Raw genomic sequence first — 68,780 nt, 5'->3', positions numbered from 1 at the left:
AATGACTATTTATTCTCCACTTCAGCCACTTTGTCCAATACTGCTTAACCTGAAAACTACTTCTTTGGGTAAAGACATAGCTTTTCTCCTCATTAAACAGTCAGTGTTCACTCTGTGTATCTAAGAAAAGAGACATAGAAGATATAAATCAATCTTACTAAAAGAGAATTTCTGCATTACTAGCAAAAACATAGTAATCATCTTATATCAACTGATATTAATTTCATGAGTGCACTTCTAGGCAATGATGACTTCAAACACCAAGAATTATTTTGTCTATTGGAAGAGACATCATTAAAGACCTTCTCCAGCACTGTAGAAGAAACCTCATCAGGTGTCCCACCATGAATGGGCATCTGCCCTGTCTCTGACACCCGCTTCCACTTAGAGCAGTCCAGTGCTCTTCACTGCTGGGAAGTTGTGGACATTGGTGAGAGGTGGTTCTCTGAGGACACTGACAAGAACTCTGCAGCTACAAATGGATGTTGAACTCATCAGTTAGATTGTCTTTACATGTCTGCTAAAATTAGTCATGATAATAAGTATACCTATTCTTCTGGTTTTTGTCAAACCTTGTGAATATAGCTCCACTGTTTATTTTTTGTAAATGTGCATATAATAACTTTTTAACTGTCAAAATACTCTTCTTATGGTTTCCCTTTTTCAGGCAGGTTAATAAGTAGTTAGCAATATTCCTTGGCAAATGAAATGGGGAAATTGAGACAGATAGCTGAACTGGGTAAGCCATTTATAGCCAAATACAAAATCTCACCAGAGTGAAAAGCCTCAAGTGCTTAACAATGAACAAATATGTGCTGGACCTCCCATCAGGGTGGTCTTCCCTCATCTGGAAAGATTTTGGTCATGTAATTTCAAACTTTGATCCTGGAAGAAAAACCAATTAGTGGAGACCACAACCATGAAAGGGCACCCCTGAAAAAACTGATGAATATCTTACTGAGCTGTTCCTTGAGACCTCACCTAAAATCTTTACTTTTTCAAAGTAGATAGAACTACTTGACACAAAGAAACCAACATGTGTTCTTCTTGAGGAATATGTACTCAAGTCTACTTTTCAAATAAACTTTCTTTCTTCTAAAGTTTAATGGATTCCCAACAGACTTGCAACTGGGAGAGCAATGGGCAACAGCAGCTGGTCCTGGAGAAACCTCCTGAACTGGTCCCCAAGGCTCCTTTTCTGTGATTCTGCAATAAGCTGATTGCAGCCCCTACTAGCCTCACATCTTTCCCATAATGTTTGAGGAGAGCCCAAGTGACCCCATCTAGTCTCTCTTCTACTGGTTTTATTTTAGCCCCATCCTTGTTTCACTGTCCCCAGCTTAATCAACATACTCTCAAAATCATCTGGGCTTGTTCTGTGAAGTTCTTCTTGCACTAAACCAAGAACCCTCACCCTACCAGCTGGCTTCAGGCAATACTGCCCTGGGCCTGGGGCCCTTTCTGGTGACATTTTGAAATTGAGAAGAAATACTATTGTAAAAGAAAAAAAATGGATGTGTGTGTTCTTAAGAGAGTTTAAAAGTAAGTAGTTTCTCTTAATAAGTTGTTGTTTTTTTGTGTGTGAGTGAGTAAAAAGAGCCAAACTGAAAAGATCAAGGAAAGTTGTGGATGGTTACTGGTATAAAGATACTGAGAAAGAGATTTCAGGTATAAACACTGCAATTTAATTATGCAAATATCCTTACACCCTAACTCAACAGGGACTACTAACTATATTAAATTCAATGGAAGCTGAAGTGACTATAAACACAGCCTTCCATACCTGCTGCTGAAGTAGATGAAATGTACTTATGGAACTCTTACTGTCCTTCTCACCTGTGGAGCTTTCAGATGGTGATAGTAATTTATAGTATTGTGTTCCCACAGCCTGGTCGCCAAATTAACCTTAAGTTTACAGTGTCCAAATGCACACCTAGTAAAAATCAGATTAAGAATAATTATTTGCAGGTGGGCCACAGTAAATGAGATCCCATCTCATGGTCAGAATGTTTATACTGAAGAAGTGTGTAGTGTTTTCTCATAGTATAAGACAATGATATACAAGATGAATAGAGAGAAATGAGACAAACCACAAAACTTAGATCATGATAGCTTACAGGGCAGAAATGATCCAGAATGTTTGTCTTAATAAAGGCCTGTGAGACTGACTGCCTCCCATTTACCTCCTTTTCTCTTTTGAGAATATTCAGCTTTGACTTCTATCCAAGGTGCAGGTCTTGCTGCATCACCAATGGTTTATCATTCAGCAAGACAAATGCTGCCACTAAATCTTCCTAAAAATCCCACCTAGCACTCGAGACAAGGTTATTTGACCAATAGATCTGTCACCAATGCATTGTTTAGATTATTATATAAATGGAATGGGAAGGTGTGAACAAAAACATGGCCACACTCTAATCCTGACAAGCTCAGGGACGGCCTGTGTGGTGGGACTTTCAAACTCAGAGACCTGAGTGACCACAGAGAATGATCTGAAATTAAATCTTTTAACTCAAAGTGAGTCATGGTGGGCAGTCATGTCCTAGGCCAGCAGCTCTTTAGATAATGACCAATCTTTACTTTAACTGAGCCTATTTATTGTCTTTTTGCACCTACCATGACATAACTTTAAAATGCCATGACAATTTATGTTTTTGCAGACCCCTCAATTCAAACCAGACAACAGAACCTTTCATTGTTATTGTTATTGTGTTCATGATTAAGTGCTAACTGTAGTGAATCAACAATCCTAAAAAGGAAAAAAAGTTGTCTATTGCTTTTACTGTTTCCCAATTTCAGAGATTTCTGCACTTTGCTATCCTCTGCCTCTCTAATCTATTGCCAGTGATGTTGGGACCTGCTCTGCCTGGTATCAGAAGCTGTAACCCCTGCCAAGGCTAAGGCTGAGGGAATGACCTTGGACCTTAAGCCACCAAGGAGACAAAATCTTATCTCCCTGGCAGGAGCACCACTTCTGCTCCTTTTACTTCACCCTGCCTGGCCCCCAATGCTTGGTTGGTTAGCCAATGATGGGTAAGATTCCCCAAGGGGAGAATGACCTAAGACAGGCACAGTCATGTGGGAGGCCCCCAAGGAAGGACTTTGGGGGCTACAGCAAAAGGGATGATGGACCCTCGCCCCTTGGCTTTGACATAGGCTGCATCCTCATTGTCTGTGAGAAAATCTTCTAATTTCTTGGCTGCCTTACTTCCCTTGCTCCTCCTAAGCCTGAAACAATGACAGAGGGTGGTGCAGCCCTGTGCTGGAAAGGGTGGGTTCCCTGGGTGACCAGGTCTAAGAAAGAATATGTAAAATCCTGTGAAAACCTGCTTTGTTTAGAATGCTCTCATTTAACTGATAAGGGTCCAAGGAAGAAGTAAGTTTGTTCCTTAAAGTTTTTTACAGCTCTTTAGCTATCTGACCCTGACTCAACATAGGCCCTCAGAGTTCCTTGTTATTTGATCCTTTCTTCCTGGCAATGAATAATGAGCTTTACCTGAGTACCTGTGTAAACCAACCCAATAAAAGCCATTGAGAAAAAGGCTCTCCTATGAGACATCGGCCACCTTCCCTTCCCAAGCAGATCATGTCTGTTGGGAACCACCCTGACTGGTGTCAGAAGCTGAAACCCCCTGCCAAGGCTAAGGCTGAGGGAATGACCGTGGACCTTAAGCCACCAAGGAGACAAAATCTTATCTCCCTGGCAGGAGCACCACTTCTGCTCCTTTTACTTCACCTGCCCGTCCCCCAATGCTTGGTTGGTTAGCCAATGATGGGTAAGATTCCCCAAGGGGAGAATGACCTAAGACAGGCACAGTCATGTGGGAGGCCCCCAAGGAAGGACTTTGGGGGGCTACAGCAAAAGGGGATGATGGACCCTCGCCCCTTGGCTTTGACATAAGCCTGCAGTCCTCATTGTCTGTGAGAAAATCTTCTAATTTCTTGGCTGCCTTACTTCCCTTGCTCCTCCTAAGCCTGAAACAATGACAGAGGGTGGTGCAGCCCTGTGCTGGAAAGGGTGGGTTCCCTGGGTGACCAGGTCTAAGAAAGAATATGTAAAATCCTGTGAAAACTGCTTTGTTTAGAATGCTCTCATTTAACTGATAAGGGTCCAAGGAAGAAGTAAGTTTGTTCCTTAAAGTTTTTTACAGCTCTTTAGCTATCTGACCCTGACACAACATAGGCCCTCAGAGTTCCTTGTTATTTGACCCTTTCTTCCTGGCAATGAATAATTAGCTTTACCAGAGTTCCTGTGTAAAACAACCCAATAAAAGCCATTGAGGAAAAGGCTCTTGGTCCTTCTCCTGTGAGAGATTGGCCACCTTTCCTCCCCAACCAGATCATGTCTTGGTGGACTTCTTCTCATCCGTGGCAGACGGGAGGCTCTGTGGACAAAGCTCCTCACACAGTGGATTTCATGTAAGCCCTTGGGCTTCTGGCTTTGACTGTACTGTATAAAATAAGGTGCAACACTGGCATTATCTGAAAAATTTTCATCATTCATTGAGATTTTGCTTCCTGGTGATTGTCTTCAAGATTGCCTCAAAGAGACTCAGAAAAATTCTCTACAGGTTTAGATGTTTCTTACATTGACAGCTGAAAATTCAAGCTTCTGATCCAGAAGTGATCTTTCTGGTGACCTGCCTTAACTCTGCAACTATGCAGAAGCCTGTCAAGAATTGTCTCATCATGACAAAAGCACGCTCATCACCCTCATCACTTGCAACATTCCAAAAGTTTAGCCTCTCTTTTCTAAGACCCAGCAAAGAACACAAAACATCTTCTCTGATGTCAAGTGACATACCTGAGGTTTCTTGAGGTGGGATGACGTGACCAGAGTCACTAAGCCTGCATGTGAACTCAGATATGCCCCATGTGGTCTTTTGGCACTTAGCATGCATGCTTTCATTTTATTCTATATTTTCTTTTATATCATAGGGACTGAAAGTTGTAATGTTATTTTTCTCATAATTGTTGTGACTGAGATCCAAATGTGAGTCAAATTCAGCCTCCAAGATGCACTAGTGTTAGATTCAAAAGCTGGAAGATAGAATGACCATTATTTCCTTAAGGTGTTGACTGTTGGGTGAGCTGTGGCTGACACAGCTTTATGTGAAGAAGCAGGTGTTTCCTTACCTCTGGGTGGGGCTGTGGCCATGTCAACTCTAGACCAGATTTCCAGTGGTAGCTGCCTGACTTTTATTTCTCTAGCTATTCATGGTTTTACAAGCACTGAGTCTTTGTCTTGAAGATGTTTCTGCACATGTGGTCATGGAAGGTTTATGTTTCACAGCCCCATGTTGGAAACAACACAAGTGTTCATGAAGGGTGGATAGATAAACAAAATTAATGTACCCCTGAATGAGATATAACTAGAGAATAAAAAGAAAGAACTATGTCAAAATAGCCAAATATGGCCTCAAATTAAATAGTTTATAAAAAAAGTTTTTAAAAATTCCAGAAAGTGCCAATGAATTTATAATGAAAATAGAACTGAAGAGAATTCCCTTAACAATAAAAATGGAGGTGGAGAGGTGAAGAAAAAGGAGATTACAAGAGGGCATGAAAACACTTGAAGAGTAAGGAACATGGTCTTAATTTTTATTGTAATATTTCTCTGGTGCATGTATCTGAAAACACTTCATAAGTTGCATACTTTCAATATGTGAAGCTCATTATATTCACTATAATTGAATAAGTATATTAAAATTATATATACATCCATGAAATATTACCAAAAGTATAAGTTGAATGCAAAGTCCAAAATTAAAAAAAAAGATACCCAACTGTAACATGACATTTTCTTGCCCATGTTTCTACTTGTCCACAGGGGGCAGCAGAATTCCTCTGCAGATGGAGCCTTTCTGGGGCACCACTGACTCCACCTCAGCAGCATCCATAGTGCAGAAGAAGAGCAAACCCAACAGCATCTCTCATTATACAGTCTTTCTAACTCTTCAAGCTCCCGCAATGGACTCTGTCTACTCTTCCATCCAGCCAAGCATCACCCCTACAAAGGTCAGTCTTCTGAAGAAGATATCTTTTACCACCCTCTGTTCTTTATGGAGTAAATGTCCACTACCTGTCCAGGTTGCAGACATGTGGGTACTTTCTCAGAAGTGCTTTCCATGTTCCCCAGACCAGCTGAGACTCAATTACATACTCTGGGGGCATCAGAAGTTTTCTTTGGAAGCCCTTCACTGGATTATAATTAAGTTCCTAGAGCCATGATTTACCTGACAGCCTATCAGGTAAAGTCAATGAGCATAGGGCCAACACTTGTCTTATTCTGTTTGGAGTTTCCAGGGCCCAGCCAATATTCTGACACATGACAGATGCTCCATAAACACGTGTTAAATCAATGAGGGAAACTGCACAGTGGAAGCCTATCACTGTGGAACACTTGCAGTTAAATTATGTTCTTATAGACACAAAACACTGGTGTCAGCATGACAAGAGGATGGCGCCTGCTTGGGGATATTCCAGGATCAGACATTTATTTCTCATATCATCTAAAGGAAAGAAAGGAACTTCCTAACACTGAGGAGTTGGACTGCATTTATTCCTCCAAATTCACAGTCCTCCACAGTCCCACCTGGTGAGTTATGTCTCCTTGTCCCAGGCCTGTGTTTTCCCTGTTCTCACAGATACCTGACCTACACAAACACTGGATCCTCAACCCTTGGTAGAGTTACTGCCAGGGGAGGAAAGAGCACACCCTGATCTTATAGGAATCAGGGAAGACTTTTCATTCTCAAAATTCTCAGTCAGTGGGACACCTGCCTGTTGTCTCTAAGGATGTGTCTCCACTTCATGATGTCCTGGGGAACAAGGGAAACTTGCTTTGCTGAATGGTGCAGAGAACCCAGGAACTGTAGTTGCTTCCATCTCACAGGTGCTCAGGGTTCTAAAAAAAAACCTCTCTTCCCCTACTAAGAGAACACACAGGGACCCTAGTTGAGTATTCACCTGGAGATGCTTCTGCTCCTGCGCCCTGGGGGCTCACAGGGACACAGAAATGCCTTATATGCAACATGTCAATGTTGTAATGGTGGACACATAGGGTATATGTTGGATCGATCCTCCAGACCTATACCTTTTCCCAAAAGCCTCAGGAGAACCTTCACCAGGCCCTTCTTTTGGATACTTGAAAGCAGAGTACTCTGTATGGCTCAGCACATGCCCCTGGTGGGACAGTTATCCTGACACTGGACTCATAATATTTAGGACATGCCTGCCTTTTCACTAGGCTCACCCTACACTGCTCAGTGATGCTGTGCAGCACCTGACATTGGCTGCAGGTCTGCTTCTGTCCTCTAGGGGACAACATTGAGCCACAGGAAATAGACAAAGGAACCTGGCTTTGGCCAAGAACATGGAGAAGTGGCCTGATTTTCATCCCCTGCTTCAACATGTCTTTCTCATGTCCATCTTCATGACTGCTCTATGGAACCTGCTACTTCTAGAGACTGTTCACAGAAATGGTCTGTGCAGTAACCTTGGCAAGCTCAGGGGGCCACATGGCATGCCTGACAAGCCTCATAGTATATTCTAATGAGAAATTTCTAACTTGGCAGGTGATGGCAGGTTGTCACATCCCAGGCCTGTTTTTTTCCTTAAAGAAGGTCAGTCTTTAACTTAAGTGAGCCCTGATCCATTTTTGTGCATCTTGGAGAGCATAAGTTTGACCCATCAGAGTGATTTTCTTGACTGGACAATTGACATCACACGATCTGGGTCAAGTGTATGAGAACACAGCATACTTTATGCTGTCTGGTCACCTGTGCACCTTCTCTGTGTACTGTAAATGCTAATTATCTTCTACCCTCCAATGTAAAAAAATATGTGTGTATCTATTTTGCTTTTTAATTTTTTTCCAATTCTGGGGATTTCTCTGCTATGTTCCCTTTCACCTCCTTCTGAATTTTATCCAAATTGTATCATCTTCTACTTTGATGATAATGTAAAAATAAGCTGAAAAATGGCCTTTCTTCAAAGCATTTGAGTCCTCTCTCCAAGGTATATGAGGTCAGTTTGGCTCAGATAAACTCATTATATTGCTGTATAAGCTTGGACTTTTTTGACCTTGACAAAGCCTAGGAGTACCTCCTCTCTCAGGGGTTTCTGTGCTGCTCTGTTCTCCATGCCTGGCATCATCCATGGGCAACTGGGATGATGGCAAGGAATCTGTCCCAGGATAACTGAGAGGTTTTCCCAACAGCCAGCAGCACAAGGACAGGTCCTACAAACAGACTTGGAGAGGAATGGTCTACCTGAAACTGTTCCTTGAGAACCAGGCAGCCCACAGACATCCACCCTTTCACAATAGTCCCTTCTTCCTGGGACACAGAAGACATCTCCCACTCACACCAAAAACTGCATGTCCTACTGAGAATTCTCATTTTCAGTTTTTATCCCTGGAAGCAAAAGCGACTCTGCTGACAACCTGAGATAGAAGAAGGCTCCCCTCTGCAATTATCACTAGGTTTTACCACTTCTCATCCCCAGAGTTATTTGTGTTACCTTCATGTGGGAACATACAAAAAATGAGAGAGCTTTTGAGAACATGGGGAAGACCTGGTGCCCAGCTGGGTTTCTGTGTCACAAACAAATAGTCTCTTCTTTGATGATATCTGGGGCTCTCCATCTGGTGCTGACAGACCCAAACTAAAGACACAGCAGAGGCCATTCTGGCATTAGTATGACATCCTCTGAAGACACCTGTGTCCCTGTCAGCCCTGGGATTCCAAGTGAGCTCCACAGGCCATTCAGATCAACCTCCCCTCAGAGCTTGTCAGATACAGAGTCTCTGGCCCACTGCACCCAGTCAGAATCTGCAGTTTAACAGGATCTGGAGACTTCCCCATGTGCACAGGAGAGCAGGAGAGTTACTTCTACTTTTACATCAAGGGATCTCACTCTGAATGGGCACCCACATTAGCTGGACAGGTGCTTAAACTGCATTTTTGAGGTGTCACCTGGGCATTACAATGTGACAATGTTTCACAAGTGATCTAATGCACAGCAACAGTGACTTCCTTGTGACAGGTTTCTGTGACTTAGCTCAAGAACTACTTCTCTGAAGGGAAGAGTCAAAGGTGGGGGAGAGAGAGAGAGAGAGAGAGAGAGAGCAAGAGAGCACTGTGAGAAAGACTACTGGGCACCTGACAGGAAGCTGTGGAGAAACCCCTCTGGGGGTTAAACCTAGTAACCCCAGGCTCGGGCTTTTCCAAGTACAGCATGAGCATGGGTGTTTGTGTGTGTGTGTTTATGCATGTGTGGATGTGTTTGCATGTGTGTTTGTGTGGTATTGAGAGGCCTCAGGGAAACAAATTATAAGAGGGCAGTACTGGTTAGAAGAGCCAAGGATGGCAAAATTTAGAGCAGGGAGTGGGATGGGCATATGCATACTCCCTGCCCCCAGCTCACATGACAAGAATTGTAATCTTGCCAACAGAATAAATGTCAGCCCACAGGTAGGACACACAGCAGACTGCACCATTCTGGACAGAGGTTCCTGTGAGCCTTACAGAACATCAAGATTCTGTCAAAGAGGCTGCCACACAGCAGACAACATACACCATGGGGTTCCTTTCAGTCTCTACCCACAGAGGACTTGTCCACTGGCAAGGGCTCCTACTGGTTGGTAAGTAGGAGACAATTCCTTGGCATAGACTAAGGATGTGACACAGAGACTGGGCTTGGGTCTGCTGAAGAGGCTAGTGTTCTGAGAAAAGAGGGAAGGCTTCTGTCTGCACCTGAGTGTAAAGGACAAAAGCAAAGAGTAGGATCGGGAAGGGTGCTCAGCAAGAAGAAAATCTCATAATCTGGAAGTGGTGGGAGGCAGGAAAACCTGGATTGCTGTTCATTTGCTGTTATTCATCGCTGAGTATTGAATTATGAAAACTGGTAATAATAATAATGATTTATTATTGACATACTTACTGGTGTCAGGAAACATCAGAAAAAAATTGAACTAGGGGTACTAGACGTTGTCTTTACTGCAAATCCCAGAAATGGGCAAATAAACCCCAGAAGGTACAGGACTCATTAATTCATCAGTATGAATTTTCAAGCAGTTGTAGTCACTGGGGGTACTAGATCAGGCAAGCCCTGCTCTCAGAAAGCCCATGTTGTATGGAGGAGAGAGGGACAAGGAAAGGTGTAGATGTGAGGTCAGGAAATCTACAACAGCCATGAAAAAAACAGAGCAGGGCAGGTCAGAAAGTAAACACAGGGAATCCTTAGAGAATTCAGGTGATCGGCAAATGTATCTTTCAAAACGGCGCCTGAGTGTCAGCATTGGTTTAAGCACAGTGAGGAGGTTACCAAGACAAACACCTAGGGGAGAGTATTTGAAACAGAAAAAATAACAGCTTCAGAGGTGCTGAAATAATGGAGGCCATGCTGTTGACCTTGACCATGGAAGACACACACTCACCTACAGACCAAGGCTGAGAGATAAAGAGACTCACTCAGAATTCAGGGCCTCATTTTTCTGTCCCAATACATAGATGCAAATATTGATGCATTTTTCTTTTATTTCCTAGTGTCACTCTTAACCTTCTGGAGCCCACCTACCACAGCCACAATCGAAGTTTTGTCAACCTTTGCTACCGAAGGGGAGGATGTGGTTCTGCGTATCCGCAATAAGCCTCCTGGGGTTGTAGGAATTGTGTGGTACAATGGGAAAGGCGTGGACCATAATAATACAATTGCTTTTTGTGTTATGACACCACGTTTCCATTTATGTGGTCCTGAATCCAATGGAGAACAGATGATAACCGATGATGGATCCTTGCTATTGAAAAATGTCACCAAGAAGGACGAAGGAATGTACACAGTAGTGGCTCACTTTCCAGATTCAAAATTTGAAACAGCATCGGGGAAACTTGATGTATATGGTGAGTGGTTGCTCTCTAATGACTGGGGGTTGGGAGGGGTGACTCCTACTTCACACACAGGACTGATAGCCCTGGACACTACCTCCATTCCACTCTGCATTTTGTTTCAGGTTCGGTTTTTACATATAATGCAGGATACACAGAGTGTAGACAAATTGTGACAATCTCAGTATGATTTTCTGGCACATCTGGTTGTTTACTGATTTTAGATTGGTTGTTATCCTTTTTTTGGTTGTGTGAGGAAGTAAAGGGTTTCTACTTATGCCTCCATTTTGGCGAGATCATTGCCTTGTTCTTTTAAAGACTCAGGTTGCCTTAGAGCTGAGACATGTCAACTCTGATTGCAGAAACCTTTGGAGCAATCGAATGTACCATCCAGGGCAATGTTCTCTCTGTTACCTGCACAGCAGAGTTACTCACACTCAGCAACGCAAGCAACAACTGCAAGTCCAAGAGTTTTGGTCTGCATTTTCCTAATGATATTGACCATGTTTTCATTTTTGTTGTTTTAGAGGGAGAAAAATGGAGAGAGCTAAGAGAACTTTTTAAAAAAATAAGGAGATGTAAAGAAGGAGGGCCGGATGATTGCCCTCCATAAGTGCCCTGAATGGAGACTGAGCCTGCAACCTAGGTATGTGCTGTGACCAAAGATTGAGCTGCACGGTTTGGGTGCACAAAGCAATCCTCTAAACAACTTAGCCACCAACTGCGTCGTTCATTTCACTTAGCATAATGCTCTCCAGATCCACCCATAGTGTCATGAAGGGTAGGAGCTCCTTCTTTCGTCTTCATAGTATTCCATTGTGTAAATGTGCCAATGTTTTCTGATTCACTCATTTATGGAGGGGCACTTTGATTGCTTTCAACGCTTGGCTATTGTCAATTGTGCTGCTTGGGGTACATAGGTCCTCTTGAATTGGTGTTTCAGGATTCTTAGGGTATAATCCAAGAAGTGGAGACATTCTCAAAGAAGGACATACATAGGGCCCACAGACATGGCAAAGGATGCTCAGTGTCACTAGCCATCAGAGAGATGCAAATTAAAACTACAATAAGATATCATTTCTTGATGCTCAGAATGGCCATCAAAACCAAATGGAAAAACAAGTGCTGGCAAAGGTTGTGGAGAAACGGAACACCTAGTACATTCTTGGTGGGAATACAGACTGGTTCAGTCACTGGAAAACACTATGGAATTTTCTCCAAACACTACAAATGGAACTGCCTTACCTATTTATTTTTAAACATTTTATTTATTTATTTTTAATGAACTACAGAAATGATCCCTGAAAGTACAGTCTTTATTTATTTTTAGAGAGAGGAGAAGGGAGGCAGAAAGACTACACTGCTTCCTTTGGGATCTCAGCCTCTCTCAGTCCACACTGAGCTCTGTGACGTTCACTAGAGGATGGTCCTGTTCTTTCTCCCAAGAAAGAACAATGTGTGGTTGTCTCTCACAGGCCCTGCCACTGGGGACCTTGCCTATAAGCCAGGCACGTGCCCTAGCTGGGAGTGGAACAAGTGACCCTTTGAATTGCAGGTCTGCATTCCATCCCCTGACCCACAGCAGTCAGGGCTTTCATGTGGAATTTTGTATGATGTGTGAGATTTGATGTTTTTTGAAGGCAAAGAAAGTTTTTGGAAATGATCAATAAAACCTCATGAGAGCAAATAATCTTCCCTGATGATATGGTTGTAGGACACATAGGCTGGAAAGGGTTTCCTGTGCTGCCTCTGTGGGAACAGGTCAGGGCACACACTGAGATGACCAGTGCTTACCAAGAGCACACAGTTCTTTTTACAGGTTGTCATCTGAAGAAAGATAATGGTCCTTCTGCAGAGGCAGGACTATCCTCTAGTGAACTTCACTGAGCTCAGTGTGGACTGAGAGAGGCTGAGATCTCAAAGGAAGAAGTGTGGTCCCAGGTCTCAAGCCCATTCACAATCAGTCACGTTTTTTGTTTCTCCACAGAGCCCCTGAGAGTGCCTACCCTTTTAGCCCTCAGCACCACAGTCACAGAGCACAAAATTGCTGTGGCCTTGACCTCTACACAAATGTGGTTCTAACCTGTGTTTGTTCCATTGCAGGAATCTGAAGCTCAGGAGAAAAATGAAGTTGTTGCAGAACCACAGAAACCTCACCATAGACCCCATCAGGAAAGAGGATGCTGGGGATGACCAGTGTGAAGCCTCTGACCCATCAGTTCTGTTGAAAGTGTTCCCCCTTGAGATGGATGTGAAATATGAGTGAGCCTGATCTCCTCTTCTATGTTATTAAACTCTGAACAATTTCGCACCTTGTTAATAGATTTAGTGTCAAGGTAGATTGTCCTTAGATGTCTTGCATTGAGTAAATAAATACAAAAAAAAATGTGTGCTGACATTGTCCTTACTGTTGACTGAAGGTCACATTCCACACCAGATCCACCTCTGCTTTGTCCCAGTTGCACCTTCTTCATGGTGGAGGTGATGCTGAGTTCCTCAAAAGATAAGAAGTGGTTGTTTGATGGCAGGTGGAAGTACATGAGGAGTTCACATAAAACTGAGTTTAGTGCCTTCACCAGGGAAATGTGTGGAGGGTGTGTGGACACTGTTGTGGGGAATGGGAATGGACAAGGGAACACAGATGTGGCTAGCACACTGTTAAATGTAAGGCATTTTTCAGACTGAGTTCTGTAACCCAGAAAGGTATCTTTACCAGATGACCTAAGTTGTGACCCAGGATTTTATCCTCAACCAGAAAGTGCAATGATTCAAACAAACATGATAAACGACAAGTGCCAGGAGTGATGGAGAGAATCCCCAAGTGAAATCACTGGGCACCTGCTTGGGATTCTCTGAATGCAAACCACCCGGGGCCTTTCAGCCCAGGCAGCCAATGGGGCTCCTCACCAAATACCCAGACTACCTGGAGAGTCCTAAAGTCTGTCCCAGCAGAGTTGCCAAAAGATGAAACTACAAAAGACACCGGCATTTGGGCTTCCTGTCACTACCAAAGCCAATAAGCAATGACAGCAATTGAATCTTTATGGGCTTTTAATTCCCATGGCCATCTGAGAAGATGGTGAGTTCATACCCTAACAGACCATCTTACTAGGGTTATAACTTTTTACCTTAAACTAAAATTTTCCAACTCTTGAGCCCTCTATCATTTTGACAACTAATTAGATTTTTTCATGCACAATCAGAAAGAAGACAGCTCTAAAATTTAACTGAATAAATGGGAAGCATATTTGTACTGGAAATTAAAATCTTCTAGGAAGAATATAGATAAACTCTTATAAAAAGTTAATAAAATTTTTCAGAACTGTCTCTGAACTAAAAAAGGCTTCTGAAGCTAGCAAATGCCAGCACCTCATTCTTCCTCCTTCTGATAGGGGACTCAAGAGTTGGAAATTTTTAGTTGAAGATAAAAAGTTATAGTACTACTAAGTAATGTATATATTAAAGCTTTTGTTTCAGAAACTACAGATAGATAAGGCCCATCATGACTCCTAAGAAAACAGCCTACCTCCTGGGGCACTTCTAAAGATTATTGCCTGGGGACAAGTGGAGGCATCTGGGCATTTGTGTTCCAGGGACAGACAGATGACCACCCACCCCCAGGAACAGCTAACTACCCAGGACAGGAATGTTCCAGCTTCTTTCACCTGATCCTCCCTGAATTTTAAAACTCCTCACCACACCTTGTTTATTTCCTGATATAAAAACATTTGCCTGGAAAGAAAAGACAAGATGGTCTGCTAGGTTATGAACCCATGATCTCAGATTGCTGGCCATCTGAATATAGCACCCATAAAGATTTAATTGCTGTCATTGCTCATTGGGTTTGGTAGTGACAGGCAGTCTTTTCCAGTTTCACTTCTACAGTCTCTACACTATATCCTCTGTTTTCTGAGGTTTCTCAGTATACACTTGCCCTATTTTTGTATTTATTGTTTTACTCTTTCCTGCTTTATTTCATTTATAGCCCCTAACCTCCCACTCCTTAATAGACTTTGAGAACATGAGAATTTTGATAAGAATTATCCAGGAATTCTGGCAGTTCTGTTCAGGAAATAGCTGGTCTCAGGCAGAGGTGAACCATGTTAGGTATTTAGGAATACCTGTATTCCTAGATAATTATGAATATCTATATTCCTAAAACTACAATAAAATTTTAAAATCTACTTGAAGGTTTCATTGATTTTCTCTAGGACCTTGAGGTGTTCACCAAAAAAGTAATAATTTCAATGTTGGAATATGTGATTTTGGCTATTCTGACCCACCTTAATTAATATATTAAGTGGTTCCTGAAAGTAAAGCAACAGAATTAACAAATAGGGTTCATTGGGAAACTTTATAATGAAGTCTGCTCACCTTAAAAATGGTTGTAGGAAACTAAATAAGATTTAGAAAGAGGAAAAAACAAACAAGCAAGTATATGTTTGCTATGAAAATGATCAGGGTATTTCATTTTCTGCTTACCAATATTTTAAAACAAAGTAAAATTGCTGTCTTGGGGGAAATTTCAAAGGCCCTTGCAGGTACTGAGGCTACATTATCTGTTCTTCATCACATCCAGCTGAGTTGCCTTCTTCCTGGGAATAAAGCTTCAGTGCAAATAGTAGGGATGTCTAATCAACTAGTGACAGTTTTTAAATCACAACCTGCCCCCTTACAACTGTAAAAGGTGAGGAGGCAGCATATTTTTTATTGGTCAAATCAGCCCAATTCACCTGATAAGGGTGAGGCTTTTTTATATAACCATGGTGCCCACATATTTTTTTTTCTGGAAGCATGAAAGGTATTTGGAGCTAAATGCTTTGGATACTGAATTAATTGGGGAAATTATATTTATAAAGCAACTCTCTCAAGAAAAGAGAGAATATTCTGTGTCTCTCAAGAAAAGAGAGAATACTAAAATGCCTTGAGATAATATTTGTTGCAAAATGTTCCAGTGCAACTTGGGCCCTTTCCAGTACAGACAATAAGAACATGAAGTCAGTCACTTCTTTTAACATAACGGTTGATAATACATTGCCTCAACATGATTTTTCTCATTATTTTTTTAAGACCTGATACACTAGCTGGAATTAAGACCACTATACAAAACTATTTTAAAAGAGGACTTAAAATTTCATAGAAAAGTTTCTCTAATTCTTGAGCCTGGCAGCTCACAGAAGACCTGGGCTGGAGGCTGGGCAACTCTGAATATTGCAGCCCAGACCTTGTCCCTATTCTCTAAAAATCATAGAGAGGGAGGAAAATGAAACCCAGTCTGTCTCTTCCTTGGGCATCCAGGAGGAACAGCAGAACTTGCTCAATGGTGTTAAAGTGAGCAGGAGGCTTATTCCTTTTTTTTTCCTCTGTGTTTTTTTCCCTTTTTTTATTCCCCCAAAATAAGACAATAAGATGTGGAGTTATGAAAGGTCCAAAGACAGATCCAAAGGGGGAGGCCAACAACAACAACCCCCAAATTGAGAAACTGAGACAAATGTCACTTTGTTATCCCTTAGAACTGGCATTTTATTTTTATATGTATTATTATTTTTCCACTATTTTACTACTTTTATTTAATTAGTATTTTTAAAATTTATCTTCCATATATTTAGTTTTCTTCATTTTCTTTCTCTCTTTCATTGCATTGTTTGACTGGTTTTCCTTATTCTCTCCTTATTTCACTTTAATTTTCCTTCTTTCACTTCACTTGAGTTCCAATAACAGACTTCTTTTGATCATCTACTTTCCATTCTGCTTATCCAAATCACATATTTCTTGTCATATTATTGTTGTTCCAGTACTATTGTAAATATTTGTTGTTCCATACAATTGTACAGACTGCACAGCAAACCTCCCTCATCTTAGCCCACTTTGCTTTATTCCTAAGCATTATTATTGTTGTGGTTAACTCTATTTTCTCTCACTTTATGCCTGCTTTCTATCCTTTACTCCCACTATTTCTCATAACCTAACCTTGTGCAAACACCCTGTTTTCTAGATTCAGCTCACAATCATCCTCCCCTCTAACAAAAGTCTTATCTCCCTTTCACCTGTAATAAAAAGTGGCTAGTTGGGTGAAATATCACAGTTAACACTATACATATCCAAAGAATCTCCTATTTTTTACTCCACTTGCTGGTACTTAAATCCCATTACATACTCTCCCTCTGTCTTAATCCATTTTGCCTATCCCCCTGCCACTGATCACATACAAGAATAGGTGGGTGCTGTCAACATCAGTATACCCACTGGAGGAGAGAAATCACCAAGAAAGGAACCACCAAAAGGTAAAAACCAAAGTACAGCAAGAAAACCCACACAAACAAAAGAAGGGGAAACCTAGGGCATCCAGACAAGGAGATCAAAGAGACTACACCACTGAACCCCACAGAATTCCTACCATAGAAGTTCACCCTACAAGGACAGCTAGTAACATGAAATATCAGGAAGTGCAGAATCAAACAAAGAGTCACCTAAAATGGGGAGACAAAAAAAAATAACATGAAATCAAAAGGAATGGAAGACTGCCCACTAAAAGAGCTAAGTGAAATGGAAGCAAGCAAAGTACCAGATATAGAATTCAAAATAATGGTTATAAAGATGCTCAAGAAATTCACAGAAAACTACAAGGAACTGAGTGAGAACTATAATAATATGAAAAAGGAAATAGAAACTATGAACATAAACGAGGAATATATGAAGGACAAAGTCCCAGAAATAAAAAAAACACACTAGAAGGAATTCCAAGCAGGCTGGATGAAGCAAAGGATCGAATCACTGAGCTGGAGGACATGGTAGGAAAAAAAAACATCCAGAAAGAGCAAGAAAATGAAAAAAAGGTTCATAAAGAATGAAGGGGGTTTAAGTGAAATGCAGGACAACCTGAAACATAATCATATCCATATAATAGGAATACAAGAAGGAGGAGAAGATCAAGGGATAGAAAACCTGTTTAAAAAGTAATGTGGAAAACTTTCCTAATTTGATGAGAGAAAAAGTGACACAAATCCAGGAAACACAGAGTCCCAATCAAGAGGCACCCAAAGAAGCCCACTTCAAGACACATCATAATTAAAATGGCAAGATTCCAAGACAAAGAGAGAATCTTAAAGGCAGCAAAGGAGAAACAGGAAATACATACAAGGGAGCCTGGATAAGACTAGCAGCTGACTTCTCAATGGAAATGCTCCAAGCCAGAAGGAAATGACAGGACATATTCCCAGCAATGAAAACCCAGGCTGGCAACTGAGACTCCACTACCCAGCAAGGCTCTCACTTAAAATGAAAGGCCAGATAAGTGTTTCCTGGACAAAAGAATCCTCCAAGAATATACCTCAAATCAGCACTGCAAGGCATGCTAAAGGGTGTGCTTTAAGAATAGGGGGAAAAAAAACAGTGAGAGAGAGAGAAAGGAACACACGTAAAAAAATGGAAATGAATAAACACCTAACAATAATAACCTTAAATGTAAATGGATTAAATGCTCCAATCAAAAGATAGAGAATAGCTAAATGGATAAGAATACATAACTTACACATATGCATACAAGAGACCCACTTCAGAACAAAAGACCTACACAGACTGAAAGTGAAGGGCTGGAAACAGATTTTCCAAGCAAATGGACAGAAGAAAAAAGAAGCCAGGTTGCAATACTCATATCAGACAAAATAGACTTCATAAAAAGGGCCATAAAAAAAGACCCAAGGTCACTTCATAATATTCAAGGGCAGAATCCATGAAGAAGACATAAATATTGTAAATATATATGCCCCCGACATAGTAGCACCCAAATACATAAAAAAAATCTTGGAGGACTTCAAGAAAGACATTGACTGCAACACCATGATAGTAGGGGATTTCAACATGCTTTGTCAAAAATGGATAGACCTTCACAACAAAATATCAACAAAGATACAAAGATATTGTTGCAATGGACAATGTTCTAGATCAAATGAACTTAAATATATATAAATAAAACCTTTCATGACAAAGAAGCAAAAAACACATTCTTTTCAAATGCACATGGAATATTTTCAAAGATAGACCACATAACAGGACACAAAACAAACCTCAACAAATACAAGAATATTGAAATCATATCAAACATTTTCTCTGATCACAAGGGACTGAAACTAGAAACCAACCACAAGGAAAAAAACTCAAACACTCAAACTCATGGAGATTGAATAGTATGCTATTAAACAATGAATGGGTCAACAATGAGATCAAGGAAGAAATAAAAAAGTTTCTGAAAACAAATAAAAATGAACTCACAACAATCCAAAATGTATGGGACACAGTGATGGCAGTCCTGAGAGGGAAGTTCATAGCAATATAGACCTACCTAAAGAAGATAGAAACATTTCCAATGAACAACCTAACCCCATGCCTATAAGACCTCAAGGAACAACAACAAAGACAACTCAGAGTAAACAAAATGAAGAAAATAACCAAGATCAGAGCAGAATTAAATGACATAGAGACCAAAAGCACAATTCTAAGGATCAATGAATCCAAGAGCTTGTTCTTTGAAAAGATAAACAAAATTGACAAGCGTTTAAGCAAACTCATTAAGAAAAAAAGAAAGAAGACACAAATAAACACAATCAGAAATGAAAGAGGAGAGATGACAACTGATACCACAGAAATACAAAAGACTGCAAAAAATTACTCTGAAGAACTGTATGCCAGGAAATCTGAAAATCTAGGTGAAATGGACACATTTGTAGAAAAATATAATCTTCCAAAATTCAATGAAGAAGAAGCAGAAAGCCTGAATAGGCCAATAACAGCAGATGAAATTGAAGCAGTAATCAAAAAAATCCCCACACGCAAAAGCCCTGCACCAGGTGGTTTCACAGGAGAATTCTACAAAGCATTTAAGGAAGAGCTAACCCCTATCCCTCACAGATTATTCCAGAAAATCCAAGAACATGGAAGACTCCCAAACTGTTTTTATGAAGCCAGCATCATCCTAATCCCAAAACCTGATAAAGACATAACAAAATAAGAAAACATCAGGCCAATATTGCTGATGAACATAGATGCTAAACTCCTCCACAAAATATTGGCAAACTGCTTCCAGGAATATGCTAAAAAGATGTTACACCATGATCAAGTGGGATTCATTTTAGGGATGCAAGGATGGTACAATATTCACACATCAATAAAGGTAATATATCACGTGAACAAAATGAAAGACAAAAACCATATAATCATATCCACAGATGAGGAAAAAGCATTTGATAAGGTACAGCACTCATTTATGATAAAAACACTTAGCAAAGTGGGAATAAAGGGGGCATTCCTCAACATAATAAAAGCCATTTATGAGCAACCTAGAGCCAACACCATACTCAATGGGAAAAAATTAGAGCTTTCCCATTAAGATCAGGAACAAGACAAGGGTGCCTGCTTTCACCACTCCTATTCAACATAGTATTGGACATCCCAGCCACAGCAATCAGACAAGAAAAAGAAATAAAAGGCTTCCAAATTAGAAAGGAGGAAGCTAAACTGTCATTGTTTGCAGATGACATGATAGTGTACATAGAAAATCCTATAGACCCCACCCCCCAAAAAAAAACACAAAAAATCCTACTCAACCTAATAAATGAATTTGGCAAAACAGTGGGGCACAAAGTCAATATTCAGAAATCAAAAGCATTTTTGTACACCAACAATGAAATACCAGAAGGAGAAATCAGGAAAAATATCCCACTTGATATAGCAACAAGAAAAATAAAGTACCTATTATTCAACCTAACCAAGGAGGTAAAAGATCTGTACTCAGAAAACTATAAGATACTGAAGAAAAAAATTAAGGAAAACACAAACAAATGAACCGTGTAACATGTTCACATGCTATTGGCATGGATTAAAAGAATTAACACCATCAAAATGTCCATACTATCCAAAGCAATGTATAGAATCAATGCAATCCCTAATAAACTACTAATGGCATATTTCACAGGTGTAGAAAAAAAGATTTCAAAAATTTATATGGAATCATAAATGACGCAAAAGAGCTGGAGAAATTTTGAGAAAGAAGAACAAAGCAGGAGGGGTCAGAGTATCTGACATCAAACTTTATTATAAGGCCACTGTAATCAAAACAGCCTGGTACTTGCATAGGAACACACACATAGAAAGGAGGGGGGAGGGAATTTCAGGGGAAGGGGGAAGTGTTTGAAGGAACTAGTATAGAGGATATATGAACAATAACAAGGAGGGGTGGAGATGGGAGGGAATTAGGAAGGGCTGCAGGGGTAAGCTAGGATGGGGGTAAAGGGAAGAAAACTGTACTAAACAACAATAAAAAAAAAGAACAGACACATAGACCAATGGAACAGAACAGAGAGCTCAGAAAGAAACCCAAGTCTCTACAGTCAATTAATATTAGACAAAGGGGAAAATGCATAAAATGGAGTAAAAACAGCCCCTTCAACAAATGGTGTTGGGAGACCTGGAGAGCTACATGCAAAAAAAAAAAATGAAACTCAACTGCCAACTTACACCATACACAAAAATAATTTCAAGGTAGATAAAAGATTTAGATGTAAGTCTTGACACCATGGAAATCCTTCAGGAGAACATCAGCAGGAAAATCTCAGACATTCCATGCAGCAAAATCTTCACTGATATGTCCTTTAAAGCAAGGATCATAAAGGAAAGAATAAACAAATGGGATCTCATCAAATTAAAAACTTCTGCATGGCTAAAGAAAACAGCATTAACATAAAGAGAACAAACTATATGGGAAAACATATTTGTTAATGATAACTTGGACAAGGGTTTGAGCTCCAAATATATAAAGAACTAGCACAACTCTACTCTAGGAAGACAAAAAAAAACCCCCAAAAAACCATTTACAAGATGGCAAAGGTCTTCAACAGACACTTCTCCAAGGAGGACATACGACGCTCTCCACAGGCATATGAAAAGATGCTCAGTATCACTAGTCATCAGAGAGATGCAAATCAAAACCACACTGAGGTACCACTTCATACCTAGGAGAATGGCCATCATAACCAAATCAACAAACAAGTGTTGGACAGGATGTGGAGAAAAGGGAACCCTAGTGCACTGTTGGTGGGAATGCAGACTGGTGCAGCCACTGTGGAAAACAGTATAGAATTTCCTGAAAAACTCAAAATGGAACTGCCTGTTGACCCAGCAATTCCACTGTTGGGATTATTTCCTAAGAACCCTTAAACACCAATTCAAAAGAACCTATATACCCCAATGTTCATAGCAGCACAATTTACAATAGCCAAATACTAGAAGAACCCTAAGTGCCCATCAGTAAAGAGTGGATCAAAAAGCATGATGCATTTACAGGATGAATTTCGTACATAACAGAGAGTAAGAAGGAACTCCTGCCCTTGTGACAGCATGGATGGAACTGGAGAGCATTGTGCTAAGTGAAATAAGGGAGGTGGTGAGGGACAAATATCATATGATCTCATCTTTAACATGAACCTAATTCACAAAAGAAAAGACAAGAGAAATATTCCCAGAGACATTGAAATTAAGAACAATATGACAGTAATCATAGGGGAGGTGGGAGGGGATAATGGGGGGAGAGGTTTTCAGGAACAACTATAAAGGACACATGCACAAAACCAAGAAGGGTTGTAGAAACAAGGGAGGGAGGTGTGTTTGGCTGGGGTGGGTTGCAAGGTGGAGGAGGTAAATGCAGAAAACTGTAATTGAACAATAATAAAATAATTTTAAAAGGTATTGTTTTTACGGTTTCTCTTTTAAAGGCAGGTTAATAAAAAGTTAGCAATATTCCTTGGCAAATGAAATAGGGAAATTGAGACAGATATCTGAACTGGGTTAACAATTTATAGCCAAATACAAAATCTCACAAGAGTGAAAAGCCTCAAGTGCTTAACAATGAACAATTATGTGCTGGACCTCCCATCAGGGTGGTCTTCCCTCATGTGGAAAATTGCTGGTCATGTAATTTCAAACTTCGGTCCTAGAAGCAACCAATTAGTGGAGACCACAACCATGAAAGGCCACCCCTGAAAAAACTCATGAATATCTTACTGAGCTGTCCCTTGAGCCCTCACCTAAAATCTTTACTTTTTCAAAGTAGATAGAATTCCTTGAGGCATAGAAACCAGTGTGTGTTCTTCTTCATCTTCATTTTTATCAGAACATTTTTAATTTTCGAAAGGTTTTAACAACAACCACCCCCCATAATTCCACCAATTTACAATGACTTGGTAACATGCAAACACTTCAGACAGAAGAAACATGGTTGTTCTTGATGAATTTACTTATAATAAATTCTCATCATATTTGATCTTAAAATATATGAACTGGCTAGACATTATTAGTAATCTAAAGTAAAATGGTAACATAAGGACGATTTTAACACTGGCATGAATTTGTAAGTCAATTTAAGGACAATGACTGTAGAGATTTATTTTAAAAATCTGGGGTCAAAAAATTTTTAGGAAGCAACCATGTACCTTTGTACACACGAAGATCAACAGCTAAAAACCTACTATCTATGAATACCATTAAATAATGATGTACAATATCCATCACACATCAGTTTCAAGAACAGCATGTGTTCAAAATTGTACATTTCTTTATAAATAAACATCACAATATTACTAACTATAGAAAAACCACTGGAATGAGTTCCAAAACATGTTAACTCTCATAAGGCATTCCTGAGCCCTATTTTAAGGCATCCATTTTTGTCTTGCGGCTTTAAGAATATCTTCTTTGCTTTAATTGGTTTTATATCTCCATTTTCAACTTCTTCATAATTGGTACAGTCTCTTTTTGTGACAAATTTTTTTCCAATTGTCCCCACCAAAGTCCCATATCTTCTAGCCATTTCTTCATCTGACACATCAAACTTCACTGTTTCATCTTTAACTTCTCCTGTTTGTTCTTAGAATTCATCTGAATCATTAATTTCTCAACTTCAGGATTAAAGTCTCTGAATGACATTGTTCCATAGAGAAGATCTTCACATAACAAGAAATTCTGCTCTTCTATTATAAAACTGTCTTTCTCCTTCAGCTCTCGCAAATCCAACTACCAATGCTCTTCGCTAATAGTTTTCTTCTCTTACTCTTATAGTTGTTTCTTGGTTTCTGAGTACAATCTTCTTTGCATGAACTTCATGCACAGCAAATTCTTGGACAACTTAGTCTTGCACTCTGTCACCATGCTAGTTTCCACTGGGTCCCACTCTCTGCCACAGCATGAGTTCTTCTTGAGTCACATCTACTCAAATATCCTTTGCAAGTAAATTTTCTTTCTTCTAAACTTTAATGGATCTTTAAGAAACTTGCAACCAGGGGAGCAATGGGCAACAGCAACTCATCAGGGGGAACCTCCTGAACTTGTTCCCAAGACCCCTTTTCTGTGATTCTGCAATAAGCAGAGAGCAGCCCCATCCTATCCTCAAATCTTTCTCACAGTGTCTGAAGAGAGCCACAGCAGACCCACCCAGTCTCTCTTCTGTTTTCATTCTAGTCTCATCCATATTTCCTGTCCCTAGTTTAATAAACATACTCTCAAAATTACCTGGAATTGCGTTGTGGAATTCTTCCTGCACTAACCCAAGAACCCACACCCTAACAGTCGGCTTTAGGCCATCGTGCCCTGGGCCTGACCTCCTTTCTGGTGATTTTTTTTTGAAGTTCAGAAGAAATGCTATTGAAAAAGGAAAAAAATGGATGTGTGTGTTCTCAAGAGAGGTTAAAAGTAAGTAGCTTCTCTTAACAAGTAGTTTATTTGCAAGTGAGTAAAAAGAGACAAACTAAGAAAATCAAGGAAAGTTGTGGAAGGTTAGTGGAACAAGGATATTGAGGAAGGGATTAAATGTATAAACACTACACTTTAATTATGTGAATGTCCTTACACCCAAACTGAACAAGGATACTAACTATATTAGTTAAATGGAAGCTGAAGTAGGTATGAAAACACAGCCCTCCAGGCCTGCTGCTGAAGCAGAGGAAATGTACTAGTGAAACTCTTATTGTCTTCCTCACCTGTGAAACTTTTAGATGGTAATTGTAATTTACAGCATTGTGTTCTTACAGCCTGGTCCCCAAATTAACGTTAAGTTTACAGCTCCTAAGTGTAGAGCTAATGAAAATCAGATTATTAATACATAGTTAATTGCAGGTGTCCCATAGTAAATGCAATCCCATCTCATGGTGAGAATGTTTATACTGAATAAGTGTGTAGTGTTTCCTCAAACTACAAGTAAATGGTATACAAGATGAATACAGAGAAATGAGACATATAACAAAACTTAGATCATTACAGCTTGCAGGGTAGAAATTATCCAGAATGTTTGTCTTAACAAAGTCCTGTGAAACTGTTTCCCATTTACCTCCTTTTCTCTTTTGAGTATATTCGTCTTTGACTTCTATGCACTGTTGAGGTCTTGCTACATCACCAACAGTTTTATCTTTGAACAAGACAAACATTGCCACTAAGTCTTCCTAAGAATCCCACCTCGCACTTTAGACAATGTTATCTCACCAAAAACAGGTCACCAATGCATTGTTTAGAAATGGGAATGTGTGAACAAAATAGTGGCCACATACTAATCCTGACAAGCTCAGGGAAGGCCTGTGTGGTGAGACTTACAAAGTCAGAGACCTGAGGTGACCACAGAGGATGGTGTGAATGATGGGCAGTCATGTCCTAGGCCAACAGCTCTTTAGATAACAACAAATCTTTACCTTAACTAAGTCTATTTATTGTCTTTTTGCATCTACCATGACATAACTTTAGAATGTCATGACAATTTATGGTTTTGTAGACCTCTCACTTCAAAACAGACAACAAAAACTTTCATTGTTATTGTTATTGTGTTTATTATTTAGTGCTAACTGTCCCGAACTAACAATCTTAAAAAACAGAAAAGGTGTCTATAGTTTTTAATTTTTCTCAATCTCAGGGATTTCTGCATTTTGCTATCCTCTGCCCCCCTACTCTAATATCAGTGAATTTCATGTAAGCCCTTGGACTTCTGGCTTGCTTTGAGTGTACTATATAAAATAAGGTGCAACACTGCCATTATCTGAAAAATTTTCTCCATTCATTGAGATTTTGCTTCCTGGTGATTGTCTTCAAGATTGTCTCAAAGAAACTCAGAAAAATTCTCTACAGGTTAGATGTTTCTTACATTGACAGTTGAAAATTCCAAGCTTCTGATCCAGAAGTGGTCTTTCTGGTGACCCGCCCTAACTCTGCCACTATGCAGAAGCCTGCCAAGGGTTGCCTCATCATGACAAAAGCACTTTTATCACCCTCATCACTTACAACATTCCAAAAGTTTAGTCACTCTTTTCTAAGACCCAGCAAAGATGACCAAACGTCTTTTTCTGATGTCACATGACATATCTGAGGCTTCTTGAGGTGGGGTGACATGCCCAAAGTCACACAGCCTGCAGGTGGACTCAGACCTGTCATGTATGGTCTATTGGGACTTGGTATGCATGCTCATTTTCTTCTATTTTTTTCTTTTATATCATAGAAGCTGAAAGTTTCAATCCTATTTTCCCCATAATTGTTGTAATTGAGAGTCCAAATGTGAGTCAAATTCAGCCTCCAATGTGCACTTGTGTTTAATTCAAACACTGGAAGGGAGAAGGGTCATTATTTCCTTAAATGTGTTGACTGATGGGTGGACTGTGGCAGAAGAAGTAGGTGTTTCCTTACCTATGCTTGGGACTGTGGTCATGCAACCTTGTGACCAGACTTCCAGTGGCAACTTTCTCACTTCCATTCTTCTAGGTATTCATGGTTTTATAAAGGCTGAGTCTTTTTCTTGAAGATGTTTCTGCACATGTAGTCATGGAAGGTTTACTGGTAACTGCCCCAAATTGGAAATAACAGAAGTGTCCATAAAGGGTGTACAGATAAATAAAATTAATGTATTCTTTGAATGAGATATAACTGGAGAATAAAACTAAAGAACTATGTCAAAAGAGCTAAATTTGGCCTCAAATTAAATACTTTATGATACAAAATTGAAAATTCCAGAAAGTGCTGGTGAATTTATACTGAAGAGAACTGAAGAGAGTTTCCTTAACACTAAAAATGGGAGGGTGGGGGAGGTGAAGAAAAATGAGATTACAAGAGGGCATGAGAAGACTTTAATAGTAAGGGACATGGTCTTTATTTTCATTGTACAACTTCTCTGGTGCATGCATCTGAAAACACTTCATAAATTGCATACTTTCAATATGTTAAGGTCATTATATTCAACTATAATTCAATAAGTATATTAAAGTTATATATACTTCTGTGAAATATTGCCTAAAGTATAAGTTGAATACAAAGTACAAAAGTACAAAAAATATATACAGAGTAAAACAGGAACCAATCTTATCAATAGGGACTCAATTATTGATACTTTAACATGTACAAGAGCTAACACATTGGGTTTTTAAAATATGATTCCATGAAGTACACAATATTACTGGAAACCTTACTGTAGCTCATAAAGTCTATAGCAGAAGTCCTGTCTGTCCAAATATGACAACTACTTCCAAATACATTTCCCACTTTCCCCAGACCCACTTGAAATATGGCAATTGAATTCTATTTAAATGCCACCCTCTCAAGAATACAAATATGTCTTAGTTATAAATTGTGTCTTTTCTAGCTGGGTTGAGACCTTTTCTTGCATTAGAGCAACAGCCTTAATTAACAAAGGTAAAATATTATTGTGAGGAATTAACACCAACTACGGAATACTCCCCGACTTACTGAGACTGAAGGACTCATTTCACTGGGAAAATAATATAATATGTTTCTAATATTTGGGCTATTTTACAGATTCTCATTGTGCCCATCACTATAATTTTCTGGATTGGTGAAACATACACAATTTGCAATTAAAACTTAACTAAGTAAATTTTCAGAGACTTTTAATCCCCACTAGCCAAAAAAGCCTTTCAACCTAAAATTTACTCCTCTTGGTAAACACATAGCTTTTCTCCTCATTAAATAGTCACTGGTCACTCCATGCATCTAAACAAAGGGAGATATAGATCAACCTTAATAAATGGAGACATTCTGCATTATTATCCAAAACTTATTCATCAACTTGTAAGAACTGATAAATTAGTGATATCCATTTCACAGGTGCACTGCAAGGCAATGATGATGACCTTAAAGACAATGACACATGCTGTCTAATGGAAGAGAAATCAATTAAAGACACTCACCACCATTGTTGGAAAAAACCTTATGGGGGCCCAACAGCCAAGGTACACCTGCCCCTGTCTCTGATGCTTGCCTCCACTCATCACAATCAAACATATTTCAGAGATGAAAAGTTGTCGGTGTCAGAGACAGACAGCTATCCCAAGACATCAACAAAACCTTTATATCTACAAATTGATGTTGAACAGTATAAGTTTGATTGTCTTTACCTGCCTGCTAATATTAGTCATAATAATTGTAGTTGTTCTTTGGACTTTTCTCAGTGTGTATATAGTAGAACTGTTAAAAATTTCTAAAGGTGTATATGATAACTTTTATTTTACCTAAAATGCTATTTTATATTAAATACTTTTGAATTTTATTGTTTTTTGAGTAGAGTTTTCTGCCTTCCCCCCATCCCTCCTTACCAAACCAGCAATCCCCACCTCCCTCCCCTATTTTCATCCCCCCTTGTTGTTGTCCATGTGTTCTTTATAATTGTTCCTGCATACCCTTCACCCTTTTCCCCCATTATCCTATCCCCTCTCCCCTCTGGTTACTGTCAGTTTGTTCTTAATTTCAATGTCTTTGGTTAAATTTTGCTTGCTTGTTGGTTCATTTTTCTTTTGAGGCAGGTTAGTAAGAAGCTAGAAATACTCCTTTGTAAGTGAAATGGGGAAATTGAGAAAGGTGGCTGAACAAACTGGTCCAGTAATTTACATCTGGATACAAAAGTTTACCCAGGTGAAAAGACCCAGGTTCATAGCAATAAATTGAAGTGTGCTGGACCTTGCTTTCAGGGTGGCCTTTCCTCTTCTGGCACATAGCTGCTTAAGTAATTTAGAACTCCTGTCCTGGTACTGACCAATTAATGGAGACCACAACCCTGAAAGGGCACACCTGAAAAAGCTGATGAATTTTATCTTGAGATCTTCCCTGAGACCTAGCGTAAAATGTTTACCTTTTGAAAGCAATATACTCAACACAAATTATACTGTGTGCACTCTTGTTTTTATTTTTAAAAGGTTTTATTTATTCATTTTTTTAGAAAGTGGATGGAGATACTGTGAGAGAGAGAGAAAGAAACACCAATGTGTGAGAGAAACATTTTCAATTTGACCCTTGCACATCCCCAACAGGGGACCTGGCCCACAACCCAGGCATCGTGCCCTCACTGGGAACTGAACCATGGACTTTTCAGTTCATAGGCCGATGCTCAGTCCACTGAGCTGACCATCCAGGGCCACATGCAAACTTCTTTAGGCACATCTACTGGATTGTTTTTCTTTCTCTAGGGGAGGGTAAATTTCCTTTCTTGTCATCTCTGAGAGGTTCCCAGGAGACTTGCAATAAGGGAGCATGGCAGCAGCAGCTTGTTCCAAGCAACCCCACCCAAACCTTTCCACAAGGCCTCTTTTCTGTGACTCTTCAATAAGCTGAGAGCAGCCTTTCCTAGTCTCACATGTTTCCCATAATGTTTTAAGAGAATCAAAGCAGCCCCACACAGTCTCTTTTCTGATTCTCTCTTTATTCTAGGCCCATCCTTGTGTGACTCTCCCCTGCTTAAATAAATATAGCCTCAAAATTACCTGGGCTTATTTTGTGAAATCCTTCTGGTAAAAAGTCAAGAATCCATGCACCACTGGCTAACTTTCGGCAAACCTCACCTGGGCCAGGTCCCCTTTCTGGAAACATTTTGAAATTTAGAAGAGATGCAATTGCAAAGTGAGGAAAAGTGATGTGTGTCTGTGTTTGAAGAGAGTTTAAAAGTAAGTAGTTTGTTCTATTGAGTTGGTTATTTCTGAGTGAAAAGAAACAAACTAAGATCAAGTAAAACTGTAGAAGATTACTGTAATAAAATATAAAGAAAGAAATTTTATCAATAAAATTGTGACTGAAGACAAGAATAAATGCACAGGCTACAGCAAACCTGTGGAGAGAAGGGGACAGCAAGGCTATTCATTCAAGAGGAGAGCGTGCCAACCCTTGCCTAGACAGGCTTTTATTGTTTTTCTTGGGTCTTACATCAAAGAAGAATTTATTATCTATTACATAGAATATTATTGTCTACATGTAAGGTACAATCAAGGAAATGAAAATAACATGCAGAAGGGAAGGGTGGCAAGCTGATTAGCTCTGTCCTTGGGAAAATTCACACAGGCTTTGGAAATTACCTTGAAGATAGACAATACATGTCTACTATTTTAGACCAGGTTGACAGAGTTTTAGCAAGAGCAAGCCATAACAGTCTGTATGCATTTTCTAGGCCTGATTCCCATGGGAAAACTTGGTTTGAAGGTCTGGCTCCTGCCCACCACCTCACTTCTGTAGGTTTTCCATACAGAGTTGAGTCACATTTGCCAGACCAAAACAAACCGGTCCCCTATAATTCCCCCCTGTTTTTTTTTCTTTTTGTTAAGGCTGTTGTGGTGATGCATCCCACAAGACTTGCTACTTGCTGGTCTCTTTTGTGACCCTGGGAAAATAATTTGTAAATGCATCAGAATATACAAAGCATTACTAAAATTGGTAAACCACCGGTGGCTCCAGTGACCCACAATCTCAGGTTGAGTCCATCAAACCAGTGTTTTGGGTTTAGCGAGCCAAGATTATCATTAAGTGTTTGAAGAATCTTCTGCATAGTTAAGCGTTGAATGTCCTGCAAATGTTGGTGTAACCCCAGTTGCAATTTATTAATTTGTCCCTTTAAATTAGTAGAAAAGGCTCCTCTTAGGTGATGTTGAATATCACTCCAGGAGTATTGGCTGGAGTTCCACTGAAGTGGGGTGACACACAGTTTGAAGAAACTGGGATCACAGGTCAGCTGCTGACGGGTCACTATCATGTCCTGGTGTTCACCAATCCAGTTGAGGGCTGATTCGACTGCAGAAAGCCGAGTCAGGATTTCTTGATCAATCTGGGCCTGTTGAAGTATTTCTAAAGTAGCATTGGTTAAGAGAACATCAACAGTATGAGCAGTTTGAACTGATTCAATGAGGGCAGTGGTTGCCATGGCAGCAGGAGCTGGGACAACTATAGCAGAGACAATAAATGCAATTAAAGTGCCAACAAACTGTCAGACTCATAAGGAGGCCAGAGCATTGTTAAGAGCTATTATGCCATTGAGATCTTCCCATTCTCTGGTTACACTAACTGACACCCACACTTGAGTTTGTCTTCTAACTATATAAACCACAATGAGGCCTAACTGAGTAATATTGAGATGAGTAAGACAGCTGGCATATATGGAGCCTGCAGGGACAGGCAGAGAATGAACTTTTGCTGATTCATTATAAAAGACTTGAGCTGTCCCTGGAGTTGCCAAAAAAAAGTAGGGGTGAGAGGTACAAACTGAGACACAATTCTGTTTTGGAGGGCCATCCTGGTAGAGACATTTAAAAAAATTATACAGGTGTTTTCTAGCAATAAAAGGCAAGCCCATTTTCCAAGAATTGTAATGCCAAGGGCTAGTGTGGTTGGGAGAAACAATTCTGATAATAGGTGCCCTGGTACTGTGCCCCTCCCACCATATATTAGTATATGGGAATTGAGGCAGAGCTGAAACTATTGTTGTGCCAAGCATAGCCAGTACCTTCCAATTAGCTCCCCAGTTCTCCACTACAAAAGGAGTTTTGGGGAGAAAAGCAATGGTGACATTTGGTCCTCTACACAAAGACCAAGAGATTGACTCTTTTCTTAATTTTTATTTTAATTGTTGTTCATGTACAGTTTTCTGTCTTTTACTCCCATTCCCAGCCTATTCCCCCAGCCCTCCCCATCTCTCTCCCATTTCCACCCTCTCCCTCTAGTTTTTTGTCCATGTGTCCTTTATACTTGTTCCTGTAAACCCTTCCCCATTTCCCCTGAAATTCCCTCCTGTCTCCCCTCTGGTCACTGTCAGGCTGTTCTCTATTTCAGTGTCTTTGGTTATATTTTGCTTGTTTGTTTGTTTTGTTGTTTAGATTCCTGTTAAAGGTGAGATCATATGGTATTTGTCTTTCACTGCCTGGCTTATTTTGCTTAGCATAATGCTTTCCAGTTCCATCCATGCTGTCACAAAGAGTAGGAGCTCCTTCTTTCTTTCAACCAAGAGACTGAGTCTTTACGGCTACTGTCTAAAGTACAAGGAGGAACCAGAGGGGTATTCGAAGTATGGTAAACTCCCCTTTGGGTACACAGACCAAGTGTGGTTACCATAGAGAGCTGATAGTAATCACTGTACTGCTCCTTGCTTGCAGCATAGAGTTTTTCTCTTATAGGTAAGCACAAAGTCTCAGTAAGAACAGAAAAACAAACTGGTAAGTATTCAGCAACATAAATGGTATTTTTTGGCACCAACATCCAGTGCTTGTTTTCTTGTAATGCACCATCAGGGGGCATCCATACTCCTCCAGTCCACTGAGTGTCGTTAGTGGAAAAGGGAGGTTCAACATTCCACCAGGTATGCAACTTAAATACCAGTGGGTCAATAAAGTGAGCCCAATGAATATGAGAGGGATTATTTTCAGTAGTTAGGCTCTGCCACCCTAGGCAGAATATAATGACAATGAAAAGGAAAGCTTTATCCAAATTGACTGACAACACTGCTAAGTAAGCAATAAACCTGTTTTCTGGGGTGTCCTCCACCTTAGTTTCAGTAAGAATTTTCTCAGCTTGAGTATTAAGAGTCTTAATGTCCTCCCATGTAGTGGGGACATGTCTGAAGGGAACATTATGAGGCACTGAGAAATTATTACTCTCTATTGGAGGCATCTGAGCCTCTGTCGCCATTATTGGGGTGGTCCACATCCCCCTTTCTTGGCAAATCCAAACCTGTGTGCCACACCCTGGGTGTCTGTGTTTCTTCTGGTTGTTCAGTGTCAGCTGGGCCATCTGGTCTGTCAGCTGATCAGCTTTTGTCTCCAGGTAGTGGAGCTTGACGTCTCTATTGTTCATGAGAACGCTTCACCCTTTAGCTGAAAGCGAGACAGGACCCAAAGGAATGGAAACACAGGCATAATCTCTTTCCCATGTGCAGAGGTCTACAGGGCCCTGGCAAGTGCCATCTCCCAGCAGATCTCTGTATAAAACCTGCAGATAAGATGACTTTGGCTCTTTCTTCTGAAAATGTTTCTCAATTGGAGTACAGAGTGATTAATCACAATCTGGAAAATTATAGGTAAACCTAGCTAACATAATCAAATTTTGGTGGGTAGACACTTGACTCCCCCTTTTTTGTTTTTTAAAGATTTTTAAAGGTATGCTGTGCCCATTCAACAATTGCCTGACCAGTTGAATTGTAAGATATTCCTGTTCTATGTTGGATATCCCAATGATGAAGGAAGGCTTGAGTAGAATAGGCAAGATATCCTGGGCCATTATCAGTTTTAATTTGCTGAGTCCATCCTAAATGACTAAGGGCCTCAAGCCAATGGGCTTGTATACTATTAACAGATTCTCCTGTTAAAGCAGCTGCATGTAGGGCACCAGAGGAAGTATCAATAGAAATATGAATGCATTTGAATTTTCCAAAGGGAGAGTAAAGAGTGACATCTGTTTGCCAAATCATTTGAGAACTTAGTCCTCGAGGGTTAACTCCCATGGATGGAGGTGCCTTAGTAAGGGCTTGACAGTCAGGGCATTCCTTAATAATTTGCTTAGCTTGAGAACAGGGAATATTAAATTGTCTTTGAAGTGCCTGGCTGTTCTGATGAAAAAAAACTGGTGAGAAGCTGCTGCTTGCTGGAAAGCATCGAGGATGCTAACTAAGGCATCTGCCTTACTGTTACCATCCACCAAGGGTCCAGGCAGGTCTGAGTGGGATCGAATATTGTTGCACGTGGGTCACCGGCCAGCAGTGACCACGGAACGCTGTGGATGGCTCGACGATAAACACGCGAGAAAAAACAACACATGCACAGAGACAAACTAGTTTCTGTGGGGAAGTAGGGACGGAATGGCCACCCCCCCTAGTGGGGAGCGCGCTGATTCACCGTCCATACCTGCTTTTATTAGGCTCATTTTGCATAATAATTCAGGTAAAGCACAGTACTCATTAGGGGAAGTAAGGAACTATAGAAAACAAAGAACTCTGCCGGTCTATTGAGTTGGGGGTCAAAGAGCTGTAAGACTGAGGAACAAACTAACTTCCTCCTAAGACCCTTCTCCTTCAACTGAGAGCATTCTAAACAAAGGAGGTTTCACAGTAATTTACATGTTCTTTCTTAGGCCTGATCACCCTGGGAAATCCGCACTTCTCAGCACCGAGTTGCACCACCCTGTCATTGTTTCAGGCTTAGGTGGAGCAAGGGAACTAAGGCAACCAAGAGATAAGGAGATTTTCTCCCAGACGCTGAGAACTCAGGCTATGTCAAAGCCGAGGAGCGAGGGTCCATCACCCCCTTTTGCTGCAGCCCCCCCAAGTCCTTCTTTTGGGGGGCCTCCCAAAGTGATCGTGCCTGGCTTAGGTCGTTCCCTCCCGTGGGGAATCTTACCCGTCTTTGGCTAACCGACCAAGCTTTTGGGGGGTTCAGTCATGAATAAAGCAGCAGAAGCAGCATTCCTGCCAGGGAGATAAGCTTTTGTCTCCTTGCTGGCTTACAGTTCCAAGGGCGTTCCCTTAGCCTTAGCTAGGTGGGGGTTTCAGCCTCTGATACCAGTCAGGGCGGTTCCCAACAGAATATGAGTAATGAAGAGGGGGTGTTCTCGCTTGTCAGGGAGAGACTATAAAGTCAGAAATAAGTTAAGCAGATTTGAGTCAACTGAAGTCTTAATTAATGCCTGATGTAAAAGTTGAATAGTATAGACAGTATATCCAGAGTCACGTACTATATTTAAAGCTTTTTGGACCATTGCTGCAGGCGCATAATGAATGTTTTGTAGCAAAACATTCAGCCATCTGAGCAGAGGAATGTCCTGAGGACACAAAGCCTTTCCAGCTATTGCCTTCTTTCCAGGCAACAGCACGCCGTCCGGTTTTTCCCGACACATCAAGAAATATAGATTTTGCTCCTGTTATCAGTATTGGGCTCAATTTTTCTGCTAGTCTTATCTGAAGGAATGGAATGTTTTGAAGCAGTCTGTCTGAGGACAGATTAACCTCCAGTCCTCCCACAAAGTCAGCTATGGCACACTGAAATTCTAAAGACTGAGTTGATAATTACTCTAAATAAATCTGTGTTAAGGGAATGTCAGTCAAGTCAGGATCATATCCAAATAACTACTGTGTTTGCTCATGCCCTTTTATTATGAGATGGCACAATGCAGTTATATAGGTGGTAATGGTGTGTCATGGCTGATGAGACAGAAAAAGCCACTCTATCATAGTTAAATGAGGTGACAGTTGTCCTATAAGGCACATTTGAGTGCCTAAGATTGGAAAGCAGAAAAGCCAGACAGGGAGCTGCAGATTAACTCTGGTTAATTGTCACTGTTGAATATACTGATTTACTACATTTAACTCTTGAAAGGCCTCAGAGGACAATTCCCTAGGGGAATTGAGATCTGGGTCTCCTTTAAGGGTATTAAATAAATACATGAATTGCTGAGTGAGTATTCCAAGGCTGGGTCACACCCAATTAATTGCTCCTAAAAGTTGTGGGAGGTGATTAAAAGTTAAATCCTTGGGTGGACCAATTTGAAGGACTTGAGGCTGAATTGTTCTATTATAAAGGACATTACCTAAATATTTGCAAGGCTCTGAATGCTGGATTTTCTCTGGAGCAATTATTAGTCCAGCAGAGGCTACAGAGTTCTTAAGAAACAAAGTAGTTTTTGCTAGCATATCTTGTGAGGGAGCTGCATTAAAATGTCACCCATATAATACATAATTGAATCAAGGAATTGATCCCTTATGGGCTGAATTGCTGTATGAACAAAATGCTGACAAATAGTTGGACTCTTAAGCATGCCCTGAAGTAAAACTTCCCATTGAAATCGCTGTAAAGGCTGAGAATTATTAATGCCTGGGGGAGAAAATGCAAACTGCTCTTGATCCTTTTCTGCTAAAGCAATTGTGGAAAAAAAAACAACAACATTCTTTTAAATCAATAATTTTATTTATTTTTTTAAATTTTATTTTAATCATTGTTCAAGTACAGTTTTCTCCCTTTTACTCCCATTCCAGCCCATCCACCCAACCCTCCCCACTTCCCTCCCATTACCACCCTCCCCCTAGTTTTTGTCCATGTGTCCTTTAAATTTGTTCCCGTAAACCCTTCCCATTGTCCCCTGAAATTCCCTCCTCTCTCCTGTGGTCACTGACAGCCTGTCCTCTATTTCAGTGTCTTTGGTTATATTTTGCTTGTTTCTTTGTTTTGTTGTTTAGGTTCCTGTTAAAGGTGAGATCATATCGTATTTGTCTTTCACTGCCTGGTTTGTTTCATTTAGCATAATGCTTTCCAGCTCCATCCAAGCTGTTGCAAAGGGTAGGAGCTCCTTCTTTCTTTCTGCTGCATAGAATTCCATTGTGTAAATGTACCATAGTTTTTTGATCCATTCATTTACTGATGGGCATCTAGGTTGCTTCCAGCATCTAGCTATTGTAAATTGTGCTGCTATGAACATTGAGATGCATAGGTTCTTTTGGATTGGTGTTTTAGTATTCTTACGATAAAGTCCCAGCAGTGGAATTGCTGAGTAAATCAATTATTAAAAGCAGCCAATCTTTAGGAATACAAGGTGGATTAGGGGCCCCTGGCTGCAGGGGACCCATAGGTCGGAGGGACTCATTGATTTTCCTTAGATCATGAATAAGCCTCCATTTGCCAGATTTCTTTGGTATAATAAAAATAGGTGTGTTCCATGGGGTTGTTAAAGGGTTAAATATGACCTGCTTCTAGTTGTAGCATGACTAAAAAATGGGTCTATTTAGGTTGTTCTCTTTTAAGTGGCCACTGATCAACCCATATTAATGTGTTAGAGAGCCAAGTAAGCAGTAGGGGAGTTATAAGAGCAGTGGCCACCAGGGAAAATGCAGCAGAGAGATTTGCTTCCCCCACTGAATGAGGAGATCATGTCCCCAGATATTAAGGGGCATAGGCAAAACATATGGTTAAATTCTCCCTACCTGTCCCTCAGGCCCATAACATCTAAGAGACCATACACTGAGTTGAGGTTGAGAAATTCCTCCAACACCTGTAACAGCTGTTCCACTGTCTATTAGAGGCCATTCAGGAGGCCAAAACTGACTTGAGATAACAGAGATATTGGCTCTCGTATTTATGACACCATAAAAAGTTTTATTCTTTATTTTCACTTATAAAAATGACTCATTGAGCTTAATGAATTCTGTCCCAAAAACTGACTGATTATCTGTACTGCTGAAGCCTCCCTCTCCCCTCACTGTATTCTGAGCTTTGAGATTACATAGTGGAGGAGAAGCAGCTGGGCAATGCATGTTTTATCAGGAATAATATGATAGCTGGACACATTAAGCATGATGTTAATTTCTACTTTGTAATCTGAGTTAATGACTCCTGGCTGAACAAACATGCCTTTGGTAGTATTGCTGGATCTCCCTAAAATTAGACCTACTGTTCCCAGGGGTAGAGGTCCCCAAACAGCAGTTGGAGATACAATTATTTGATCCTGTTCCTTTAAGATGAGCTCCTCTGTAGTGACAATGTCTAGTTCTGCACTTCCAATGGTGGATGAACAAAGGTTGGAAACTGCATTTCCTTGAATTCCCTGACATTGGTTGTTGTTCTAAAAGCTCCAATTGGGTTTGGGGGCACTGGAGCAGTAGCCCCCTTGGAAATTTCCCTGAATCGGTTGGTTATTTTTGTTAACCTTGGAGTGACATTCCCTTGCCCAATGCTTGCCTTTTCCACACCATGGGAAATCCCTGGGGGGAAGGTTGTAATTACCTTTTTCCCTTCTTGCTGTGTTAAATACAGTCCTTGCACAGGTTATCCAGCTTTCCAAAATTATAACATTTGAGATCTCCCATAATTGCAGCAGCTAAGAAAGAGGCCTTATGCTGCAGTATGCCAACATCTTGGCAAGCCTTGATAAACTCACTGATGTCTTTGGTGGAAGCTCGCAGGGATCAGATAATGGCCCTGCAGTCCTTGTTAGCATTTTCATATGCTAGCTGCCACAAAAGAGCTTTAGCTGCTCTGTCGTTATCTATTTGCCTGTCAATAGCTTCTTGGAGGTGATCAATAAAATCAATATATGCCTCTGTTGCCTGCCAAGGGCATTGTCTCAAAGCTCTGACAGGGTATCTGTCAGAATTTTTTGGCTTTCTTGGTGGTGACTGATCCTGTGGGGAGCAATGCTCCCGGAATTGAGATAAGGAACGGTGGCTATGAGCCAGGTTCTCTGCTGGAGCTGTAGACAGAACTCTTGTGGCCTGTTCTTCTTCCGCATCATATATAACTTCCTCCTCTGAACTAAACTCTGTGTCCTCCTCTGTAACTAGTTCCTTTTCTTAGTCCATATAGGCATGAGAGCAGTCCTGACTAGTCCCCAAGTTAATAAGTTCTGAACTCCGACAGGAAATCTACTATCTACAAAGCTTTTAATTTGTTACCTGCTTTTTCCCAAACCTTAATATCTAAGGTTCCCTTATCAGGAAAAACAAGCTGAATGAGATGCTGTTCATTTACCTCAAATCCCATTCCCTAGAGGAGCTGCTGTAACACACACAGGTAGACTTCCTGCTATTTAGACAAATTAGAGCCCATTCTTGTTGTTAAAAGGTTCCTTTATTATTTTTGATTTCTGCCCTTTCAGACTCCACAGGCCATACTAAACCCTAGCTAATTAGCTATTGGGGAGTATAGTGTGGTGGGTCAAAAAATGTACTGTTGGTGGGAGACAGTGGAGGAGGGATGCCTGTCATGCAGGGTACCCTAACCCTGGTTATGGGTTTCAGGTTTTTCCCCACGCATTTAAAACTGCCAGGGGTCTCGAAGTGCCATGTGACCAACCTTTATATTGTTCTCCCTGACCAAGTCAAGAGTTAAATTGCTGTTGGGAACTGCCCTGACTGGTATCAGAGGCTGAAACCCCCGCCAAGCTAAGGCTAAGGGAACGCCCTTGGAACTGTAAGCCAGCAAGGAGACAAAAGCTTATCTCCCTGGCAGGAATGCTGCTTCTGCTGCTTTATTGATAACTGAACCCCAAAAAGCTTGGTCGGTTAGCCAAAGACGGGTAAGATTCCCCACGGGGGGAACGACCTAAGCCAGGCACGATCACTTTGGGAGGCCCCCCAAAAGAAGGACTTGGGGGGGCTGCAGCAAAAGGGGGTGATGGACCCTCGCTCCTTGGCTTTGACATAGCCTGAGTTCTCAGCATCTGGGAGAAAATCTCCTTATCTCTTGGTTACCTAGTTCCCTTGCTCCACCTAAGCCTGAAACAATGACAGGGTGGTGCAACTCGGTACTGAGAAGTGCGGATTCCCCAGGGTGATCAGGCCTAAGAAAGAACATGTAAATTACTGTGAAACCTCCTTTGTTTAGAATGCTCTCAGTTGAATGAGAAGGGTCTTAGGAGGAAGTTAGTTTGTTCCTCAATCTTACAGCTCTTTGACCCCAACTCAATAGACCGGCAGAGTTCTTTGTTTTCTATAGTTCCTTACTTCCCCTAATGAGTACTGTACTTTACCTGAATTATTATGCAAAATGAGCCCAATAAAAGCAGGTATGGACGGTGAATCAGCGCGCTCCCCACTAGGGGGGGTGGCCATTCTGTCCCTACTTCCCCACAGAAACTAGTCTGTCTCTGTGCATGTGTGTTTTTTCTCGAGTATTGTCGAGCCATCCACAGCGTTCCGTGGTCACTGCTGGCCGGTGACCCACGCGCAACAAATTGCTGTGATGGGAATTTTGTATGAGGCCCTTGCACATCTTAGGGATTGACCCCAGACACCTCTGCAAGGCCCCTACACACATGGCAATGCCTGAGATCTCAAGCTGTAGGGAGGAACACCTCTTTATCTTCAGTGCTTCAGCAAGAAGCTGAGACACTCATAAATAACCCTGTACCTGACACTGAGTTCTAAAAGCAACCTTCAGAGTCCAGTTTGAAACCCAAACACTCCTTTACTATCTGCTTCTCTGTTTACAGGTGGGCGGAGGGAAAAGGCAGAATGAAAAGGGCTGCAAAAAGCAGCTTTTAAAGAAAGAGTGTGCAGAGGTGCTTGTAAGAAAAGAAGTTAATTGAAGGAAAGAGTCATTGCTCTCTCTCTCAAGCCTAAAACCTGACTGGGGGTTTTGCCACAGGGATGGGCTTGTGAATGTTTATTACAGTGTGCCTCTCATTGTGTTGGCTTTTGCTTGCAGTGTCAGGAAACCTAGTGTTCTGTCCTGGCCCATGTCTAACATATCCTGTCATGGGTGACTTTCAGCAGCAGGTGCCCTTGTGGCTCTTAACTACCTAATGTGTGCCATCGAAGTGTGGCAATTACCAGAGAGAGAGAGAGATCAAGGCTTCTGCTTACTAAAGAGAGTGTGGTGGCAAGAGAGAGTGACTTTGGAAAAATGCCCTTTTCTCTGAAATACAAGGCACCCTATGACCTTACCAAAAAGCACTCAGTGTCGTTGGCCCTAACCTGGGCTGATTAACGCGTTCCAACCAAGTGGGTGTGTTGGCCACAACTGCATCTCATAGCCTCCTGTCCCTGTTCCCGGGCCCCAGATGTGGCGTACTCCAGACAGCTGAGTCTGCCTGTTGTGACTAAAGATGAGAAGAAATGCACAGGCTACAGCAATCCTGTGGAGAAAAAGAGGACAGCAAGGCTACTATCTCAAGAGGAGAGAACACCAACTTTTGCCTAGACAGGCTTTTATTGTTTTTCTTCATTCTTACATCAAAGAAGAATTTAGTATCTATTACATAGAATATTATTGTCTACATGTTAGGTACAATCAAGGGAATGAAAATTGCATGCAGAAGGGAAAGGCGGTGAGTTGATTAGCTCTGTCCTTGGGAAAGTTCACACAAGCTTTGGAAATTACCTTCAACATAGACAATATAAGTCCACTGTTTCAGACCAGGGTGATCAAGTTTTAGTAAGAACAAGCCATAACAGTCTGTAGCATTTTCTAGGCCTGAGTCTCAGGGGAAAATTCGGTTTGAAGGTCTGGCTCCTGCCCACCACCTCGCTTCTGTAGGTTTTCCATACAGAGCTGAGTCACACTTACCAGAACGAAACAATCTTGTCCCCTACACTTAAGGTTACAACTTCCAAGTGAACAGCTAGCAGAAATCAAGGTAATAGTGAATAATTAAGAACAGGTGGACCCTAGTAAATAAGACTCCATATAACGGTGAGATGGTTAAAAAATGGATCAGTGCATAGTCTGCCCTCCAACTATTAACTAAATGTTATCAAAATGTAAAACACAGAAATATGAGAAAGCACAATGTATTTCAAGCTTTCATATAAGAAAGCTTATATGTTAGCAATGACCCTGACTGTTTTTCTAATAAAGGCATGTGGAAGTGACTGCCTCCCATTTACCTGGTTTTCTCTTTTGAGAACACTCAGCTTTGACTTCCAGCCAAGGTTGAAGTCATGCTGCATCACCAATGGTTTATCACTCAACAAGACAAATGCTGCCACTAAGACTTCCTAAGATTCCCTTCCTAGCACTTGAGACAGTCTTATCTAACTGAAAGATTGGTCACCAATGCATTCTTTAGGTTGATTTATGAGTAAAATGGGGAAGTGTGAACAAAAAAGGGGCCACATACTAAACCTGAAAAGGTCAGGGGAGACCTGAATGGTGGGACTTACAAACACAAACAGCTTAAGTAACCACATAGGATGGTCTGAAATTAAAATTTTAACCAAAATGAGTCATGGTGGGTAGTCATGCCCTAGGCCAAGATCTTTCCTGACTGAAGTCAATCTTTACCTTAACTTAGGGTGTTTATTGTTTAGTTTTGTTTTGATGTTTTTTGCTTCTACCATAACATACCTTTGAAATATTGGGATAATTTTTTTACAACATTCAGTGTATGATAGCAAAGAACACATACCTTCTCATTACTATACTTACTGTGTTTATTGTTAACTACTATCATTCCTATAGGAACCAACATAACAATTGTGTCTGTTTTACTTTTTTACCCAGTCTCAGAGATTTCTGTACTTTGCATCCTCCAGCTCCTTAATATGTGGCCCATGGATTTCATGTAACCCCTCGGGCCCCCATTTTTCACTGTACTGTATAAAATAAGGGGCTACACTGTCATGTTTCAGAACATTCTCAGTGTATGTGGATTTGCTTCCCACAATTATTTTCATGTTTGCCCTAAGAAGACTCATAAAAATTCCTTTCAGGTTGAAACATTTCTTATGTTCACAGCTGAAAATTCCAAGTTTCTGATCAGAACTTGGTCTTTCTGGTGACCTGCCCTCACTCTACAACTATCCAGAGGCAGGCCAGGAGTTGCGTCATCACAACAAAAGACACTCATCACTCACATCACTTACAAAAATCCAAAAGTTAGCTGCTTTTTCTAAAATCCAAGCAAAAAGACCAAACGTATTTCTATGATATCATATGAGGGAACTGATGCTTACTGAGGTGGGGTCACTCACCCAGAGTCACACAGCCTGCAGGTGGACTGGTAGTTGTCATGTATTGTCTGTGGGTACTTGGCATATGTCCTTCATTTTTCTTAGCTTTCCTCTTATATCAGAGGGATTGAAAAGTTAAACACTACCTTTCCCCTAGTCCTACTGACTGAGAATCCAGATGTGAATTAAAGGCAGCTTCTGAGGTGCACTGGTTCCTAATTTAGAGCTGGAAGGGAGATGGGGTCATTATTTCTGCTGCTGTGGTGACTGATGGGTGGGCTGTGGAAGACACAGCTTTATGTGGAGAAGCAGATGTTTCTTTACCTGTGGGTGCAGCTGTGGCAGTGTGACTTTGAGATCAGGGTAAACTCTCTTCCTTCAATTTCTCTAGCTATTCAGTGGTTTTACAAGCACTGATTCTTGGTGTTAAAGACTTTTCTGCACAAATTCTCATGGCGGGTTTGTTTGTAATAGCTCCAAGTTGGAAACAACACAAATGTCCATGAAGGGGTGAATCAATACACAAAACTAATGAATTGCAGAAATGAGATAGAACTAGGGAATAAAAAGAAAGAACTATGTCAAAATAATCGTGTTGAGTTAAGAAATCAACCTCAGCCCTACAATTACATACATTATGATAAAAATTTTTCAAAATTCCAGAGAATGCAAATGAATTTAAAATGAAAAAGCAAATAAGAGTTTACATACAACTAAAAAAGGAGGTGGACAAGGGTGGGGAGTGGGGATGGCTGGTGTGGGAGGGGAGTGGTGAGGGGAAAATGGAGACAACTGTACTTGAACAACAATAAAAAATGTGGGAAGAAAAGGAGATTACAAGATTATAAGAGGACATGAGAAGACTCTAATTGTAAGGGACATGGTCTTTATCCTCATTGTGATAGCTTCTCTGCTGCATGCATCTGGAAAAACTCCATACATTGTATACTTTCTATATGTTAAGCTTATTATATTCAACTGTAATTCAATAAATATATTAAAATTATATATATATTAAATATTTCCTAAAGTATAAATAGAAAATAATGTACAAAACTAAAATAAAAACAAAACCTTTCCTTAATGTGACATTTTCTTGCCCATTTTTCTACTTGTCCACTAGTGGGGGCAGCAGAAATACTCTGTGGGCTGGAGTGTTTCTGGGGAATAATGTCCCCACCTCAACAGCACTTACAGCCCAGCAGGGTCCAGCCTAATCAATATCAATCATTACACAGTCTTTCTCCCTATCCAAGCTCCCCACAGTGGACTCAATCTGTTCCTCCATCCAGCCGAGCATCAGCCCACCAAAGGTCAGTCCTCTACAGGCAGGTTTTTATATTTAACACCTTCAGTTCTTCAGAAGTAAAAGGGCCACTAACTCTTCAGGTGTCAGCCAAGAGGTCACTTTGTCACAAGTGTTCTCTGTGATCCCCAGACCAGCTGAGACTCAAGTACATGCTGTGTATGCACCAGAAGTATTCTTTCATGGCCCTTCATTGAATTATAATTCATTCCATAAAACCTTGATTTATCTGAGAGCCTGTCTCTCTTACAAGGTAAATTCAATGAGCACAGGGCTCACACATGTCTTGTTCTCTTTGGACTTTCTGGGGCCCAGCCAGAAGCCAGACTCATGACAGATGCTCAGTAAACACTAGAGGTAGCATTTCATTCCCATTCCCAGAGTTCCTGGTCTGTGGGACACCTGTCTGTTGTTTTTGAAGACATCAGTGTAGTTCATGATGTCCTGGGGCACAAGGGAAACTTCCTGTGTTTGATGGGTCAGGAAAACCCAGAATCTGTGGTTGATTCCATCTCAGAGGGGCTGAGGACTCTGTGAGAAACTCTCTTTTGCTAACAGAAGTACTCTCAGGGCCCTGGTTAAGCATTCATGTGGAGCTGTTCTGGCCACTGGACCCTATGGGAATACAGAGACACAAAAATGACTTATATGCAACATCCCAAAGTAGTGACAAAGGACACACAGGGCATTTTGGGGACTGACCCTCCTGCAGACCAGCACCCTCCTGCAAAAGCTCAGGAGAAACTTCCTAAGGCCCTTCCTTTGAACACTTGAAAACAAAGAGCTCTGTATAAAACAGCACATCCCCCTGGTGGGACAGTTCTGCTGACACTGGACTTATAATACTCTAGACAATGCACATTTTCACTGGGCTCACCCTACACTGGTCAGTATCCCTCTGCAGCACCTGACAGTGGCTGCAAGTCTACATCTTTCTCGTAGGAGGCGACATTGAGACACACAAGAAATAGACACATGAACCTGGCTTTGGCTAAGAAAATGCAGAAAGAGCCTGATTTTCATCCCCTGCTTCATCAGGCATTTCTTGGGCCCTCCCTCATGACTGCTCTGTCAAACTTGCTTCTTCCACAGACTGTCAAGAGCCACAGCTTGGCAGAAATAGAGTTTGGTCTCTCACCTGAGTCTGTGTGAAGAGCAGGATTAGACAATGTCCATGGATATTAGCCGACTGTCTGGGGGAACTTTGAAAAGTTAAGGAAAAATGGTCAGCATCCCCCGAAAGAAACTAAGGATTTTAAAAGATGTTCCTGGAAGCTCCTCATTTACCAGGGATCAGACCAGGGGATCCTCTCTTGGAGTCTATCAGTCAGAGGTGCCTCTTATTTGAGTAGCTCTTGTCTCCCAAGACTTAGGTCACATACTGTATATATTTTACAGTTGCCACACTGACAAGCTGGCAGCCAAATATGGCAGCCACTGAGAATAAACTGAGACACAGGGAGATATGGTCACTAAAGGAGTCATACAGAATATGAGCAGCTGATGAGTCACTCAAGGTCCATCTGTAGCCATAGACATAATTTCTGTACGTTAGGGGCCATGGAGGGGGTCTTTGGATTCCTAAAAAAAAAATGAATTGGTTCAGATCCTTTTTTAAGGTGTCCTCACCTCATAGGAATACATTTTGATCTGCAGAGTAAAAAATATGGAGAAATAATCTATTTTTACTCTAGAAACAAACTACCTGCAATGACAATGAGAGTCACTGCACAGAACACTCAGGCTTCTCCCTCAGGTAGCCTATGCACAGCTTGCTGCACTGCACTTGAAATCAGTCACTTAATTGTTTTCTAATGTGTTGCCGTCACTCGTACCAGATATAAACGACAAGAGTTGACCTTCTGACTCCTCACTCTACCCCTGAAACCAGCTCAGGGACCAATATGTAACCAACTGTGAGTTGCTTTTAATGAATTAGGAAGAAATAAATGATGATTTAGTGAATGAATGAATGAATGAGTGAATGAATGAATGAATGAATGATCCAAACTCTCTTTAGAGCCTGCAATCTGAATGTACAGTGTTTGGAATCCTCAACAGAGGGGACAGGCTTTCTGTGCCTCCAGGAACTAAGACCCACATCTCATCCTTTTCTTTTTTTTCTAATAAAATAGTCCTTCTTGCTATTGTTCTTAGGCCCTGGGTTGTTAATAATTTTCCCATACAGAAGAATTTTATGTATTTTCCAATTCTTATCTCAGAGCCACCTAACACAAATTGCCCACAAGTGCCAGTATGTCAGTAAGTCCATGTTCCCCACTTGTTATGAGCCACTTGTTTTGCATTTGCACAAGTCCTCACCTGCCCTTCAGGGAGAGAGAATGACTTTAATGGACAAGGGCAGAACACTTGATTCTGTGATGCGTGGGTCCCCGGCCAGCAGTGACCACGGAACGCTGCGGATGGCTCGACGATAAACACGCGAGAAAAAACGACCTGCACAGAGACAGACCAGTTTCTGTGGGGAAGTAGGGATGAAATGGCCACCCCCCCTAGTGGGGAGCGCGCTGATTCACCGTCCATACCTGCTTTTATTAGGCTCATTCTGCATAATAATTCAGGTAAAGTACAGTACTCATTAGGGGGAAGTAAGGAACCATAAAAAACAAAGAACTCTGCCGGTCTATTGAGTTGGGGGTCAAAGAGCTGTAAGACTGAGGAACAAAATAACTTCCTCCTAAGACCCTTCTCATTCAACTGAGAGCATTCTAAACAAAGAAGGTTTCACAGTAATTTACATGTTCTTTCTTAGGCCTGATCACCCCGGGGAATCCGCACTTCTCAGTACAGAGCTGCACCACCCTGTCATTGTTTCAGGCTTAGGTGGAGCAAGGGAACTAAGGCAACTGGGAGACAAGGAGGTTTTTTTTCCCAGATGCTGAGAACTCAGGCTATGTCAAAGCCGAGGAGCGAGGGTCCATCACCCCCTTTTGCTGCAGCCCCCCAAGTCCTTCTTTTGGGGGGCCTCCCAAAGTGATCGTGCCTGTCTTAGGTCATTCCCCCGTGGGGAATCTTACCCGTCTTTGGCTAACCGACCAAGCTTTTTGGGGTTCAGTTATCAATAAAGCAGCAGAAGCAGCATACCTGCCAGGGAGATAAGCTTTTGTCTCCTTGCTGGCTTACAGTTCCAAGGGCGCTCCCTTAGCCTTAGCCTAGGCGGGGGTTTCAGCTTCTGATACCAGTCAGGGCGGTTCCCAACAATTCTGTTGCCATTATCAGTTCCCCTTTTTCCTCTTTGCTAAGTCATTTCTTGGACTCTGCTCTATCATTTACTGGCTACCTGGCTTATTTCAGTAACTGTCATTGGAAAGACCTGATGTACCTCTTGGGCCAGAGGCCTAAGTAGTCAAGTTACCTCTGACTTGCTTCTTGTCTTCATGTGTTATTTCTGCTCAAATCCCACCCAGCCTCTAGGATGTCCTGGGAAATAGTGCCTCATAGAAACACACCTCAGCTAGGCAATAGATGTCTGCACTGCTAGAAGGAAAGGCTTCTGGTCAACCAGGCTGTCAAGTGATCAGTGAAGAACCAGAAGTTCAGGGGTGTCTGATTCCCATGCTTATGTCTTTTCATAACCAAACACTGATACTTAACTGATAGCTGAGAGAATCTGTACTCTCCCCCAGACACATAGTTGGAGGCCATACATTCTCTGAGCACCCAGATTCCCATGGATTGGTCATGAGATACACAGACCAGTCATGTTATTTCAAAGACTCAAGTTCATGAAGAAGTGACAGGTGCCAACTTTTGATGACAAAGCTTTTAGAGAAATCAAAGGTATGACACAGGGCAATGATTTTCCTCTTGGAGAGCAAGGTTAACCATGCCCAACATCACAAGCGACAAATTCAAATCTGAGAGTTTTCATTTTCATTTTTTATAGTAGTGGTGTTGTTACAGGGTGCAGCCAAGAGGGGGGACCCCAAATGGACATTTGAAATGAGGTCCAGAACTTAAGGTGTCCAGGAGATTTTAACATGTCTCCATCCCCCCACCCAGGGTGTGGGCTGGGGGAAGGGACAAATGGAGCAAGGCCATTGAGAGATGTTTTGCATGGCAACAGCCTTGCAGCTACCCTCTGGCATGGTCATTTAACATACCTATAGCCTTTGGCTGGTCGCGTAGATATGTTAAATAGCTGTGATCATCTCTGAGCCAGGGGAATGGAAGTAACTTCCCCACCAAGACGTGACTGGGGCAGATCCCCCCAAGCTACGGCGCCTGCGTGGGAGCTCGGAGAAGATTGGCTCCAGGACATGGGGCCACACCTGCCCAGACTCATGATGGCAGCCCAGTAAAGCTGGAAGGATATGAATTCTGGCAAGTGAAGCCAAGTGTGAGAGGAGTCGGAAATGAGGCTGCAGAGGAAGATTGGCCGTGGGAATTTAAAACCCAGACTTGGTAGCCATTGGAGAGAGAGAACCGTGGTGCTTTAGGGAGGAGAACCATGCTGCCTTGAGAAGGAGATCCATGCACAGCCCTGAGGAGGAGAGAACCATGTGGCTTTAGCAGAATAGGGAGGACCTCAGCCATTGAGGGTGAACCGTGCTGCTTTAGGAGAGAGAGCCACACAGCTTTAGCAGAGTGGAGACTCCCGCATCCCAGAGAGGGAGAACCACGTAGGTTTGGCAGAGTGGGGACTCTCTGCTTCCCACAACCCTGAGAGGGAGAACCACAATGCCTGGACAGAGTGGGGACCCCCACAGCTTTAGAAGGGGAACCACCACCTGGTTTTAGCAGAGATCCCGGAGACTCAGCCGAGGGTGCCGGGAACCCAGGCAGGTCTCCCAGTCGAGATAAAGGACTAACTAAGAACCAGAGGACTGTCTGAGCCATGGATTTCGTTTTCCTTTCCTGAGATACGGTACTCTGGACTGGGCAAAGGGGGAAGGAAGGAAAGACTGTGACTGTGTTTGTGGGTGTTTTAAGGGACTTTGAGATTTTTGATAAAGACATTAGGTCACTACTTTAAGTTTGTATAGCATTAAATAAACATTTCCTTTCCTTTTCACGAATCTCTGGCATTGAGAGACATCTTTCCTCTGGCGGTGGACATAACGGACCCGGGGCCTTCTTTCAATAATAGTATATTGTCCCAGGCCCCCCTTGTTGTGTTCTGTAACACTGACTGGGAATCACACCAGTGACCCTTTGGTTCACAGGCTGGTGTTCAATCCACTGAGCCACACCAGCCAGGCCTCATCCATTTTTAAATCAGATTAATTGGTTTGTTGCTGTTATTGAGTTGTTACTTTTTTTGTATATTCTAGAAATTAATATTTTATTTTCCATATGATTTGTAAAATATTTTCTCCCATTTCATAGGCCACCTTTCAAACTGTTGTGTTTTTTGAAGGACAGGAGTTTTTCATTTTGACAAAATCCAAATTATCTATTTTTCACCTGCATTCTAGTGTCATATTCATAAAATCATTGCCAGATCCAATGTCATACGCTTTTCCCTATATTTTTTTTTCTACAGATTTTGTAGTTTTAGGTCTAACCTTTGGAATTTTATGTATTCTGACTTAAGTTTTGTGTATAGTATAAGATGACGATCCATATCATTTGTTTGCATGTGGATTTTGCTGTTCAGCACCATATGTTGAAAAAGCTGTCTTTTCTCCATTGAACAATCTTGGCCTTTTCATTGAAACCGTTTGATTGTGTCCTTTGATGAACAGAAGTTTTCATTCCAGTGTCACACTGTTTTGGTTACTTCAGCTCTGAAGTAAACTTTGAAATTAGGAAATCTGAGGCTTCCAATTTCATTCTTTTTTAAAGATCATTTCAACAATTTGGGGTCCATTGAAATTCTTCATTAAATGTAGGATGGGTTTTTCTCCTTCTGCAAGAAAAACCTTGGAGTTGTGATAGTAATTGTACCAAATATGTAGATAGTTTAGAGTCTTCTAACAAATGAACATGCAGGTTTTCCCATTGATTTGTAGAAGGTACTGGTCTGCACAAGACAGGAACATTCCAGCAGAAGGTCAAGCAACTCAGTGCTGTGGGTGATGAAATCTTGCAATGAAAGGAATGTCAGGAAAAAGGCAGGACCCTTAGTGATGTGACTGGTATACTTTCTATACCAGGTTACTTAGCTCCTTACTGATCAGTCTTTGACAGCACTATCCTAAAAATTCTTGTTTCTGTCTATGCTTCTCATGTGAGTCTTCTTACCCCATCTCTTTTGGTTACAGTGTCTGTTTGACCATTGGTCATGGCAAGCAATTCTCTGCACCATGACCATCACATTCGCTGTTCCCTCTCCCTAAACTAATCTTTCTCCAGAGACCTCCAAGAGTCTGATAATTTCCAATGTTTCAATATCTGTATAACATCTAATAATTCTGCAACCTATTTTCTATCTTTAATGCACTTCCCAGAGTAAATTCAGAAGGACTGCTGCTTCCACAACATCTAGAGTTGTGAGGTACACCAAGGGCATAGCTACTGTTAGTGCAAATATTGGGTATCTGATTTTTAGCCAACTGGCAAGCACAATTTAGAACAATTATTTCAGATTGTTGGGAGTTTCTTACTCAGGTAAATAAAAACTTTTATTTGTGTCCATCATACAATGTATTGCCTTTGCAGCTTGGTAATATTACTGTTCATTGTTCACAGATTCATATGTAAACCACCTTAAGACAACATCAGCAAGGAGTTTCCTGTGATCCACCCCTGGAAACAAAGAGATGGTGAATGGGCAAAATGCAATCACGCATGTCTTTATTCTGCAAATAAGACTGTTACATCAAGTTTTTAAAAATAGGTGCAGAAAGCTAAAAGCTTACTGAAGTGTTGAGTATGATGGGGATTCAGGGGACATTCAAAGGAATGAAAACATAAGAAATGGAGAGCCCATAGCTATCTTTTCTGTTTGTTTGCTTAATGTGTTTATAGTAGAAATAACTCACACAGGGAGGGAGCCCTTTGGCTTCTGAGTCTAATTGCAGATGATAATATTGTATAAGTATGATAATGTCTATATATTTTAGTTAAAACTTCCAAAGTATTTATGTATAAAAAGTTAGAAAATTTATACTTAATATGTGCCAGAATGTGAGCTTTAGGTAATTCTTTAGAGATTTTACAGCTTGCTTTTCTTTGGGGGTGGAAGAGGGAGGCAGGTTCCATGAATTAGATAAGGTCAATTTGACTTTGATAAGACATATAGAAAACTGGAAAAAAATTAAACCCATGTAACAATATCCAGTGATACACAAGATACTCTAAATTTCTATCCTTATTTTAAAAGAGGGAGAAAATAGTTTCCATTGTGTCTTTCTATAAATTGGTATCAATCTTTAGATATGAGATGGTCAATCTACTTTATTTGCTGTTGCAAAATGGAAGCTTATCCTTTGAGATCTGATCTTTTTTTGCTAGCTCTTGTAATAGAAAAATTGTGTTCTTCTATAAGTCTAGTAATATCCTAGAGCACAAAAGTAAATCAAATCATATTATCTGGGAGAAATAGGTGGGGCTGTCTGTATATCCCTGGTAATCTTCCCAAGTGAAGGCAAAGAAATATGGACAGTGCATTATTTTTTACTGAACTGCTGAACAAGGCACTACATAAATATATTCCTTAAAATATTTAAATAAATGGTTGGTAATAAAGTATGTGGATTTGGAATCACAGGATATCTGGAAATAACTATTTTATTTATGGCTCTGAGATTATGTACAAGTCTCCATCCTTTTTATTTGATTTCTTTACCAGCAAGTTGGGAAAATTAAAGAAACTTCTATATAGATTATGTCTCCTTTTAAAGTAATTTTATATAATGTGTTTAATTACAGCAAGTGCATCAGGTCTTCAAGTAAAATGACAAATATTAGGCAGAGGCAAAGTATCATAAATAGTTATTGTAATAGGAGTGGGTGATTGATCTCAACAATATCTGTACTGGAAAGAGCTCAAAGTTCCATTGGAACAATGTGCAAGGAACGTTCAGTCTCAAGGTATTTTTTTTTCATCTTGTGGAAATTCTTTTATAATTAGTATTTTCCCAATTGTTTCAGTATTCAAATGCATTTCACCCTTCCAGGAAAAAATTATGTGGGTGACATGAGTTTAAACAAAATCTCTCCCTGTCAGGTAAACTGAGGCTGATTAGAACAGTAAATTCATAAGGTGCCTCCTAACAATTTGTATTTGGAAGGGGATAGGTTGTGACTTAAGGACAATTGTTAGTTGAAAAGATATCCCTACAATCTGCACCAAAGCTTTACTCTTAATTGGATGTTGTTAAGAAGAAACAAAGTAGTCCCAGTACCTACAAGGGCTTTTGGAATTTCCCCTATTATTCTAAATTTAATTTCTTTTTAACTATAAGTAAGGAGAAAAAGGAGCAACTTTATATTCCACTGAGCAGCCATTTGCTTGCTTTGGTATTTTTTTTCTTGTTTTGAATTTTATTTAAGTTTTCTCTATCCCTTTTTCAAGGGAACAGACTTCTCCTCAGGAGTTTGCCAGTGAACCTTATTTGGTAAATCTGTGGCTTCACTCCCAGGAACCCATAGGTGCATTCACTGGGGGAGGTCAGAATAGCTGTGACCTTGTGTCCCAACAGTTAAATGAGGAGGTGGGAGGGGATAATGGGGGCAAGGTTTTCAGGAATAACTATAATGGACACATGGACAAAACCAAGGCCAGGTGAAATCAGTGGAGGGAGGTGTGTTTGGCTGGGGTAGGGGTGAGTGGTGAGGGGAAAAAGCAGGCAACTGTAATTGAACAACAATAAAATAATTTCTTTAAAAAAATTTCTTGAAAACCCATCAGAGTCCTAGAGAAAATCTTTGAAATTTTTAGGTAGATTTGTATATTCTTTTTTAGTTTTAAGTATATATATAATCCTTCCTTGCCCTCTGCTTAAAACCATTTTTCCCCCTAAGGGGGTTGCTAGATCCTGGATTATTTTTGTCTATTTTCTATTGTCATTTTCTTGAAGATTATTAGGGAGTGGTAGTGGAGGAGATATAAAGGAGATAAAAGTGCATCAAATAGGAAATAAAGAGGGAAATTCAGACTAAATAAAAAAATCCCTCAGAGGCAAAGAATATAGTGAAGGAAGTATAGAAGGAGGAGGTGTGTAGTGCTGTCATTTATTAGCTATAGGAGCCTTCTTTAGTTCAGAGACAGTCCCTAAAATTTTTATTAATTTTTTAAAAAGAGGATTTACCTGTGCTTCTTCTAGCAGCTTCTAACTTCCAATAAAGATATGCTTGCCATTTATTCAATTAAAATTTAAAGCTCTATTGTTCAAAAAAATTGAATGCCGAAATTAATTAGATGTCAAAAGAGTTGCCCCTCCTAAATTGATATCTCTTCTAATAAAATCTTTACATTTGTGTAAGTTCGTGCAAATACTATCTTCTTATTTTTGGCCCTCTGCCAGAGTAGTAATGAGGGGACTGGGGTTCAATGTTTGTAGCCTTGGAGGCTTGGTTTCCCACATCCATTTTACTATTTTTATTAACTTTTAAATCTGATGTATTTCTCCCCAGCCATCATTCTTTGAGGGTTAATGGTTACTAGAGTCCAGAGGTCTTCCAGCTTGCAGACAACACAAAGTTCTACATCCAGTTTGGGGATTGTGTTGGTGAAGTTAATTTAAGAGCAGGAAACAGATCTATCCACCTTGTGTTTAGCAGACTGCATCCTACTCTTATTTTCAATGTATCTCTTGCAACCTGTTTTCCTGACAAGTTTCCACATTTTTACTTACAGCTGCCAGGTGTTTCCCTTTTACCTTTTATTGTTTTATAAAACTATTTATGTATTTATGTATTATTTATGTATTTATTTATTTATAGAAGGGGAAGGAATAGAGAAAGAGAGAGAAACACTGATGTGGGAGAGAAACATCAAGTGCTTTTCTATTGTGTGGACTCTGACAAGGGGCCAAACCTGCAACACAAGCATGTCCCCTGACCTCTAGTCAAACCAGAGACATTTTTTGGTCTGTGTGAAAATGCCCAACTAACTGAGCCTCAGCAATCAGGTTTCCATTTATTATTCAACTAGAAATCATGACAGCCAGCTGTGGGAGCAAAAGATGTTTTTTCTCTCACCTTTCAATTCCTCTAGGTAATCTAATAATCAAATTACTAGAGGCAGATTAACAGGAAACAACATACAGAGTTTATTACACTAATGAATATTCTGAAATGAAAAACAGAGACACACAAAAAAGTATTGGGTAGTTAAGACATATGCTGTTCTGAAGATAAGGAACAAAAAGCATCATGGTTTGAGGCTTCACGACACATACACATATGCATCCCACAACATGGAGATTCCAAAGCAAATAAATAGTAAATAAATATTGGCTTGGCATTTCCAGGTGAATGTTCCTCCTTCAGCTGGTCCTCCTTCTAAGTACTTCCTAGGCAGTTAAGAGGGAAGTTCTCCTTGTATTTTATTTTTAGCCTTCTGGTTCCCAATAACAACAGCAGAATCCATATTCTAAAAGGCACATCTGGGGTGGCAACTAGTCTTCCATTCACAGCCCAGCCACTACCCTCCAGATGCCTGAACAAATCTAACTGAAAGCTCAATCCCACTCTACCTAGTCATTCATTAAAGACACTATATACCTAAATTATTACCAAACAAGATAAAGTACTGACATTCTTTTGCCATCTAAATATATCAACATCTGACTTATTACAGAAAATTGAAAAGTTACATTTGAACCTGCTAATAAAAATGTTCCTAGCTTTGGTGTTTGTTGCTTTCCTATCATGGGGACCTTAATTCCTGGATAGTAACTCAATACATGTGTTGTGATCTTACCCACACCTGTTCACAAAGAACTGGGAGTCCTGTGACCCTGGCTCACCTCTCAGTTTAGGGTTTATGCTATCATTATTTATTGCTTATTCTGATCGGTTGTGTTTTCACGTGTCCCTAATTTCAATTCGTGTATCTGAGCATGTTGCTGCCTGAAAGAGTCCAGTCCCCTTTCTACTGTTGAGAAATTGGGACCAGAAAGTCTCCTAGAGGGGCTCCTGCTCAGTTTGATTATCATTCAAATACTCCCACATTTAACTTAATTTAGTTCCTAAATTGCCTACAGCAGGAATGCTCCAGAGAGGTCCTGATGTGACTACAACAACAGATGAATTTATAAAGGCCTCTGCAGTCATGGTAACTTTGTGGTATTGCAGTATTGTCTTACTCAATAAGAAATGCTGTGTGTGGGTGTCCAGGAGACATTTTTATTGTTCATTGCTTGTTCATTTGTAGATTCTGTGAATGTGCAATGAATTCATTCTGTAAACCTACCAGGCACACTGTCTGAGGCCCTGGAAACACAGTAGTGTATGAAAGAGACACTGGATATGATTGCTGATGTCTAAGTATTTACTTGACCACTAATGGTTAAAAGGCACTTCAGGATGCCTTCAGATTTTTAATCCCAGCCAAATAATTGACCTCAATGTGCTTCTCTACAATTTTTCTGAATCTCTTTGTATTTGCACAACACCTCTCTTCTTACAACACACATTAAATTCTTCGGAAAATTCTTTGACTTTAGGGGCTCAGAACAAATCCAGAAATTGTAACGTCTTTTCACGCTGGTCCAATGATCCTTACCTGTCATCTGGATGGTGCACTTGTCTTATTCCTGAGCTCCCTGCTTGCAACCCAGCAGCCTCACAAATCCTGGATAATTTGAAGGGTAAAATATAATAATATTGTCCCTCCCACCTTCCAAATATTTTTGGCTTGCCTAACCATCAAAATAACAAACACAGATTAGCAGAAAGAAATAGTTTTTAACATGTGATCATGGATAATTCACACAAGCATAAACATTGCTATGACTGTAAGGCAACATTGGGTACATAAAAAATTTTTGAAAAAGGAGAAAAAAGGGAAAGTAGGGTCTTATATTTCAGAAGTCAGAGAGTGCTTTACAGGTAATTGAGAAGAGCAGGCCCTACAAAACTGGAAAAGACACTGGCATTCGGGCTGCCTGTCACTACCAAATTCAATAAGCAATGACAGTGATTGAATCTTTTATGGGCGCTTTATTCACATGGCCAGTGATCTGAGAAGAAGGCGGGTTCATACCCTAACAAACCATCTTGTCTTTTCTTTCCAGGCCAGACCTTTTATAAGGTGGGGGTGGGTGGATAAACAAAGTGTGGTGAGGGCTTTGAAATTCAGAGAGGATTAGGTGAGCAAAGATGTAGCATTCCTGTTCTGTGCAGTTAGCTGTTCTTAGGGGAGGGTGGTCCTCTGCACTCCCTGGAACAAAGGTTCAGATGTCCCCAGGTGGTAATCTTGGATCAGTGCCCCAGGGGGCCAACTGTTTTCCTAAAAGCCAGGATGGCCCTTATCTGTACTTTCTAAAATAAAAGCTTTAACATACACATTACTTGCTAGACTTAAAACTTTTTACCTTAAGCTAAAATTTTCCAAGTCTTCAGTCCCCTATCGCCTATATGGAAAGAGAATTTTCTGGGCAACTCAGAATCAGTGGGACACAGTGGGTATTTAGACAACAGGTGCCTTCCCAAAGCCCTCTCATGTACCACACATAGTCAATTAGCATAAAGTGAATTCTCCTGAAGTTTATTTCCTGTTCAAATCCCTTGGCAGGAATGTAGGGAGGGTCAATGGCTTTTTTCTGCATTTTATTTCCTAATAAATAGCTTAAAATTAATACCCAAAAATCAAATGGGCAGGATGACAAAAGCTTGGTTTCTTTAATAAAGACAGATTGCTCAAATCTCTTTTTTGTCTTTCAACTTTCCAGTGGCTCCCCTCTTCACTCAGAGTAAAGTCAAAGTTCTGACTGATCGATTCTTCATTTCTGACTTCATCTATTCTCATCTTCTATTTTTTTCATGGGGGTCATTATTGTTGTTCAAGTAGCTGTCTCCATTTTCACCCCACCACAGCCCCCTGCCCCACCCATGCCTGCCTCTCACCTTTGAACTTACCCCCTTTGGCTTTGTCCATGTATCCTTTATTCATGTTTCTTGATGGCCCTTCCCCTATTTTTCCCCATTATCACTCTATCCCCTCTGCTCTGGTTACTGTAAGTTTGTTCTTTATTTCCATGACTCTGGTTATATTTTTCTTGCTTGTTTGTTTTGTTGGTTAGGTTCCACTTATAGGTGAGATCATATGCTATTTGTCTTTTACTGCCTGGCTTATTTCACTTAGCTTAATGCTCTCCAGTTTTCTCCATGCTGTTATGAAGGCAGGAGCTCTTTCTTTCTTTCTGCTGTGTAGTATTCTGTTAGGTTCACATACCTGGGCTGAGCCAACATATTTGAATTGAACAAAGAAAATCCTCCCAAGTATGACTGACTTTATTGTAACATACTATCATACATTATTGTTGTCACTGTTGTTTGGATTATTGTGTGACTCCCCCAATGGCATGGCATGTCTATGAGGACTGAGATTTTGCCTGTTTTATTTCTAGTAATTGAAAGGTTTTCTTAGGCTCTGCCAAAGAATAAATGCTAATCAGCCACAAAGTTAGGCAGTATAGAGCTTTATTGGAGTTTGCGCACCTGGGCAAGGTTCTCTGGTCCATAAGGTGGGGCCAGGGAAGTCACGCCCCAGCAGGGAATATGGTGGGGTTTTATCTTGGTTGGCTCTCTTCGTGGGAGCTGGGAATTGGTCCCCTTTGAATAAAGTGGCAATATAACATTGGTGATTCTCTTGCACCCTGGTCTGATGTCAGTTGGGCATCTTTTCCAGGGTTATAGTTCAGCCGCTATGTTTGTAGTTCAGTGTCATGTTTGTAGTTCAGCCGCAATTTTTTTCCTGCCCCACCCATCCTGACAGTAATTACAAGAGTTTCAGGGAAATGGTAAAGCCAGGGCTGGTGTTCTCTGATAAATGAGTAAAAAAATTACAAATATCATAATGGTAAAAAGGGTAAAATCTGACGTGTTATGACCTCACATAACTGGAATTCTGACCTTGATAAATTTAGGATCAGTAAAAACTTTTTAAAGAGAAACATCTGATAGAGAATGAGCCCATGCACACCTAGAGCTCATGAGGGGCAAGAATGGAAGTCCAGGCAGAGGACACAGCATGTGCAAAGGGCAGGAGGTAGGAAATTTGAATGAAGTCAATGAGTTTTACTGACTCATGTTTGTGATTGAATGAGATAATATGCCTCAGGTACACAGTATGCAGTCAGTGCTAAAAAATTGCCACAGTTATCATTATTGAACTTTTGTGGGTACACTTTCTGGGTCTGCCCTCTTGGAAACAGCAGTAACAGAAAAACAATACACTCTCCTTCTGACCACACAAGCAATTCATGATATTAAGCATAGATTAGAACTCGACTGATATAGAAGTGAAAGACAATAACCCACACATATGCAAGGCTTAAAGTCTGATGAGTATTGGCATGCACACAAACTCCATGTGTTTCCATTTCACCCAAAGCTTTTCACGTGCTTTTGTAATCCCTTCCTCTCCCCACCCAACTTCCAGAATTTTCAGGCAATTACTCCTTTTCTTATTTTTTTCTTTTTTTTTTAAATTTCATTTATTTATTTTTAGAGAGGGAAGGGAGGGAGAAAGAGAGAGAGAAACATCAATGTGTGGTTGCTGGGGGCTGTGGCCTGCAACCCAGGCATCTGCCCTGACTGGGAATCAAACCTGCGATGCTTTGGTTTGCAGCCCACACTCAATCCACTGAGCTACACCAGCCAGGGCCACAATTACTCCTTTTCTTTTGTTCTTGGTAGATTCATTTGCTTTTTCTAAAATTTTGCATAAATAAAATCATGTAGTATGTTCTCTTTTTAATGTGGCTTTTTAATTCAGCATAATTATTATATGAGGTAAAATTTACATTATAAAAAGTGAAAAAGTCAGTGGCATTCCATTTAAACACAATGTTGTGCAGCCAACATGTCTACCTGGTACTAAAATAATGTAATTACTCTTATGAAACACTGTGCCCATTGAAAGACTGCTCCCCATGAGCCCATACCTTAACTTGTGGAAAGTACCAATTTTAATTCTGTCTTCTCCTCCACCTCATTATCTGCCCCATATACCCTGTCTAATGACCCCTGCTGGCTGGTGCTTCCACTTGTCTTAATGTCAGAAAACTAATGTGAGTCTTCAAAACATTATCCTTCCTCCCCTCCCTGTGTCTTACCCTCATATGCATCCTAGTGTGGAAAACAGACACTCCCACTTCACCCAGCAAGCTCGAGTGGTCCCTCAAGCAACAGGTAGGTCAGACCCTCACTCATGTTATTCAGCTTCATTCTGAGTCTCCAAACAAACCTTTCTGCATGGCACCTTAAACATACAATGCCAAACTCCCTCTCACCTCCCAGGCTTCACAATTTCTCATCTGACTCTGAGCAGACCCCATTCCTCCATGACTTTACTCTGTGTTCTCCTCTGCTCACACACAATCCACCTCTGGACAGGTTCCCAAGGATCTCAGTCCAACACACCAGAGCCACAGGGACCAGAAAATGAATAGAACCAGAAAAGATATTTATTTCCCATTTCCTAATTCTGGTTGCAGGCTCTTTAAGGACAGGCATGTGGAATTTGTAAAAAGAACAACAACAACAACAAGAACAACAAACAACAACAAAGAATGAGGACAGTGATGTCTGCCCTGAGCTGTACATCAAAGAGGGCTTGAGAGAGGCTCATTCAGTACAGGCCTGTGGGTGGCTGATGTAACAGAGACCTGCATGTTTACTTGGTAGTTGAGTTTCATGATAGGATGTCTTTTATAATCCCTGTGATCTTGTTTCTTGAAGGTGCATGAAAAAGATGTGGAATGAGTACAGTGTTGATGGTTAGGGCATTGAAATATGTCCTTTCATGCTGGCACAGTTTCATGGATTCTGAGCCAAGCTTCCTTTGAGGCAACCTAGGGACCCAGAGGATCTGGGAAGTCTGGTCATCTCCAGCTTTGAACATCCAGTCAGAAGAGAGGCAAGATAATTGCAAACATTTTTTTTTAATTAAGCAGGTAAGGAAAAAATGGAAAGATGTAAACATATGTTAAATTTTGACACTATGAGTCAGATGACATGATTAGTTAGTCACAGAGAGGTTGTGTTAAAGAAAAGCATGCATCAAACAATTTAGAAATAAAAGTAAGACTTTATTAAAGTTCATGCAATAGGGCAGTGTCTTGTGACCATTCAAGGCCTGACAGGTTCACGGTATTTGGGCAGGTAGAAGAATATTCCTGAAGCTGTGGGGATGCTTGACATGCCTTTATTCAAGAGAGGGAAATCCACTCATGCTGCAGGCTCTGTGTCCCCCTGCATGTCTCTGAGTGGCATATTGCTAGTCACCTGTCCCCTTGTGTGGCAAATGTCATGGCCCCCAGCAGGGGGTCCCTACCTGCTTAAGTACTGGAGGCAAACAAAGCTAGCTTCCAGCCAGAAAATTGTAAAACATGGCACAATTCTGTGAATGTGAGCCCACTTCATGTTATGGGAACAGTTTATTGGACCCAATCTCAAAGCTATGAGAACATTACTTATCAGTCCCATTCCAGGTTATGGGAACACTGCTTCCCTTAGATACCCAGAAACCTGGGTGAGGAAGCTAGACTGCTTCCACTTACCCAACAGGCAGTGAGACAAAAATGAACAACCCAAATTCAAATGCTGCAGAGATTTTAGAACAGAAGGAACCATGGGGATCTGTGTTTCCTAATTGACTTTAGACAAACAATAGCAAAAATGTTCATTAAACCTGAAGAGGTGATCATTTTATGTTTTGGTTGTAAAGTTACTCAAGTAAGGTAGGTTTCTACTTTCCTCAGGGACAGGCACACCAGGAAGATTAAAATTCAATGTAATGAGCCCAGTATTTGAGACAGATATTCTTTGGTTCTTAACACTGGCTAGAAGCTTTCACAAACTCTTAGGTGTGTTTCAAAAGACTAGATAAAGAATCATCCATCACCAAATTACAATTATATTTTCAACAGAATGGTCTAAAAATAGATGTCAGAGACCTGTAGTCAGGAACAAAGCGTCTAAAGGTTCCTGACTCTGAGGGAAATTTAAGTCCTCTGGGTCATAACACAAATGCTTTCTTCACAGTGGAGGGACCCACAACTAAATTCCTTTCAGCCAAGAACCTGTTTGTATCTCCATCATTGCCTGATATTTATAAAGAGTTGCCAGTTCCTAGCAAGGTAGGCAAAGGGGCAAAATACCTGAGAGTCCTTGAACAGAGTCAGGATTTCATCTCCCAGGATTCTGTACTTTTTCATATTTCTGCTCACATTTTCATTATTATTATTTTTTTTTGTTCAAACATCATATAAAGCAAACAAGAATAGTCTTGATCCTACAAGATGGGTGCGGTAATTCACTTTGTTCTGATTAGTTACTGAAGTGAAGAGAAACTGACATTCACCACATAGTTTGCTCTGATGCAGGTTTTTCTATAGATATAAGAATAGAAAGATGTTTTATTTTTTATGTAATGTCATTCAGTTATAGTTGTCCTACCTGTTTGCCCATTGCTCACCCCTACCCTGTTTTCCAAACTCCCACAGTCAATCCCAGCCATTGTCCATGCCCATGAGTTGTCTATTTGTGTTCCTTTTCTTGCCCCTTCCCCTCTTTCCCTCCATTTCCCCCTCCCCCCTTCACTCTGGTCACTATCAGTTTCTTCTTCATTTATAAATCTCTGGTTCTATATCACTCATTTGCTTTGTTGATTAGGTTTCACTTATAGGTGAGACCATATGGTATTTGTCTTTAACTGCCTGGCTTATCTCACTTAGCATGATGTTTCCCAGCTCCATCCATGTTGTCACAAAGGGTAGGAGCTCCTTCTTTCTTTCTGCTATGTAGTATTCCATCATGTAAATGTACCACAGTTTTTCATCCACTCATTTACTGATGGGCCCTTAGGCTGTTTCCAGCACTTGGCTACTGTAAATAATACTGCTATGAGCATTGGGGTGCAGAGGGTCTTTTGAATTGGTGATTCAGGATTCTTAGGGTCTAGACCCAGTAGTGGGATTGCTCGTCAAAAGGCAGTTCCATTTTTAGTTTTCTGAGTAAATTCCGTACTGTTTTCTACAGTGGCTGCACTAGTCTGCATTCCCACTAACAGTGTATTAGGGTACTCTTTTCTCCACAACCTTGCCAGCACTTGTTTTTAGTTGACTTATTAATGATGGCCATTCTGACAGGTGTGAAGTGGTATCTCATTGTGGGAGATACATCCCTGTTATATTCCCCATCTGAAGGGGAACACTTGTAGTTTTTTCCTGTTGAATATGATGCCGGCAGTGAGTTTGTCATATGTGGCCTTTATATGTTTAGTTATGTTCCCTTCGTACTCACTTTGTTGAGAGTTTTGTTCACAAATGTATGTTGGGTTTTATCAAAAGCTTTTTCTGCATGTATTGATATGATCATGTGATTTTGAACCTTCACTTTGTTTATATGGAGAATCACATTTTTTTAATTTGTGAATGTTGTACCAACCTTGCACTCCTGAAATCAATCCCACTTGATCATGGTGTATGATCTTTTTGATGCATTGCTATATTTACTTTGCTAATAGTTTGTTGATGATTTTAGCATTGATGTTCCTCAGAGATATTGGTGTATAATTCTCTTTCCTTGTAGTGTCTTTATCTGGTTTTGGAATTAGAGTAATGTTGGCTTTGTAAAATGAGTTCAAGAACCTGCCCACATCTTGAATTTTATGAAATCATTTGAGAAGGAGAGGTATTCGTTTTTGTTATGTTTGGAAAAATTCACCTGTGAATCCATATGATCCAGAGTATTTGATGGTTGGGAGTTCATTTTATTACTGCTTCAATTTCAGTAGGTGTAAACTGTCTACTCAGATTATCTGATTCTTCCTGATTTATCTTTGAAAGAAAGACTGTATGCTTCAAGGAATTTATCCATTTATCCAGGTTGTCCAATTTGTTGTCATGTAAATGTTCATAATATTTTCTTACAATTTTTGTATTTCTTAGGTGTCAATTGTTAGGTCTACAATTTCATTTCTGATTTTATTAATTTGTGACCTTTCACTTTTTTTCCTTGATGAGTCTTTTAACAGTTATGTCATTTTTGTTTATCTTTTCTAAGAACCAGCTCTTAGATTCATTGTTCTTTTTTATCATTTATTAGACACCATTTCATTTATTTATGCTCTGATCTTTATTATTTCCTTCTACTCACTTTGCACTTTGTCTGTTGTTCTTTTCCAATTTCCTTTAGGTGTGAAGTTAGATTGTTTATTTGAGCTTTTTTCTTGCTTCTGAGATAGGCCTGTATGCTATGACTTTCAGTCTTAGGATTGCTTTCCCAATGTCCCAGAGACTTTGGGTTTTTGGTTCCTGATTTTTATTTGTGTCAAGGTATCTTTTGATTTCTTCCTTGATCTCATGGTTACCCAATTCCTTGTTTAGAACATGTTATTGAGATTCCATGTCTTGCCTGTTTTTCACTGTTCTCCTTGTGATCAATTTCTAGTTTCAAAGCATTGTGGTCAGAGAAAATTCTTGATATAATTTGAGTATTCTCAAATTAATTGAGCCTTGTTTTGTGTCCTTGGATGTCATCTATTCTAGAAAACATTTCACATGCACTTGAAAAGTATGTTTATTTTGCAGCTCTGTGGTGAAATACTCTGGAGATATAAATTAAATCCATTTGACCCAGTGTTCCATTTAAGGCCACTCTCTCCTTCTGGATTTTCTGCCTCAAAGTTCAATCTATTGATGTCAATGGGGTGTTAAAATCAATGACTATGACTGTATTTCTGTTGATTGATATTTGCTTTACATTTTTAGGTGCTCCTATGTCAGGTGCAATGTTTCCTAGAGTTATATCTTCTTGTTGGGTTGTTCCCTTTGTCATGTAGTGTCCTTCTTTGTCTCTTACTATAGCCTTCGTTTATACTTTAAGGTGCCCAAACTTCTGTCACCTCTGGGCCACACTGGAAGAGTTGTCTTGGGCCACACATTAAAAACATTATAACACACAATCACAAAATAATCTCATAATCTTTATAGTAAATTCATGACTTTGTGTTGGAATCTATTCACAGCTATCCAGGGCCGCATGCAGCCCATGGACTGTAAGTTGGCCTCCCCTGAAAGTCTATATATATATATATATATATAGAAGCTTATATACATATATATAAGCACTGTTACCATAGCTTTGTTTTCCTTTCCATTTGCATGAAATCTTTTTCCAACCCTTCATATTTAGTTTGGTTCCTCTTTTCATCTTAGATGAGTCTCTTGGAGGCATTTCATCTATGGGTCTTGTATTCTTATCCATTCAGCTACCTCATGTCTTTTGGTTGGAGAATTTAAGCCATTTAGATTTAAGGTGATTATTGATGGATACATATGAATTGCCATTTTATTGTTAGACTATTTTCCTCTGGTTTTGTTTCTTCTTCTTCCTCCTCTTCTTTTTCTTCTTTCTCCTCCTCCTCCTCCTCCTCCTTCCTCTTCCTCCTTCTTCTTCTTCTTCTTCTTCTTCTTCCTCCTCCTCCTCCTTCTTCTTCCTTTTTCTTCTTCCTCCTTCTTCCTCCTTCTCTTCCTCCTCCTCCTCCCTCTCCTCCCCCCCTCCTCCTTCATAAAGCAATGTCCTTAACTTGTTTTGCAGTACTGGTTTGGTATAGGGAACAGGTCCTCCTGGCAATGGCAAATGTATCCCAGCCATATCAGAAAACCAGCAGGCATGAGTTCGCACACAGGAACCAAACCCACAGATCAGCTTCCCTATGGGAAATCAGGCCTGCACTATACCTAGGCTGCTTTGAGGCTTGCTCTTGCTAAAACTCCCTCACCCTGAGTTTAAGCAGCAAATGTTTACTGTATATCTTTAAAGTAACTTCCTAAAGTCTGTTAATTATCTCAAGGACAGAGTGCAACCAGACCAATCACTTTTATCATTCCCTTGCATTTGCAACATTTTTTCCTTTTTAATCTGGGAGAAGTAATCAGTAACATACTTTCCTTTCTTATATGGAAAAAGTAATCACCTAAAGCAAACCTGAGCATAATGAATGAGAACCTCCTTTGATGTATGCTATTAGAAAGCAATAAAAACCTGTCCAGGCAAGGGTCGATGCACTCTCTCACTCAGAGGGTGGCCATGCCATCTCTTTTTCTCCACAGGACTTCAGTAGTCCATGTGAATTTGTTCATTGCATCCACAATGCCACAGATAACACTGGCTGGAGTCTGCATCAGTTTGGTGTTAACAAACTCCTTTAGCTTTTTCTTGTTTGGGAATCTCCTTATTTCTCCTCAGGGCTCTCTTTTGATTTTAAATGATAGCCTTTCTGGGTAAATAGCCTTTCTGGTAGATACTTACTTTTGCTCCCCTTAAATACTTCATGGTAAGCCCTACTGGCGTGAAATGTTTCTGTTGAGTAATCTGATGCCAATATCCTTCCAGATCTTCAGCTGTTACCCATGGGAGCCCAGCCAGCCCTCTCATGCCTCCTCCACACTCCCTATGATTCTCATTGTGCTAAAGTGGTTTCTTTCATCTCTCCAGGGTTGTAAGGCTTCTCTCCAACCTGTGTTCAGTTGGTTCTGAGCTGTTTTTAAAATATCCCTTCATGTTCCCAAATTGCCTCTGTCAGTAAAGCTTTCACATGAGGCAAAAGCTTCAAGATACAATTCAAAAAAATATTTTCTAATGCCAAAATACACATAACAAGAATTTACTATATTAACCATTTTAAGGTACAGTTCAACAGTATTAAATACATTCACATTGCTGTGCAGCCATCATTACACTTCATCATTTTGCCATTCCCATCAACAGTGCATAAGCATTGTGACCTGCCTGCAGTATCACCAACACTTGGTGATATTATATTATGGTTCTTTGTAATGGGTATGTTAGTGGGTGTGAGATGGAATCTTATTGTATTTTTTAAGTTTTTTCTACTTGAAGTATAACTGACTTACAATATTCTATTAGTTTCAGGTGGACAACACAGTGACTTGTATTTATGTAAATGACAAGGTGATCACCACAACAGGTCTAGTTACCCTCTAGTCACTCTGTAAAGTTATTACAATGTTATTGATTACATTCCCTGTTCTGTTTGGTACATTCCACAGATATATTTATTTTATAAGTGGAAGTTTGCACCTTTTAATCACTTTCACCTCTATTTACTATCCTTCTATCAAAACTTTCTGTAAACTACCAGTTTTTTTGTTGCATCTATGAGCCTATTTTTATTTATTTTTGTTCATTTGTCTAGCTTTTTAGGTCCCACATACAGTTATATCATGCAGTAATTGTCTTTGTGAGACTATTTTCTTAACATAATACCCTCCAGGACCATCTATAATATTTTGTCCCAAATGACAAGATTTCACACATTTTTATGGCTGAGTAATACTTTTCATATAAATGTGTATTTACAAATATATGGTTAAGATATTATTTTCATTTTATTTATTCATATATTTATGAACACTTAGGTTACTTCAATATTTTGCCTATCATGAATAAGGCACAAGCCTGTAATCAATAGTGGTACATATAACTTTTTGAATTAGTGTTCATATTTTCTTCAGACTAATGACCACAAGTTAAATCACTGAGTTGTATGGTAGTTCTACTTTTAATTTTTTGTAGAAACCTTCTTGCCTTTTTTGATTAGCATTTTCATGAAACATAATTTCTTACCACAGTTTCTGAACTTAATACACAGCCCTAGGCTGTGGATTCCATGCTAAACTCAACTGTCTTGGGCATATTGAATTTATCCTCCTTCCTTTAGAAAATCTTTGCAGCCTGTGTCTCACTAAGTTCCAACAGCACCCCCTGTCTGTGGTCTGAGTGCCCAACACTGCAGGAGCTGTTGTGCTATGTACACATGTTTGGGTGTACAGAGCCATTACAGATTTTTGAAATCACAGGGTAAGAAACCCCTGAATGGGTAAAAAATACCAATGTTAAAAAAAGACATAAAGGGAACAACTATTTGTGGACATTTATTCTGGGCTGAGTTGGAAATGCCTCCCCTCATGCAAAATAGAGAGTGTAAATGTCAACCTCTACAGCAACAATAAATGTGCTGCACCTATAAAAACAAAACAGAGGGATCCTGTCCTGAAGTCCCCTCTTTTACTCTTGGAGTCTCTGCTCCAGTATTTTCAGCACTGTGTTGTGGCTGTTAGAGAAGAGCACTATGTGCTCCAGAGGTGAAAATGTAATAGAATTGGATGAATCAGGGCATGATTGTTACAGGGTGCAGCCAAGAGGGTGGTCCTAAATAGGGATTTGGAATGGAGTCTAGAACTCATGTGTTCAGGAAATATTAGGATGTCCTCACCCCTTTCCCCACAGGTGTGGGTTGGGGAAAGGAACAAATGGGGGAGGGCCATTGAGAGCTGTTTTGCATAGCAACAGCTTTGCAGCTAACCTCTGGTGTGGTCATTTAACATATCTATAACCTTTAACTGGTTGCATAGATATGTTAAAGAGCTGTGGTCAAGCTCTGAGACAGGGGGGTGGAAGTAACTTCCCCACCAAGACATAACAGGGGGCAAGTCCATTGAGTTACAGCGCCTGCCTGGGACCTTGGAGAAGACTGGCTCCATGACATGAGGCCACACCTGCCCAGACTCACAATGGCAGCCCAGTAAAGCTGGAAGGATATGAGAGTGATGGCAATTGTAGCCAAATTGTGGGAGGAGTCGGAAATGGGGCTGCAGAGGAAGATTGGCATGGGGATTTAAACCCAGATGCCCCGGCCATTGTGCAGGGAGAATCACGCAGCTGTGGCAATTGAAAGGAGAGCCACGTGGCTTTGCCAGAGTGGGGTTTCCCATAGCTTTAAAAGGGGGAACCACCACCAAGCTTTAGCAGAGATCCCGGTGACATAGCTGATGGTGCCAGGAACCAAGGGAGGCCTACCAGCCAAGACAGATTACTGGGAAGAACTGGGGGCTGCCTGAGCCACAGACTTCTATTTCTTTTCCTGAGATATGGTACCTCAGACTGGGCAAAGGGGAAAGGAAGAACTGTATGTGTTTGTGGGTGTTTTAAGGGACTTTGGGATTTTGATGAAGACATTAGGTTACTACTTTAAGTTTGCAAAGTATTAAATAAACATTTCCTTTCCTTTTCATGAATCTGTGGCATTGAGAGACGTCTTTCCTATAAGGTGGCTGACATAACAAACCTGGGGGGGGTTCCTTTTGGTAATAGTGTATTGCCCTTTGCACCCCCTTTGTTGTTCTGTAACATGATGATATCATATAAAATTTCTGAGTCTTATTGGGTTTACAGTAAACCTATTCTGATGGAAAACTATGTCATAAAAGGGGCAGTTCTTAGTGTTTAAAACAGCACTTTAGTTAGCTTTTAATTTCTGAGGGAGGAAAACCATGTTAATAGTTCTGAGGTCTAAAAAATGTGTCCTCTCTGATTTGACTCTAGTGTTAGGTGGGTATTCTCCTTTTTTGGTGCTGCACAAAATCTAAGGTCAACAGGACCTCAAACTCTTTATACCTGTGTACGACTCTTAGTTTCCAAGCTCTTTATTTATAGTTTTGGGGCCATAGTCAATTTAAAAAATTTAAATTATGGCAAGAGGATGACCTGATTAAAAAAGTAAAGAAATGTAAAATAATATTTCAAACAAATAACAATGACAAGAAGTGAGGGCAGCAAGTCTAAGAAGAAGGAAAAATTCCAAGCTGAATTTATGAGGCAAGCATTATCCTAATTCCAAAACCAGATAATTACACTACAATGAAAGAAAATTATAGGCACTTAACCCTCATGAATGGAGATGCTAAAATTCTTGAAAAAATTAGCA

The 68,780-nt window shown here is 40.4% G+C and overlaps 1 protein-coding gene and 1 pseudogene across 1 annotated transcript; one reads left to right on the top strand and one right to left on the bottom strand.

The window, feature by feature from the left end:
• The first annotated feature begins 9,517 nt into the window (after positions 1-9,517).
• LOC123813328 (carcinoembryonic antigen-related cell adhesion molecule 3-like) lies at positions 9,518-13,285 on the top strand. The gene is made up of 4 exons (XM_045830265.1): positions 9,518-9,646; positions 10,551-10,904; positions 11,417-11,535; positions 12,993-13,285. The coding sequence occupies exons 1-3, from the start codon at positions 9,583-9,585 to the stop codon at positions 11,500-11,502; spliced, it is 504 nt and encodes a 167-aa protein (XP_045686221.1). The 5' UTR covers positions 9,518-9,582; the 3' UTR covers positions 11,503-11,535; positions 12,993-13,285.
• A 10,280-nt stretch (positions 13,286-23,565) lies between these two features.
• On the bottom strand, positions 23,566-24,086 carry LOC123813329 (annotated as a pseudogene).
• Positions 24,087-68,780: the final 44,694 nt, after the last annotated feature.

This window comes from Phyllostomus hastatus, unplaced genomic scaffold (assembly GCF_019186645.2).
Source record: "Phyllostomus hastatus isolate PE091 unplaced genomic scaffold, TTU_PhHast_1.1 phas_contig_1507, whole genome shotgun sequence".
NCBI lineage: Eukaryota > Metazoa > Chordata > Mammalia > Chiroptera > Phyllostomidae > Phyllostomus > Phyllostomus hastatus.
Note: the sequence above shows the minus strand (reverse complement) of the source record. Positions and strands in the feature narration are given on the sequence as shown.

What these genes read in the sequence shown, in the direction of transcription:
- LOC123813328 (XM_045830265.1), top strand. Translation starts at nt 9,583, where the DNA reads ATGGGGTTCCTTTCAGTCTCTACCCACAGAGGACTTGTCCACTGGCAA. An exon ending in GCAAGGGCTCCTACTGGTTG is followed by an intron (nt 9,647 to 10,550) that starts GTAAGTAGGAGA and finishes TTTATTTCCTAG; the next exon opens with TGTCACTCTTAACCTTCTGG. An exon ending in GGGGAAACTTGATGTATATG is followed by an intron (nt 10,905 to 11,416) that starts GTGAGTGGTTGC and finishes TTGTTGTTTTAG; the next exon opens with AGGGAGAAAAATGGAGAGAG.